A 72,089-nucleotide genomic window follows, 5' to 3' on the forward strand; every position below is an offset into this window, starting at 1 on the left:
GGTGGAGGAGAAAATGGGGGGAGGATCGGGATGGCTGCGATGATGGGAAGGAGATAAGGGAGATAGGGAAGTGGCGTGCACGGCAAGGGAGGGGAGGAAGAAGGAGAAGAGAGGACGGGGCGGTGGTAGGCGCTTGTGACGCACGCGTGCGTCATGGGATTTTTTTTTTTTTAAATTGGGGTGTTACACTTTGGGGCTTGCAATGGTGTGAGGAAGATGAAGATGAGATGCTAATAGGGCTCGGTGAGCTAAAGTGAGGAGAGAGTTTGGGGCTTGGGGGGGGGGGGGGGGGGGGGGAGATGAAGTTAGAGGGGAAAGGATGGGTTCAGCTGGTGGCCTTTGTTTGAGACTAGCAATGAAAGGAAATTTGGAAAAAGAGAGATAGAGGGGGGCGAATATTCTTTCATGCGGTACTCACCACACCTTATATAGTGGCTACCCATAATAAGTAACTTGCCCTCCAAGTAAAGCTGAAAATAGACTAGACTCAATTTAAATGTCTCATGACTCAACCCAACCAAGTGTAGAAAATAGCTATGTAGGAATTTCAAATTGGGGAGGAGCTGCCGATGAACCCAACCATAACCGAGCTGACCGTATCGGCTGCCCGGCGGCTCAATCCACCTTGCCTCGGCTGCCTGGCGGCTCAATCCACGAGGGCGCCGAAGGAAGCCACCGAGGGCATCCTCGCAAAAAGGGGAAGCTCACCGAACTAACGCGACAAGGCACGAAGCCGTCGATTGGCCGAATCATGGTGAAAGCGATAGGAGGAAACACTGGTAGAAAAAACTCAAATTAAATAACTAATTATAAATCAGACTTATCTGAAGAATGAGGGAGCTCCGATGCTTCGATCCATGGGATCAGTGATTTTGCGGCACTTCGGAGCGATGGGAAGAAGAAAGAAGGAACACCAACTACGGGTGAGGAGAAGGAAAAATACGAAGAAAAAAACGAAAAGGAAGGAGAGAGAAGAAGAAAGAGATGAGGGAAGAGAGAAAAGGGGCACACATGTGTGCCATTAAGCTTAGTGCAAGTGTCGGACATGTGTGCACTATTTTTTTTTTTTTTTTGGATGTTACAAATTTTGTGTTCTTGTAAGTATCAAATACTTGTTCAACATTAGTTTTCGTCATCACTAATCATTTATCTCATTTCTAATAAACCCTAAACATATATATATATTACCCTCAACAATCTTCTCCATTCATTTCATTATCAACATAAATTTTGATTTGTATTGTTCTTGTCTTCCGTAAGTTCTCTAGTTATAGTCGCATGATAAACTCTTTTTAAATTCACATAGGGTTGCAATTAAGTCAATCCTTAGGTTTTATATTAATATTTTGTATTTTTGTGCACCCACGTAATTTGTTGCGTAACTAGTTGGATATGAACGTAAATCAATCGCTAGCAACTTACGTAATTCCATGGATATATATCTAAATAATTCTATAGGTACCTATGTAATCACCTATGTAATTCGATATAGACTAGTGTAACCCGTTAACTGTCAACATAATTTGCTACGCCCCACACACGCATTCGAACGGCAGAAACAACATATGTGTATGTGCGAACTCCATACACACGCATTCGAACGGCTTGAACATGTTCTCTATATGTGTGAACGCCTGTATTCGCATTCGAACGACCTGAATGTATTCTCTCTATATATGTGAATTTCTGAGAGCGCGTTCGAATGCGGTGTGAATACGAAAACCCTTCTTCTTTGATCTTCCAATTTTTCAATCCAAATACTTTCTAGACTTATATAAATGCTCATTTACATGTATAAAAACACTTAGCATATTTTATATACAATTGCCAACACTAAAAACCTAACACTATAATCATGCGAATAGAAAGTGCCTGTAACACGCTCAAATCATGGTCAAAAATCTCATGTCTGTCTTTAATTTTTCCTGTTAAATGTTTGATTCAACGAGGAAAAAAGTTCTCTTTACCTTCGCCAAAAAGGACCAGGAAATTGACGTTCTAAGAAGCGTTACATCACACCGTTCATTTATTCGATCTAACGGTCGTGATCGGAGAACTCTACTTTGTGGTCCTCCAACAGATTACATAGCAGAAGGAATGACTTCATGCAGCCCAGGAATTTGACAATCCGAAGACAATTAGAAAAGCATGCGTGGGTCCAACCTTTGGAAGTCTTATTATTGGTGGAGCACTTGTTGGGTTTCATTGGAGACTTACTTCTAGATAGGATTCTCTTCAACAAAGGAAGAAGGAATTTGTCGCTTCCAGAGTTGATTAAGAATAGAAATATTATGTTTCACCTTTCACCCCCTATGTCTTTATGAATTTATGATTCACATCTTATCTTTTGCATTTACATCAGGATTTTTTTTCTTTTTTTATAAAATCTTTTCCTATATCTCTAAAGGGTAATTTAGAAAATCTAAATCGAATATTCTTTTTTCTGATATATAAAAAAAATATAAAGTCCAATAAGTCACAAAGTAACTGTAAATTTATGAAAATATAGGGAGTAAAATGAAAAACTTCTCCAGATAGCTATATATTATATTCCTGCATCCTGACAATTTAATATAGTGGCCATCTTCTTCCTTCTCTCCTCCCAGTTTGTTTCCCCGAAGATGGTAGCTTCAAGCAATCCATGGCTCACTTTCTTCTTCTTCTTCTCCATTCTTATTCTTCTCTTCCAACCTCCTCTCCTCCTTGCAAGTGACACCATCTCTTCCAAACAATCACTGTCCGGGACCCAGAAGCTCACCTCCCAAGGTGGTAAATTTGCTCTCAGCTTCTTCCAAATAGGTAACTCTTCCCAAAATTGGTACATAGGAATCTGGTATAATACTATCTCAGAGAAAACATCAGTTTGGGTTGCCAATCGAGAGAACCCAATTGCAGACCCTTCCTCCTCTGAGCTCAGGATCTCCGATGATGGCAACCTTGTCCTCCTCAGTCAGCCCGAGTCCATAATTTGGTCTACAAATGCATATATAACATCCAATTCCTCTGTTGCTGTGATCCTTGACAGTGGAAATCTTGTTTTGAGAGATGGGTCTAATAGTTCCAAGGTTTTCTGGCAAAGTATAGACTACCCAACAAACACGTGGCTCCCTGGAACCAAGCTTGGGCTCAACAAGGTGAGTGGAGTCGACCAGAGGCTTCGTTCTTGGAAGAATTCAGAAGACCCAGCTCCTGGGATCTTCTCGCTTGAGCTGGACCCAAATGGGACAAGCCAATACTTCATAGAATGGAACAAAACTAGGGTCTATTGGACTACTGGGATTTGGAATGGCCAAATCTTTAGCTCGGTCCCAGAGATGACAGCGCATTATAACTACGACTTCCAGTTTGTGAACAATTCAGAGGAGAGCTACTTCATGTTTTCCGCTAAGGATGACTCGATCACCTCCAGACTCATCATGGATATCTCTGGCCAAATCAAGTTTTTGACTTGGATTGAGACTTCAAAACAATGGACACTGTACTGGTCCGAACCAAAAGCTCAGTGTGAAGTTTATGCTCTATGTGGACCTTTTGGAAGCTGCAATGAGAATGCATTACCCTACTGCAACTGCTTCAAGGGATTCAGCGAAAGGGATGCAAGTGGTTGGGCTTTGAGTGATCATAGTGGGGGATGTGTAAGGAATTCTCCATTGCGATGCAACATTAAACATTCTGGGATGAAGACGGGGAAGGATAAGTTTTATACTATGGATAGTGTGAGATTGCCTGATAATTCTCAGAGTTCAGATGCTAGAACTGCTGAAGACTGTGAATTGGCTTGCCTAAGCAACTGCTCTTGTACTGCCTACTCCTATGCCAGTGGATGCTCTCTATGGTATGGTGACTTACTTAATTTACAAGACCAATATAATGGCACTGGGGGAGGAACTCTTAACCTTCGCCTCGCTGCTTCAGAGTTTCCTAGTTCCAAGAGCAACGGTGGACTTGTAATTGGTTCGGCTGTTGGTGGAACTGCAGCAATTCTTACTTGCCTCGCAGTTATTTTCCTCCTAGTTTGGCGACATCGGAGACAAAGGCTTCAAAGAATACCAAAGACAGCCGGAGGTGCTCTCGTGGCATTTCGATACAGCGATCTGCAGCTTGTGACAAAGAACTTTGCGGAGAAATTGGGGGGAGGTGGCTTTGGTTCTGTTTTCAAGGGATTATTACCTGATTCAACTGTAATAGCTGTGAAGAAGCTTGATGGCCATAATCAGGGAGAGAAGCAGTTCCGAGCCGAAGTGAGCACGATCGGAACAATTCAGCATCTTAACTTGGTTCGACTTCTTGGGTTTTGCTCTGGAGGAACAAGAAGGTTACTGGTGTATGAGTACATGCCAAATGGTTCACTCGACATGCAGCTGTTTCAGAACACACCGACGGTCTTGGACTGGAACACAAGGTACCAAATTGCTCTTGGAATCGCAAGAGGACTATTCTATCTGCATGAGAAGTGCAGGGACTGCATCATACACTGCGACATTAAGCCGGAGAACATTCTCTTGGATGCATCCTTTATTCCAAAAGTGGCTGATTTCGGATTGGCGAAGCTTGTAGGCCGAGATTTCAGCCGAGTTTTAACTACACTGCGAGGAACAATAGGCTATCTCGCGCCGGAGTGGATAACCGGTGTGGCTATCACTGCAAAAGCTGATGTTTATAGCTACGGCATGATGCTTTTTGAGATTATATCAGGCAGGAGAAACACAGAGCATGGGGAGGGAGGGAGAGCATCTTTCTTCCCTACACTTGCTGCAACCAAACTTATGGAAGGGAATCTGGAGAGCTTGTTAGATCCCAGGTTAGATGGTGGTGCCAACTTTGAAGAGCTTGAAAGAGCTTGTAAAGTGGCATGTTGGAGCATTCAAGATGATGAGAGTTCTAGGCCAACAATGGGTCAAATTGTCCAAATCCTAGAGGGATTTCTTGAAGTTAACACGCCACCGATTCCACGATCTCTGCAAGCTCTCGTCGAAAGTCCAGGTCACATAAATTTCTTTTCAGACATTTCATCGAATCAAAGTTCTCAGGTGCGGAGTACCACTTCCAATAGCTCCCAAGCTAAAAGCATGTAGGCAATCAGTTTTATGTACCCGAGGATGAGGCCCTATTACGTGTCTATATACTATCTAAGTGTACTCATGTAAACTTATATACTTCAAGCTGCTCATCATTTAAGCTTCTTGCATATATTTTAGATAGTAATCACCATAAGAATCATTTGCTCTCATATGTCAGTTGTCCAGTGTGGAGTAGTGTAGCACTTATTCTACTTTTTCTAATGCAATATGATGAAGATCCTCGTTCGTACTCATTTGTAAATAATGGTTGTATCATTTTGAGTACATTCACATGTATAGAATTATCTTGATCTCAATAGACGGTACTGTATTTCCTTATGCTTCATGATGTTTGTCATTTGTTAACTTCCCTTTGTAAAGGTGAAATAACAGCATTCCGTTTAGTAGTTAATTAAGTTGATTTCTGTTTTAAGTACCCGACGATGAGGCCCAGCTTGATGCCTATTGTCCAGCTTGATGCCTCTGCTTTTTTTCATTGTTATTATTGACAAATATAATATTAGCTTATATTCGTCTAACATTCTAATTGTTTCAGACTGACAGTGTTCCTATGTGTTTAAGCTACGAAAGTGAGCCCAATTTGAGTTCTAACATGTAGGTAAAAGAGTACTTAGTTGACGTGGTTATCATCGAAAATTATTAATGAAGCTATGTATCGCGAGCTTGCTAATGGAGGCATATTAAACCATTAGAGATATAGTAAACTGCATCATTATTTGCAACAATGATGAAAAATGAACTTTCAGTTAGGATCTTCAATTTGCTGTGTAACGAAGGGCAGACTTCAGTCCCTGAAGCTATCGTTTTCAAATTATTATTTTCTCTATCTTTCCTTGTTTGAAGTAAGAACATTATCGAAGTCCTTCAAGCCCTTAGCTACATGGTTGATTTCGTCTGTTGACCAAGAATCTAGTAGCTCTCGGCATATTTATTGAATTCTTACCTGGATAATCTGTTGGAAAGTGTTTTAAATTATAGACAGAGTAGTAGTGATACACTTAGTTAGAAACTTTTTTTATTGTATTAGGTATTTAATTTCATTAGACTAAAATTCATGTCGATCGCTTTCGAACGCAGGTGGGGTCACGTTCGAACGCCCTTGTGAATGCCTGTATCAGGTTCGTAAATACAGAGAACACATATTGTGCGTTCGAACGCGGTCAGGTGAGTTTGAACGTGGGTATTCGAACGTCTGTATCGCGTTCGCACATCCAGAGATGGGGCTTTTTTTTTAGTGCGTTCGAACGCGATCAGGCGCGTTCGAACGCGATCGACAGGAATCCTCTAGAATTAGGGTTTCATTTTGTTTTAGGACTTATTTGCTAGCCTCTATAAATATGTGGAAGGCAACCAACTTTATTATGCTATTGGATTCTTGATTTTTTGCCTCCTATTTTCTCTCTAGACTCCTCTTTCCACCCTTTTCACCATCTTTTCACATCTACCGGTGGCAAGGTTTCTCTTTGTTTATAATCTCCCTCGTCTGTCGAGTCACTACTCTTCTTTGGGAATCTTGACCACTTCATTCCCTTCGTCTACTTTCCTTAATCACTTCCACAATCCACACTCATCTCCATACCTATCCATAACCCTAACATCCACTCCATCTGTCACCACCACCATCACCCACGTTATTCCATGTTTTCGTCCTTGCTACAGTTCAAATCTGTAATGCTCCCACCCGGCACGGGCACGTCAAGCCCACGTGCCCACACGGCACGCGCGGCGCACGCAACAGGTTGGGTGGGGCCTGTCACGCACAGATACTCTCCTGTGCATATATAATCATGACATCATCAAATAACACCTGCTAACATATCCATGATCACATAATCCATCGCCAAATAAACCATACTATCAATCAAATAAATCTGTTAACATATAAATATCCAAGTCTATAATAATACATACTATACCACTACCTACTCTGTCAAAATCCACACAAGCCACAACAAACCATCAAGATATAACTAAAACAACTAATACAAGAGTACGCTATGATTCGACCTGTATTATACAAATCATCGTCTAATATAAAAGAGTATAAATATCAAATACTAGTACAACTCAATATCTATATAAACTATCATCTATGCCGTGTCGCATCTATAGCTTACCTCATCAGCACTCTAAAATATCTTTTTAAGATATCTCGATTCGCTATCACGTACCACATATTTGATGAGTTAGAAAAAAAATAAAGGAGTCATGAGCAAAAGATTCAGTGAATAGACCTTACCCCGAATTAGTGATCCCAAATCGAGAGTAAATCATGTACTGGATAATATGAATCAGAAAGAGCATTATGTCATGAATGATTATATGAATGTATCCTCAATAATACATAAATAAAAAGTAGATAACATGTCATACTGATAAAAGTATATAATCCTCGATAATGAATGAACAAATCTCCATGTCATATGATCATCATAACTCTCTATCAAATATGACATATGATGCATGCCGACCATGACCATGCTATGATATCAAATGCAACCATATATGATATATATTAACCACTCGATAATCAGGTAATCCGATGATAATAAAATCATATGCATTTCTCAACATCTCAATCATCAATGTCATTTCTATACGTCATCATCATATTAGACCACTGTGCACAGTCAACACCCAGTACTTGGTTTCAACATCATGCTCGAAGACTCAGAGCATACTCCGCCACCCGCAAGAGTATCTCAAGAGTATTACAAATGTTTTTTTCAAATTTTTGTTAAAAATAACAATTACTTGGTAGATAAGTACCATACAAAATTGATATCGACAGACAAGAGACACCCGATATTTGAGAAGAGCTTGTCGTAGTTTAGATATGTGTCTTAGTTAAGTGAATCTTTCGTAGCCTAAGAATAATGTAGACTAAAGCATAATGTTATGTGTAGTATTATATATTATGATATGCATAATATTTATCACATTCTTATTTTTTATGTTATGTTCTTACTATATTTTTGATGATATGCTACATGGATCATAAAATTATGTGTGCTTTAATAATGATGAATATGGCATGATGATTACGATAAGAACTTATGCATATGAGGTAGATGTTGTAGATCTAATGATACTCCATGCCGTAGAATTGCAGAGTACTACTAAGTTATGTGCTATTGATTTCGCTACATGCAATGATAAGAGAGATAGGAGATATCAGGATCGATATGGGCTACAACTGGAGTCTTTAGTTCGATAGCTACAAACAACTTAGTATATGTAGTGTCTCGGTGATGTATGAGCGATGTTATTGCTAGTTATTTATTATTGTTTATTGTTTGTATTTACTCTGTGTGATTTATAATATATAATGTGATTGCTCTATATGAGTTTATGATATGATGAATATTAATTAGTTATGCTCTCTATGAGCCTATAATATGACATGCAATTGCATAATATGATATGATAAGCCATTAATAGATGATAAATGAGATTGGCCTACTATTTATTTGGATTACATTTTGTTGTCATATTTTTCTTGAGCAAAACTTATACCATTACTACATTTTACATTACTCGTAGATTACGCTTGTTAAGCGTAGAGCTCATCACCTTTTAGGAAAATGTATTACACATCTAGAGGAGTCTACGAGTTTATTATGGAGTAGATGCTGCTATTATTAGTTATTTTTATTTATATTATTTATATTTATTAGTACTCATGGTGGGTTTGATACTTTTAATTTGTATGAACATGTAGTTCTAGAGACTTATTATAACCTGTATTTTATATTAAATTTTTTTTTCTTGTTGAGCTTATGAAAAATATTGACTAACAAATCACGTGAATATCACGTGGGTATTTAATATGTCGAATCAAAATTATTTAAATTAATTTTTGCTCCTATTTGTATGTTGACTCAACTTTATGGCACATTGAAAGTAATTTAATTAATTTTTGCTCCTATTTGTAGTTTACCTCAACTTTACGGCACATTGAAAGTAACTATTATACTACTATTCTAGATTACAAGTAAATACTAAAATTCTCTATTCTAGATTAGAGGTACAAATTTAATTGTTAGAATTACAGTAGCTACTTTAGATTTTTCCTTCATCTCATAGCAAGTTATTTTAAACATTATATATGATCTTTCCACCACCCATATATCTCCATCCACATATCTCGTGCTGCAAAGCAAAAAATGCTAGCTCAATTATTTTTTCTAATTTTTCCGTTCAATCTTTTTATATATATCTTGCCTCCTACCATCTCTCATTATATATTTATACTCCTACCACCTATTTTTCTCATTATATATTTATATAATAACACTGTAATTTAAATTTATAAATCAAGTCAATGTCATTTGAGTCAACTGCCATATGAGAGCAATTGAAGTCATGGTCAACTGCCATATGAGAGCAATTGAAGTCATGGTCAATAATCTCGATATACGTGACTTTCCATGCATTTTGGTCTTCATTTTTTTTTCCCAATCAAATGTTTGATTTAACGAGGGAAAGAAATATCTCGTTTACCTTTGATAGAACGGAACCAAGAAATTGACATCCTGCGCAGCGATTACATCACACCGTCGATTCATTCATTTCAACGGTGCTGATCGGAGACCCCTTCCCATCGAAGTCCCCAGTATACTTGAGAAAACGACCCAAGTAAATGACCCAAAGAAATGCAAGCAGGGTCCCGCATTTAGAAGTCTTGATATTGGAGCCCTTTCTCGGACCTAGCCGTTGGGTTTCATTGGAGACTTACTTCTGGATAGGGGTGACAATCGGGTCGAGTTAAGCGGATTCGGGTCGGGTCAACATTATCTTGACACGAACACGACCCGATTAATAAACGGGTTGCATTTAGTAACACGAACACGACCCGATTGATAAACGGGTAACACGACACGACCCGCCTAACCCGTTTAATAAACAGGTCAAGTTAATACGACATACTAACACGACCCGTCTAACCCGTTTAATACAAATCATATATAAAATTTAATATTTACTGATTTATTATATATAAATGGTGTATTACACAGATACAATCCTAATAATTCATACAATATTAAAATTAAACGGGTTAAACGGGTCACCCGACCCATCCGACCCGCCCGACCTGTTTACTTAAACGGATTAAACGGGTTAAGCGGGTCATTGACATAAACCCGAACACGACCCAATTAATAAGACCCAGCTCCCGGGATCTTCTCCCTTGAGCTGGACCCGAATGGGACTAGCCAATGCTTCATACGATGGAACAAAACTAGGGACTATTGGACTAGTGGGGCTTGGAATGGCCAAATCTTTAGCTCGGTCCCAGAGATGGCAGCGGGCTATAACTACGACTTCCAGTTTGTGAACAATTCAGAAGAGAGCTACTTCACATACTCTGTTAAAGATGACTCAATCACCTCCAGACTTATCATGGATACCTCTGGCCAAATCAAGCAGTTAACTTGGATTGAGACTTCACTGGAATGGACACTGTTCTGCTCACAGCCAAGAACTCAGTGTGAAGTTCATGCTCTATGTGGGCCTTTTGGAAGCTGTAGTGAGAATGCATTGCCCAATTGCAACTGCTTAAAGGGATTCAGCGAAAGGGATGCAAGTGGTTGGGCTTTGAGTGATCACAGTGGGGGATGTGTAAGGAATTCTCCATTGCGATGCAACATTAAACATTTTGGGATGAAGACGCGGAAGGATAAGTTTTATACTCTGGATAGTGTGAGATTGCCTGATAATTCTCAGAGTTCAGATGCTAGGACTGCTGAAGAATGTGAATTGGCTTGCCTAAGCAACTGCTCTTGTACTGCCTATTCCTATGCCAGTGGATGCTCTCTATGGTATGGTGACTTACTTAATTTACAAGACCAATATAATGGCACTGGGGGAGGAACTCTTAACCTTCGCCTCGCTGCTTCAGAGTTTTCTAGTTCCAAGAGCAACGGTGGACTTGTAATTGGTTCGGCTGTTGGTGGAACTGCAGCAATTCTTACTTGCGTCGCAGTTATTTTCATCCTAGTTTGGCGACATCGGAGACAAAGGCTTCAAAGAATACCAAAGACAGCCGGAGGTGCTCTCGTGGCATTTCGGTACAGCGATCTGCAGCTTGTGACAAAGAACTTTGCGGAGAAATTGGGGGGAGGTGGCTTTGGTTCTGTTTTCAAGGGATTATTACCTGATTCAACTGTGATAGCTGTGAAGAAGCTTGATGGCCTTAATCAGGGAGAGAAGCAGTTCCGAGCCGAAGTTAGCACGATTGGAATAATTCAGCATCTTAACTTGGTTCGACTTCTTGGTTTTTGCTCTGGAGGAACAAATAGGCTACTGGTGTATGAGTACATGCCAAATGGTTCACTAGACAAGCCGCTATTTCAGAACACTCCGACGGTCTTGGACTGGAACACAAGGTACCAAATTTCTCTTGGAATCGCAAGAGGACTAGTCTATCTGCATGAGAAGTGCAGGGACTGCATCATACACTGCGACATTAAGCCGGAGAACATTCTCTTGGATGCATCCTTTATTCCAAAAGTGGCGGATTTCGGATTGGCGAAGCTTGTAGGCCGAGATTTCAGCCGAGTTTTAACTACACTGCGAGGAACAATAGGCTATCTCGCGCCGGAGTGGATAACCGGTGTGGCTATCACTGCAAAAGCTGATGTTTATAGCTACGGCATGATGCTTTTCGAGATTATATCTGGCAGGAGAAACAGAGAGCAAGGGGAGGGAGGAAGAGCATCTTTCTTCCCTACACTTGCTGCAACCAAACTTATGGAAGGGAATCTGGAGGGCTTGTTAGATCCCAGGTTAGATGGTGGTGCCAACTTTGAAGAGCTTGAAAGAGCTTGTAAAGTAGCATGCTGGTGCATTCAAGACGATGAGTTTTCTAGGCCAACAATGGGTCAAATTGTCCAAATCCTAGAGGGATTTCTTGAAGTTAACACGCCACCGATTCCACGATCTCTTCGAGCTCTTGGAGAAAGTCCAGATTACATAAATTTCTTTTTAGACATGTCATCGAATCAAAGTTCTCAGGTGCGGAGTACCACTTCCAGCAGCCCTCAAGCTAAAAATGCCTGTAGAGCGTAGACAATCTGTTTGCATTATAAATACTTCCTATTTCACTATGTTTTTAATCAATTTGTTTTGCTTTACTTTTTAAAAGTTTCTCACAACTACACATGCGAAAGAATTGAATAATTATGTTATACTTATTTTCAAGGTGTTTTTCTCTAAACATTAAATAGAAAAGAAATCAAAGTTCTAAAAATACATGTTCTCTCAAGTCATACTCCCATTTTAATGCGACAACTTTAATGAGTGGATTATTTGAAGGCATACTTCATTTCAAAAGAGATACGCAAGAGATAACATTCATTGCTATTTTAAAGATATTCAACCAATCACATCGAGAAACACATGCATGATCCTAATATAATCTTTATTTCTCGCTAGTATTGCAATCGTTCATATCTTTCTCAATAGTATAGTTTAAGTGCACAAGGGCAAGACTACAAACCTGTAACACCCATTAAAAAAAAAAAAAAAAAAAATATTAAGCGCACGCGCCATGCGCGTGCACCCTAACCGCAGCTCGCAGTTAGTTGCGAGAGGTGGGAGAGAAGTGCGCCGGAGTGGAGTTAACTCCACTCCGTTGCCCTCTCCACCTCTTCTCTATTTAATCTCCACCCATTTCCCCCTCGAGTTCCTTCTTTTCGGAATCTTCCCTTCTTCGCTTTTCCCTACTCTCTTTTTTCTCCTGAGCCGCCGAAGTTTTCGTCACGGGCAGCGAGTCACCGGAGCGCCGGCAGCCAACCAAAACCTCTCACATCGATCGTCAGGTTAGCCTTCATCCCCTCTTTATTTCAATTTGAAAATAGCCTAGTTAAGCATGCGTAATTAGGATTTTATTTTCGTCTGCTTTCACCGGAGAAATACGCCGACCGGCTACCTCGGGTCAACCACCCACCGGTTCGAGAAGTTTCCCTGTTTTTCCCCCTTGCTGTAGGTACCCAAATTGGGTACCCACGGGGCGCGAGGGAGGCGATGCCATGTCGCCTCCCACCGCCGGGTTTTCTTTGGCACCAACGGCCACCAGCGGCGGTGGTGGCCTCACTCGTCAACCTCGGCCGACCCACCTCTTCACTTGAAAGAGGTGGGTACCCGAGAAGAGGGCTTCGAGCCCACCTAGCTCTGAGTTGAAAACTCCATGGCCGCCGGCCATGGAGTTCCTCAACTCTTACCCTCCGGCCGCACTAGCCGAAGGTTCTATCCACTCCTGCGCCCAAGTCGAACTAGTCAACTTGGGGAGAAGTTGCTGGAGCCGGGGGGGCTACCGGTGACGAGGATCACCGACAGCAACACCCCTCTCCTCTGTTTCTCCTTCTCTGTCAAGGAGACGAGGAGAGGGTGGAGGTTGGGCCCCCCACCGCTCTCTCTCTGTGGGCTGTGGCATGGGCTGCGTTGCAGCCCAAGTCCACAGTCCCCTTTTTTTTCTAAGGTCTTGGTGGTCCACCCCTTGATTTCTGGTGGGCTGCGGGAGACCTCGCAGCCCACCTCCTTATTTGTTGTCAGACTGGGCTCTGGAGCCCAGTCCACCATCTCACCCTGCTAGACTGGGCTCTTGAGCCCAGTCCATTACCTCTGGTCCAGTGGGCTGCAGGCGAGTAGAATTTTTATAATAGTCTTTAAAAATGCATGCTTATGTCATATCTTATCTGTGATAGTTAAATGTCGTTTTCTTATGAAACTTATATGACATCTCATATTTGCATTTAATTACATGTCAGTTCTTACTTGTATTATTTATCACTTAATGTACATGTATGATAGACTCTATGTTGTTTATAATATCTATTATTGTGATGATTATGTTAAATAAATAATAGAAGTCATGGCACCACGTGCACGTATCACTATTAGTCAAGTCCCAGTTAGGCAGTGCCCTTTTTACCTACTCAATCCGAGGTTAGTGGTAGAGTGTATATTATATAGTATCATATTAGCGGCCTACACCTGAGGTCGGTAGCAGGTGGAGCATTCAGGTGATTACACTGCCCTAGTTGGAGACTTGACTAGTATGGTATTAGAAAAGATGATTGAGAGGAAGGGATTGTAGTTTTAGCGGTACCCGAGGACGTAGGGTCAGGGCGTCTATTGAGCAGTGTGCTCTTACCAGCTGTATGTGATGATTTCGCTCTGTGCGATAATTACTAGAACGGTGTTGATGGGCCTACGACTGGGGTCCTTAGTCTGATGGCCACAGACAACCGGTCATATGCAGTGTCGTCAGGCATGTATGGGCGATAATACCACTAGTTGACTAGTCCCCCTCGATTTTTATGATGCTATGTGAGATATGTTATTGTGACTCGACTCCTGTGTGGATTTCTATGTAAAATAAGCTATAATGATGAAAGCTATTAAAAGTCATAATGTACATTTTTTCCTGACATGTTATGAGTTGCATTTTTACTTATCATGTAATATTCTTCGATTATTATTAGATTTTACTTGCTGGGCCCCGTGCTCACCGCCATTTTTGGTGGAAATATTTCAGAGATGATTATAGAGAATGCGGACATCGAGGAGTAGCAGATTCATTCCTTATTTTTAGCATTTGTTTATTCTATCATTTCAGTTGGACTTAGCCCCTGCGAGGGTATTTATGTTTTAGCAAATTTGTGATGGACTTGTATTCCTAGAGGCTTGTTGAGGCCTGTGATATTATAATTCAGGATTATTTGTTGGATTATTATGGTATTTCTTGACTTATTCAGATACTTGGTGAGATTATTTCACTGACCGATCACGTGGGAATCACGTGAACATGCTCCACGTGAAGAACACGTGAATTTTTGGAAGTGGGTGTTCCAACTTGGTATCAGAGCATAGGTTTACCATAATCTGGCAAGTTCTCTACGGTACAGTCCACATATTGATTTAGGGAGTTTAAAGACCATGATAGTTTGGACATAAGAATGTTAGAGACATGTAGGTGTAATTTTAAAAATTTTAAATAAATTATCTTGAACTTAATAGGAATGTCGCCTAAACGCACTAGATCGATCCGTGCGACTGTTTCTGAGGGAGCTTCTGCTCCAGTTGATGAGCCGACCGTTGATGCTTCAGCCAGCAGCGTAGAGGCCCTCGGGCGTTTGGTCAGACAGCAGGAGAGGTTCATTGAGGAACTAATTCGCGAACGCATGACGGCGGCCAGGACAAACCCGCTGAGTGGATTGTCTGAGCATCTCACTATAGCCGATCAAGCTGGAGGGGGGTCTTCGTGGCCACTAAACCGGTTTATGCAGCTAAATCCTTCGGTGTTTAGTGGCACGACTGATCCCATGGAGGCGAACTGGTGGCTTATGGACGTGAAGAAGATCCTGACTGCTTTCAGATGTCCAGAGGATCAGCAGGTGACCTTCGCTAGTTTTCTTCTTCATGGGGAAGCGGAAGAGTGGTGGAAGGCCACTGAGCGCTTGATGCCAGATCGGCCTATGGGAGAGTACATCACATGGAAGGCGTTCACTGATGCCTTCGACCAGAAATACTTTCTAGCATCCCTCCGAGTTGAGCTGACACGGGAGTTTACCTAGTTAAAATAGGGGAATATGACTGTAGCTCAGTACGAGGAAAGGTTTAATACCCTGTCCCGCTTTTGCCCTAGAGTTGTACTAGATGATGCTGCCAGAGCTGAGCAATTCAAGATGGGGCTACGGATTGAGGTCCGTAAACAGGTGAACATGGCAAGAAACCTGACTTATGCGGAGCTAGTGGAGAACGCAGGGATAGCCGAGAGAGATCTACTAGAGGAGTATTCTCAGCGGCAGGATCGAGTGGCCAGACGTCCAGGTCGCTTGGATGGGCATCCGCGAGGAGGTGGTTCGAGTTGGAGTGGACCCTCTGGATCTTATCGACCAAGGTTTCACCCCTATGCTGGTGGTGCCAATTCTGGTGCAGCTCCGAGCAGATCCAGCTCACAGAGTTCGGGCGGACCTAGTAAGGCATCACTTTCTATCAGCACCGGGAGGCCAGCAGCGGTTTCAGGCAGCACTAGTAGCGGAGGATCTACTCGACGGCCTACCTTGGAGGAAAGAACTTGCTATTCATGTGGTCGAAAAGGACATCTATCTCGGGATTGTCCTGGTACTCAGGAGGTGACCTATCATCATTATGGACAGGCTGGACATATTCGACCCCGTTGTCCTTTGTTAACTGGTGGGTCGGTCACTACCACTACGCCAGCTATTTCTGGAGCCTTAGGAGCTAGTACTGCTGTGAGTAGAGGACGTGGTGGGGCGCGATCCAGGACCTCTAACAGGGGTAGAGGCGGACGTACTGGACGAGTATTTGCTATGACGGAGCAGGATGCGGAGGCATCTAATGATGTGGCGACAAGTAACAATTAAAATATACTTCTTTTTTTTATTTTATTTTTAGAATTTAGAATTTCTGTTTAAATAGAAGTTCAATTGTTCCTTAATCCTTCTAATAATAGGAAATGATGTCATAATTATTACAAACTTAATAGAAGAAGTTTTGTTTATAACTATTTATACAATGACAAGCACTATGACATTATTTTCTCATACTGCTAAGATTTTATTCAATCCTGGGGCTACACATTCTTTCATTTCTACCTCATTTCTGAGATATGCTGATATGACCCTAGAGCCTCTTGATGAACCTCTATTCATAGCTACCCCGATGGGTGATTCTTTGGAAATTCGTCAAATTTATAGTTCTTGCATTTTGACTTTTGGCGAATGGGAATTTAGGGCAGACCTTTTAGCCCTTGAGATGCATGATTTTGACTTGATTTTGGGTATGGATTGGTTAGCCGCTTATCATGCCAGCATTAACTGCTACAGCAAGGAAGTTATTCTGCAGCTTAATGATGGCATGGAGTGTCGATTGTTTAAGAATCGACAGGTGGACCACCCGTAGTTAGTGGCGATCATGTCTGATGAGTCTAGTGGGGCTCAAGCCTTAACTAACTTACTGGTGGTTCGGGAGTTTCCGAATGTTTTTCCTGAGGACATTTGAGGGCTTCCACCAGACAGGGGAGTTGAGTTTACCATTGATCTGATTCCAGGAGCAGGACCAGTCTCAGTCTCCAAGGCTTCTTATCGTATGGCTCCAAAAGAAATGGAGGAGCTTAGAGGACAAATTGATGATTTGCTGGATCGGGGATTTATCAGGCCTAGTACATCACCTTGGGGAGCTCCAGTTCTCTTTGTTAAGAAGAAAGATGGCACTCTTCGTCTCTGCATTGATTATCGGCAACTGAACCAGCTGACTGTGAAGAACAAATATCCCCTACCTCGTATTGAGGACCTTTTTAATCAGTTGCGTGGAGCTCGGGTCTTTTCGAAGATTGATCTGAGGTCTAGATATCATCAGCTGAGGATTAGAGAAGCGGATGTCCCCAAAACCGCTTTTCGCACTCGCTATGGTTTGTATGAGTTCTTGGTTATGCCTTTTGGGCTAACTAATGCTCCAGCTGTCTTCATGGACCTAATGAACCGAGTCTTTCGTCCATTCTTTGATCGGTTTGTTGTGGTCTTCATTGATGATATTTTGATATATTCAGCCTCAGAGCAGGAGCATGAGGAGCATCTTTGGGTGGTACTAGAGACTTTGAGGAAAGAAAGATTGTTTGCCAAGTTTTCAAAATGTGAATTCTGGTTGAACGAGGTGGTGTTCCTAGGGCATGTTGTGTCAGGGGAAGGTATCCGAGTTGACCAATCCAAGATCACAGCGGTCTTGGGTTGGAAGCAGCCAAGCTCTGTGGCAGAGGTGCGCAGTTTTCTTGGGTTAGCTGGATATTATCGACGCTTTGTGGAGGGATTTTCAAAAATCTCGAGTCCTCTTACCAGGCTGACTCGGAAGGACCAGCGTTTTGTGTGGCCGGGTGATTGTGAAGAAAGCTTCCAGGAGCTAAAGAGGAGACTTACTTCTGCACCTATTCTCATAGTGCCTCGTAGTGGAGTAGGATATCAGGTCTACTATGATGCGTCGTCACACATGGGCCTGGGCTGTGTTTTGATGCAAGAAGGCAGAGTTGTCACTTATGCTTCACGGAAACTCAAGGATTATGAGCGTAATTATCCCACCCATGACCTAGAGCTGGCAGCAGTGGTCTTTGCATTGAAAATTTGGAGGCACTATCTTTATGGGGAGAAATGTGAGATTTTCACTGATCACAAAAGCTTGAAGTACCTTTTCACCCAAAAGGAGCTGAACTTGAGGCAGCGCAGATGGCTTGAATTGGTAAATGATTATGACTGCACTATTAGCTATCATCCAGGAAAGACAAATGTGGTAGCTGATGCCCTGAGCCGGAAGTCTACAGGCAACTTGGCTTATTTGATCACTCAGCAGGAGGGCATCTTAAAGGATCTACAGAGGATTGATATTCCTATTATTTCCAGCAGAGCGAGCTCAGGACTTTTTGCTCATTTGGTGGTGAGATCGACTCTAGCTGAGAGGATCCGAACTGCATAGGCGGAGGATCCTCACTTTCTGCAGATAATTCAACAAGTCCATGGGTCAGGCAAAGGAGGTTTTTGTATTGATGATACAGGAGCCTTGAGGTTTGGAGATAGATTTTGTGTGCCAGATGTGAGTGAACTTCGAAAGGAAATTTTGGAGGAAGCTCATCAGACTTCTTACAACGTCCACCCTGGGGAGACGAAGATGTATCATGATGTTCGCAGGTCTTTCTGGTGGCCAGGACTGAAGAGGAACATAGCGGAGTTTGTATCCCGATGCCTAACATGTTAGCAGGTAAAGATTGAGCACCAAAGACCTGCAGGGACTCTCAGACCTCTACCCATTCTTGAGTGGAAATGGGAGCATATTACTATGGATTTTGTGGTTGGACTGCCGGACTATAAAGAAGAAAGATTCCATATGGGTAATTATTGATCGGTTGACCAAGACTGCTCATTTTCTTCCAGTTAACACCACAGATTCCATGGAGCAGCAGGCTACCTTATTTCGAGATGAGATCTTTGCTCGCCACGGGGCTCCCATGTCCATCACCTCTAATCGGGACCCTAGATTTACATCTAGATTGTGGCAACAATTTGCTAAATCTCTGGGTACCAAATTGCAGTTCAGCACAGCTTATCATCCTCAGATCGACGGCCAGTTAGAGCGGACGATCCAGACATTGGAGGACATGTTACGTGCTTCAGTTGCTGATTTTGGACTTAGCTAGGATAGGCATCTTCCTTTGATTGAATTTGCCTATAATAATAGTTATCACTTTAGCATCGGGATGCCCCCTTGTGAGGCTTTATATGGTCGGAGATGCCGGACACCTATCAGTTGGGATGAAGTGGGGGAGCGGAAGATAGAGAGCTCAGAGTTGATCCAGGAAACCATTCTCAAAGTCCGAAAGGTACGTGAACACTTGCGGGCAACCCAGAGTCGACAAAAGAGCTATGCTGATCGTCGACGTCGAGATCTAGAATTTCAGGTTGGAGATAGAGTTTTCCTCAAAGTCTCACCTTGGAAAGGAGTTGTCTGATTTGGGAGGAAGGGCAAGTTGAGCCCTCAATACATTGGACCTTATGAGATACTGGGGCGGATAGGGTCAGTTGCATACCGTGTGGATCTGCCTTCAGAGTTGTCACAAATTCACAATGTTTTCCATGTGTCAGTATTAAGAAAATATTTACACGATCCCTCCCATGTGTTGAAAGAGGAACATATTCAGCTGAAGAAGGATCTGTCTTATAAGGAGCAACCCATTCGGATCGTTGATAGATGCGTGAAGGTGCTTCGGAGAAGGAACGTACCACTAGTCAAAGTTCTTTGGCGGAATCATGGAGTAGAGGAAGCTACTTGGGAGCTTGAGGAGGAGATCCAGTCCACTTATCCTCACTTACTAGATAACTCCGGTACGTAATTTCGAGGACGAAATTTTTATTTTTTTGGGAGTAGTTGTAACACCCGTTAAAAAAATAATAATAAATTTAAGCGCACGCGCCATGCGCGTGCACTCTAACCGCAGCGCACGCGCTTGGCGCGTGCGCTGACTCCTTCTTCCCTCTTCCCCACCTCTCGTAGTTAGTTGCGAGAGGTGGGAGAGAAGTGCACCGGAGTGGAGTTAACTCCACTCCGTTGCCCTCTCCACCTCTTCTCTATTTAATCTCCACCCATTTCCCCTCGAGTTCCTTCTTTTCGGAATCTTCCCTTCTTCGCTTTTCCCTACTCTCTTTTCTCTCCCAAGCAGCCGAAGTTTTCGTCACGGGCAGCGAGTCACCGGAGCGCCGGCAGCCAACCAAAACCCCTCACCTCGATCGTCAGGTTAGCTTTCATCCCCTCTTTATTTCAATTTGAAAATAGCCTAGTTAAGCATGCGTAATTAGGATTTTATTTTCGTCTGCTTTCACCGGAGAAATACGCCAACCGGCGACCTCGGGTCGACCACCCACTGGTTCGGGAAGTTTCCCTGTTTTTCCCCCTTGCTGTAGGTACCCAAATTGGGTACCCACGGGGCGCGAGGGAGGCGATGCCATGTCACCTCCCACCGCCGGGTTTTCTTTGGCATTAGCGGCCACCACCGACGGTGGTGGCCTCACTCGTCAACCTCGGCCGACCTACCTCTTCACTTGAAAGAGGTGGGTACCCGAGAAGAGGGCTTCGAGCCCACCTAGCTCTAAGTTGAAAACTCCATGGCCGCCGGCCATGGAGTTCCTCAACTCTTACCCTCCGGCCGCACTAGCCGGAGGTTCTATCCACTCCTACGCCCAAGTCGAACTAGTCAACTTGGGGAGAAGTTGCTGGAGCCGGGGGGGCTGCCGGTGACGAGGATCACCGGCAGCAACATCCCTCTCCTCTGTTTCTCCTTCTCTGTCAAGGAGACGAGGAGAGGGTGGAGGTTGGGCCCCCCACCGCTCTCTCTGTGTGGGCTGTGGCATGGGCTGCGTTGCAGCCTAAGTCCACAGTCCCCTTTTTTTTTCTAAGGTCTCGGTAGTCCACCCCTTGATTTCTGGTGGGCCGCAGCCCACCTCCTTATTTGTTGTCAGACTGGGCTCTGGAGCCCAGTCCACCATCTCACCCTGCTAGACTGGGCTCTTGAGCCCAATCCATTACCTCTAGTCCAGTGGGCTGCAGGTAGGTCTGCAGCCCACTCTCTCTCTCTCACTCTCACTTAATTTGCTGGGACTTGAACTCAGCCCAATCTTTAACATTTTTTTTTAACCCTAGCCTAATTAATTTTGAGTCTATTATTTTTCTTAAATTCTGTTAGCTACCTAAATTGTAATTATTATAATTTTCTCAACCATGTTATTAATAAAATTAGGGACTATACAAAATCAAAATAGTATTTGAATTTATTAATCTTCTCAATTATCTTCACATTTACAATGTGAACGGCTCTAATGACCATTATTATTTTAATTAGGACAAATAATATCTCGGACCTAGAGAATCAAACTTAAATATACACAACAAGATGGTTAGTTTATAAGTCCATTAATTTTATGTCTATTTTATTTATAAATTATTAGATTCAGCATTGTGCGGGAAGGATCTTGAAATTCAAGAAGAGCCGACTGATTAGGAGAGTAAGACGGATTCCAGAAATACCCCAGGCGAGTAGAATTTTTATAATAGTCTTTAAAAACGCATGCTTATGTCATATCTTACCTGTGATAGTTAAATGTCGTTTTCTTATGAAACTTATATGACATCTCATATTTGCATTTAATTACACGCTCCCCTCGATAAGTAGAAGCCAGCCAAGAGGAAGCCTAGCTGCCAGAGGTGGTCGGCAGCGAGAATCCACATTGCCTCGGCTGTCCGGCGGCTCAATCCACGAGGGTGCCGAAGGAAGCCACCAAGGGCATCCTCGCAAAAAAGGGAAGCTCACCGAACTAACACGACAAGGCACGAAGCCGCCGATTGGCCGAATCACAGCGAAAGCGATAGGAGGACACACTGGTGGAAAAAACTCAAATTAATTAACTAATTATAAATCAAACTTATCTGAAAAATGAGGGAGCTCTGATGCTTCGATCCACGGGGTCAGTGATTTTGCGACGCTCCGACGCGATGGGAAGAAGAAAGAGGGAACACCAACTATGGGTGAGGAGAAGGAAAAAAAAAAGAAAAAAACGAAAAGGAAGGAGAGAGAAGAAGAAAGAGATAAGGGAAGAGAGAAAAGGGGCACACATGTGTGCCATTAAGCTCAGCGCACATGTCGGACACGTGTGCACCATTTTTTATTTTTTTTGATGTTACAAATTTTGTGTTCTTGTAAGTATCAAATACTTGTTCAACATTTGTTTTCGTCATCACTAATCATTCATCTCATTTCTAATAAACCCTAAACATATATATATATATATATATATATATATATATATATATATATATATATATATATATATTACGCGCAACAATCTTCTTTGTTCATCTCATTTATAGTAAATCATTAACCTCTATTCCTAAAATTCTTAGCAATCTTCTTCATTCATTTCATTATCAACATAAATTTTGATTTGTCTTGTTCTTATGTTCCATACGTTCTCTAGTCGCATGATAAACCCTTTTTAAATTCACATAGGGTTGCAATTAAGTCAATCCTTAGGTTTTACGTTAATATTTTATATTTTTGTGCACCCACGTAATTTGTTGGGTAACTCGTTGGATACGAACGTAAATTGCTAGCAACTTACGTAATTCCATGGATATATATATCTAAATAATTCTATAGGTACCTATGTAATCACCTATGTAATTCCATATAGACTAGTGTAACCCGTTAACTGTCAACATAATCTGCTAGGCCCCCCCTTATTCGCTATTGACCAACGTAACCCATTTACGTTGGTGACATGTGTAAGACGCTTAGTACCAACGCAAGGTCTTCTAGATACCGGCGTAATAATACATGGGAACAAACGTAAGACCTCCAATATTCCTTGTTTTAATAGTTAATATATTTTTGTCGTGCAGATAATTGGATGAAGAGATGGATGCTTATGCTATTTCAAAAACTATATAATTCTTTATTTTAATCGTTATCTCGTGCCTTCGACGATGACATTTGTAATGAAGATAGAGAGATAAATGAAGACATTAAATTCTTTTCAAAGAACTCAAAAAACTTCTCACAACTCTACTCTCATGTAATCTCATATAATAAGGAATAGTTTTTCCTCTAAAATACTCTACATTTTGTGTATAAATGATAAACATGTCAAATTATTTCTCCATACTTTATTAAATGAAAAGTAGAATTGTCATAAACTTTTAAATAGTAAGACGAGAGCAAATTAAAAAATAATAAAATAGGAATAATTTGTAATGGAAATAAACATATCTTAAATTGCAAAACTCTCTTGAAATGTTGTTCAAATTATTTTACATATAAGACCAATTATAATTTTATTCTTAGTTTGACTAAAATTATTTTAAAATTTCTGTCACTCTCTCTCTCTCTCTCTCCACACACATATCTCATTCTACAAACTAAAAATTCTCCCTAACTCAAAATTTTCATTCAATACCATTTATTTCTTCTCTCCTATCATCTACCTACCTTATTATATATTTACAAATATGCATCACATTCTTACATATACACTTTATATATCAAATCAATATCATCTCAGTTAATTTTTTTTTTTTTTTACTTCTGACCATTCCTATATGAAAAACACATAAACACAAATATATATCTAAACCCTAGGCAATGATATCACTCCTTTACTTAAGTAAAAAGCGAAAGAAATATTAAAAAATAAAAACAAAGATGAATACCAAGATTTTAACGTTGAAAACCCCAAATGGGAAAAAACCATAGATTCAAACTCGGATCAAAACCAATCACTAAATAATGACAGTTATAAGACTGACTCACAAATTAACCCGTCGATCCCCACGACTTTATTCCACTCAGTCTTGTTTGCTAGAACCCATGATTCACCGCTTCTCGTGATTGATATCCAACTTAAATAGCCCTCAAAATTGATTTTTCGTTTAGATAGCATTTAAGACAAAAGTTTAATGGCTTATAGAAGAGTTGGACCTTGTTGGTTAAAAAAAACAATGTAGCCTCAAGAATTCTCCTTCAATTGCCTTCACCCAACCCCCCTAGAATTAGGGCATCATAATGCTTATATATGTAGCCAAGATAGAACCAAATCCAAGTCATATCCGTAATCACGAAAGTTCAAAATTTGCATATTACGCAGGTGCATTCGAATGCAACCCGAGTGCGTTCGAACGAGCCCAAGTGCGTTCGAACGTGGTGGCTTGAATTTTATAGGTTGCGTTTGAACGCGCAAAAACATTCCTCTATATGTGTGAACGTATGCAAGGTGAGTTCGGACGGCCCTTAACTACGTTCGAACGGCCCTTAACTGCGTTCGAACGACAGAAACAACATTCTCTGTATGTGCAAACTCCATACACGCGTTCGAACGGTCCGAACGCGTTCTCTGTATGTGTGAACGCTTGTGCTCGCATTTGAACGACCAGAACGCATTCTCTGTATGTGTGAACGCCTGTGTTCGCGTTCGAACGACCTGAATGCATTCTCTCTGTATATGTGAATTCCTAAGAGCACGTTCGAACGCGGTGTGAACACGAAAACCCTTCTCCTTTGATATTCCAAATTTTCAATCCAAATACTTTCTAGACTTATATAAATGCTCATTTATATGTATAAAAACACTTAGCATATGTTGTATACAATTGCCAACACTAAAAACCTAACACTATAATCATGCGAATAGAAAGTGCCTGTAACACGCTCAAATCATGGTCAAAAATCTCATGTCGTCTTTAATTTTTCCTGTTAAATGTTTGATTTAACGAGGAAAAAAGTTCTCTTTTCCTTCGCCAAAAAGGACCAGGAAATTGACGTTCTAAGAAGCGTTACATCACACCGTTCATTTATTCGATCTAACAGTCGTGATCGGAGAACTCTATTTTGTGGTCCTCCAACAGATTACACAGCAGAAGGAATGACTTCATGCAGCCCAGGAATTTGACAATCCGAAGACAATTAGAAAAGCATGCGTGGGTCCAACATTTGGAAGTCTTATTATTGGTGGAGCACTTGTTGGGTTTCATTGGAGACTTACTTCTAGATAGGATTCTCTTCAACAAAGGAAGAAGGAATTTGTCGCTTCCAGAGTTGATTAAGAATAGAAATATTATGTTTCACCTTTCACCCCCTATGTCTTTATGAATTTATGATTCACATCTTATCTTTTGCATTTACATCAGGATTTTTTTTCTTTTTTTATAAAATCTTTTCCTATATCTCTATAAGGGTACTTTAGAAAATCTAAATCGAATATTCTTTTTTCTGATATATAAAAAAAATATAAAGTCCAATAAGTCACAAAGTAACTGTAAATTTATGAAAATATAGGGAGTAAAATGAAAAACTTCTCCAGATAGCTATATATTATATTCCTGCATCCTGACAATTTAATATAGTGGCCATCTTCTTCCTTCTCTCCTCCCAGTTTGTTTCCCCGAAGATGGTAGCTTCAAGCAATCCATGGCTCACTTTCTTCTTCTTTTTCTCCATTCTTATTCTTCTCTTCCAACCTCCTCTCCTCCTTGCAAGTGACACCATCTCTTCCAAACAATCTCTGTCCGGGACCCAGAAGCTCACCTCCCGAGGTGGTAAATTTGCTCTCAGCTTCTTCCAAATAGGTAACTCTTCCCAAAATTGGTACATAGGAATCTGGTATAATACTATCTCAGAGAAAACATCAGTTTGGGTTGCCAATCGAGAGAACCCAATTGCAGACCCTTCCTCCTCTGAGCTCAGGATCTCCGATGATGGCAACCTTGTCCTCCTCAGTCAGCCCAAGTCCATAATTTGGTCTACAAATGCATATATAACATCCAATTCCTCTGTTGCTGTGATCCTTGACAGTGGAAATCTTGTTTTGAGAGATGGGTCTAATAGTTCTAAGGTTTTCTGGCAAAGTATAGACTACCCAACAAACACGTGGCTCCCTGGAACCAAGCTTGGGCTCAACAAGGTGAGTGGAGTCGACCAGAGGCTTCGTTCTTGGAAGAATTCAGAAGACCCAGCTCCTGGGATCTTCTCGCTTGAGCTGGACCCAAATGGGACAAGCCAATACTTCATAGAATGGAACAAAACTAGGGTCTATTGGACTACTGGGATTTGGAATGGCCAAATCTTTAGCTCGGTCCCAGAGATGACAGCGCATTATAACTACGACTTCCAGTTTGTGAACAATTCAGAGGAGAGCTACTTCATGTTTTCCGCTAAGGATGACTCGATCACCTCCAGACTCATCATGGATATCTCTGGCCAAATCAAGTTTTTGACTTGGATTGAGACTTCAAAACAATGGACACTGTACTGGTCCGAACCAAAAGCTCAGTGTGAAGTTTATGCTCTATGTGGGCCTTTTGGAAGCTGCAATGAGAATGCATTACCCTACTGCAACTGCTTCAAGGGATTCAGCGAAAGGGATGCAAGTGGTTGGGCTTTGAGTGATCATAGTGGGGGATGTGTAAGGAATTCTCCATTGCGATGCACCATTAAACATTCTGGGATGAAGACGGGGAAGGATAAGTTTTATACTATGGATAGTGTGAGATTGCCTGATAATTTTCAGAGTTCAGATGCTAGGACTGCTGAAGACTGTGAATTGGCTTGCCTAAGCAACTGCTCTTGTACTGCCTACTCCTATGCCAGTGGATGCTCTCTATGGTATGGTGACTTACTTAATTTACAAGACCAATATAATGGCACTGGGGGAGGAACTCTTAACCTTCGCCTCGCTGCTTCAGAGTTTCCTAGTTCCAAGAGCAACGGTGGACTTGTAATTGGTTCGGCTGTTGGTGGAACTACAGCAATTCTTACTTGCCTCGCAGTTATTTTCCTCCTAGTTTGGCGACATCGGAGACAAAGGCTTCAAAGAATACCAAAGACAGCCGGAGGTGCTCTCGTGGCATTTCGATACAGCGATCTGCAGCTTGTGACAAAGAACTTTGCGGAGAAATTGGGGGGAGGTGGCTTTGGTTCTGTTTTCAAGGGATTATTACCTGATTCCACTGTAATAGCTGTGAAGAAGCTTGATGGCCTTAATCAGGGAGAGAAGCAGTTCCGAGCCGAAGTGAGCACGATCGGAACAATTCAGCATCTTAACTTGGTTCGACTTCTTGGGTTTTGCTCTGGAGGAACAAGAAGGCTACTGGTGTATGAGTACATGCCAAATGGTTCACTCGACATGCAGCTGTTTCAGAACACACCGACGGTCTTGGACTGGAACACAAGGTACCAAATTGCTCTTGGAATCGCAAGAGGACTAGTCTATCTGCATGAGAAGTGCAGGGACTGCATCATACACTGCGACATTAAGCCGGAGAACATTCTCTTGGATGCATCCTTTATTCCAAAAGTGGCTGATTTCGGATTGGCGAAGCTTGTAGGCCGAGATTTCAGCCGAGTTTTAACTACACTGCGAGGAACAATAGGCTATCTCGCGCCGGAGTGGATAACCGGTGTGGCTATCACTGCAAAAGCTGATGTTTATAGCTACGGCATGATGCTTTTTGAGATTATATCAGGCAGGAGAAACACAGAGCATGGGGAGGGAGGGAGAGCATCTTTCTTCCCTACACTTGCTGCAACCAAACTTATGGAAGGGAATCTGGAGAGCTTGTTAGATCCCAGGTTAGATGGTGGTGCCAACTTTGAAGAGCTTGAAAGAGCTTGTAAAGTGGCATGTTGGAGCATTCAAGATGATGAGAGTTCTAGGCCAACAATGGGTCAAATTGTCCAAATCCTAGAGGGATTTCTTGAAGTTAACACGCCACCGATTCCACGATCTCTTCAAGCTCTCGTCGAAAGTCCAGATCACATAAATTTCTTTTCAGACATTTCATCGAATCAAAGTTCTCAGGTGCGGAGTACCACTTCCAATAGCTCTCAAGCTAAAAGCATGTAGGCAATCAGTTTTAAGTACCCGAGGATGAGGCCCTATTACGCGTCTATATACTATCTAAGTGTACTCATGTAAACTTATATACTTCAAGCTGCTCATCATTTAAGCTTCTTGCATATATTTTAGATAGTAATCACCATAAGAATCAATTGCTCTCATATGGCAGTTGTCCATTGCGGAGTAGTGTAGCACTTATTCTACTTTTTCTAATGCAATATGATGAAGATCCTCATTCGTACTCATTTGTAAATAATGGTTGTATCATTTTGAGTACATTCACATGTATAGAATTATCTTGATCTCAATAGATGGTAGTGTATTTCCTTATGCTGCATGATGTTTGTCATTTGTTAACTTCCCTTTGTAAAGGTGAAATAACAGCATTTTGTTTAGTAGTTAATTAAGTTGATTTCAGCTTCTTATAGTTTCATTTTATTGTCCAGCTTGATGCCTCTGCTTTTTTTCGTTGTTATTATTGACAAATATAATATTAGCTTATATTCGTCTAACATTCTAATTGTTTCAGACTGACAGTGTTCCTATGTGTTTAAGCTACGACAGTGAGCCCAATTTGAGTTCTAACATGTAGGTAAAAGAGTACTTAGTTGACGTGGTTATCATCGAAAATTATTAATGAAGCTATGTATCGCGAGCTTGCTAATGGAGGCATATCAAACCATTAGAGATATAATAAACTGCATCATTATTTGCAACAATGATGAAAAATGAACTTTCAGTTAGGATCTTCAATTTGCTGTGCAACGAAGGGCAGACTTTAGTCCCAGAAACTATCATTTTCAAATTATTATTTTCTCTATCTTTCCATGTTTGAAGTAAGAACATTATCGGAGTCCTTCAAGCCCTTAGCTACATGGTTGATTTAGTCTGTTGACCAAGAATCTAGTAGCTCTCGGTATATTTATTGAATTCTTAGCTGGATGATCTGTTGGAAAGTATTATGAATCATCAACAGAGTAGCCAATAAGTTTATTTTCGCTTCCAGTTGAGGTTGTACATAGATGATTCTTTTTCCTCAAGTGGCATGTATCTTCTTTGATTTGTATCGAATTCAATTGCCAGCTTGTTCTTTGATTTGTTCTCTTATTAGATGAACAGTATACTCTCAGCATTTGTATCTGCTATCTGATGTTTTATAGTACAGTTGAACCCAATATTTATAAAAGAATGGTAGATGGCAATGACTTGAAATGGGTAATTTCAGAACAACAGCAGACACCAAGCCTTCAGGAGTGGCTACACCATATAACCTCCTGCAGTTGAAGCCTCATGTTGCCGTCCTCAATTGCATCCTTCTACTCCAGCATATTTAATAGAAATCTCTCTTGGTTGGGTTCCTAGGCCAAATCCATCTCTGGTGTGATGGTTCACACCTCCCCACTGTCGATGAGGCCTCCGTCGACTTCCTCGACCTTCTCTTTCTTCCCTCGCTTACGATCCTTTGTATGATTTTTTCCAATCCTGCGGCAAGCATGCCACAGTTTGTGATTGACCGCCAACGACAGTGACCGCCGAGGTGGTTTTCCCTCAAAGGCCCAACCTGGTTGCGACCGTGTGGATTATGGAGCCTAACTCTATTTTTTTGGGCCATTGTAGGCCTAATTAATCACGTTTTATTTCTTTTTAGGGGGTGGGGGGAGGGAGAGAGGAGGCATTTTGGTAATTTTACTAAAATATATTATATTGCAACATATTTTATAATTTTTCAAGGAAATTGGCATTTCATTTTTTTATAAAGAAAGTCCTTAGATTGATTGATCGTATCATTCATTTCAACCCACCGTTCCAACTTAATACATGAGAAGATAGAGGGAATAGGGCAAGAGCCCTAAGTACAAGTCCATATTTGGCTATATTATAGACCGAACAATAGTAAAAGCAAGTATCAAACTAAGTACTCAAGCACAATAATACGAGAGGAGATAAAGCAGACAATTTAGAAGCAAGCTTCTTGTTTGGTTAACCGATAACACTACAGATAGAATAGCACGAGCTTTGAAAGACTAGGCACTCAACCAAAGAGCAAGCTCAAATAGAAATATAGTTCGATGATATGCCTACATCCACTGGCGGTGCAAAATTTGAATACACTAGTAGAGATACAAAATACAAGTATTTTTAAGTCCCGAATCTCCTCCTAACATAATAGAGGTGTGCTCTTTCAAAGCCCTCACCTTTTGCTACAAAATCCACTATTTAATGCCCTAAAAACTATCATAATGGTATTTATAAGTATAACTTATGAATATGAAATACAAATCTTCTTGGCTTGAGCATTTGAAAACCCTGGAGTTCATTCAAATGCTTGCGGGGAGCAAGCAACTTCAACTATTCTTAGGCTCAATCTCAAGCTCATTCAAATGGCTTTTTCAAATTTGAGCCAAAAACAATAATTACTTGGTAGATACGGTACCATACAAAAAGAATATCGAGGCACAAGAGGCACCGGATATGTGAGTAGTATGATATATTATGATATGCATAATATTTATTACATTCTTATTCTTAATGTTATGTGCTTACTATATTATTGATGATATGATCTATGTATCATAAATCATGTGTGCTTTAATAATGATGAATATGGAATGACAATTATGATAAGAATTTATGCATTGGAGGTAGAGGTCATAGATCTAATGATACCCAATGAGTAGAATAAGGGTGTACTTTTGAGTTACGTGATTTTGATTTTGTTGCAAGTAATGATAATAGAGATATAAGATATCGAGGTGGATATGGGTTATGACTAGAGTCCTTAGTTCGATGACTACGAACAATCAGTTATATGGAGTGTCTCAGTCATGTACAAGCAATATTATTGTTAGTTATCTATTATTTCTTACAATTTGTATTTACCCTATATGATTTATAACATGTAATGTAATCGCTCTATGTGAACTTATGGTATAATGGGTGTTAATTAGTTATGCTCTCTATGAGCCTATAATATGATATATAATTGCATAATATGATATGATAAGTCATTAATTAATGATAAATGAGATTTGCCTACTAATTATTTGGATTTTATCTTGCAATTACTACATTTTACATTATATTTTTAGACTATTCTTGATTACACTTATTAAGTGTTACGGTCATCACTTTTTAGTGAAATGTGTCATTGATCTAGAGGAGTTTACTACTATTTAATAATTAGTTATTCTATATTAGAGAATACTATTCTAAATTAGAATCAAATTATCTTTACTTTAGATTTAAAATACTATCCAAATTATTCTACACATACACAAAATCATAATTTTACTTTCAATTCGATTAAAGTTATTTTAAAAAAAATTATGTATGATCTCTCCGCCACCCATATATCTCCATCCACATATCTCGATCTACAAATCAAAAGTTTTAGCACAATTATTTTTCCTAAATTTTTTGTTATAATTTTTTACATATCTCGTCTCTCCTACCACTCACCTATATATGTTTATAAATATGCATTGCATAATTATAAGAGAGCACTTTAATCTAAATTTATAGATCAAATCAATGTCATTTGAGTAAAATTTTCTTTTTCACTTCTTGACTATTTTATGTTCACCGGGAAAGAAAGTCATCATCCGCGTCCATAACACGGTCAAATTATAATCAATAATCTCGAAACGTATGACTTTCTATGCATGTTGGAATTTATTTTTTTCTTCAGCCAAATGTTTGATTTAACTAGGGAAAAAAAATATCGCTTTACCGTTACTAGAACGAACCAAGAAATTGACATCCTCCGAAGCATTATATCACACCATTGATTCATTCGATCCAACGGTCCTGATCGGAGACCCGGCTATCTATAGGGGAGACCGTCCCTCGTCCGTCCTATCCAAGTCCCCCATGTAGATGAGAATTTCCGACTCTTCTTTGTGGCCATCAACGCATTCCACAGTCCGCAATAGGCGGAGGAAGACTTCATGCAAGAAAATAACTACATTTAAATGACCCAAAGCAATGCAAGCGCGGGTCCTGCATGTAGAAAAGTATTGTTATTGGAGCCCTTCATAGGAGCTGCCTTCTTTCTCTCGTCCCATTTTGTTTCCCAAAGATGGTAGCTTCAAGCAATCCGTGGCGTACTTTATTATTCTTCTTCTCCGTTCTTATTCTTCTCTTCCAGCCTCCTCTCCTCCTTGCAACAGACACCATCTCTGCCAATCAATCTCTCTCGGGGACGACCCAGAAGCTCATCTCCCAAGGTGGCAAATTTGCTCTCGGCTTCTTCCAAATAGGCAACTCTTCCCAAAACTGGTACATAGGAATATGGTACAATACTATCTCACAGAAAACATCAGTTTGGATTGCCAATCGAGAGAAGCCAATCGCAGACCCTTCCTCCTCTGAGCTCAGAATCTCCGACGATGGCAATCTTGTCCTCTTCAACCAGTCCAAGTCCATAATTTGGTCTACAAAAGCAAATATAACATCCAATTCCTCTGTTGCTGTGATCCTTGACAGTGGAAATCTTGTTTTGAGAGATGGGTCTAACAGTTCTAAGGTTTTCTGGCAAAGTATAGACCACCAAACAAACACTTGGCTCCCTGAATCCAAGCTTGGGCTCAACAAGGTGAGTGGAGTTGATCAGAGGCTTATTTCTTGGAAGAATTCAGAAGACCCAGCTCCCGGGATATTCTCCCTTGAGCTGGACCCAAATGGGACTAGCCAATACTTCACACAATGGAACAAAACTAGGGACTATTGGACTAGTGGGGCTTGGAATGGCCAAATCTTTAGCTCGGTCCCAGAGATGATAGCGGGGGCTTGGAATGGGCAAGTCTCTAACTCGGTCCAACAGATGACGGGGTATTATAACTACGACTTCCAATTTGTGAACAATTCAGAAGAGAGCTACTTCACGTACTCTGTTAAAGATGACTCAATGACCACCCGATTAATTATGGATATCTCTGGCCAAATCAAGTTTTTGACTTGGATTGAGACTTCACAGGAATGGATACTGTTCTGGTCCCAGCCAAAAGCTCAGTGTGATGTTTATGCTCTATGTGGGCCTTTTGGAAGCTGTAATGAGAATGCATTGCCCAACTGCAACTGCTTAAAGGGATTCAGCGAAAGGGATGCAAGTGGTTGGGCTTTGAGTGATCACAGTGGGGGATGTGTAAGGAATTCTCCATTGCGATGCACCATTAAACATTCTGGGATGAAGACGGGCAAGGATAAGTTTTATACTATGGATAGTGTGAGATTGCCTGATAATTCTCAGAGTTCAGATGCCAGGACTGCTGAAGACTGTGAATTGGCTTGCCTAAGCAACTGCTCTTGTACTGCCTACTCCTATGCCAGTGGATGCTCTCTATGGTATGGTGACTTACTTAATTTACAAGACCAATATAATGGCACTGGGGGAGGAACTCTTAACCTTCGCCTCGCTGCTTCAGAGTTTCCTACTTCCAAGAGCAACGGTGGACTTGTAATTGGTTCGGCTGTTGGTGGAACTACAGCAATTCTTACTTGCCTCGCAGTTATTTTCCTCCTAGTTTGGCGACATCGGAGACAAAGGCTTCAAAGAATACCAAAGACAGCCGGAGGTGCTCTCGTGGCATTTCGATACAGCGATCTGCAGCTTGTGACAAAGAACTTTGCGGAGAAATTGGGGGGAGGTGGCTTCGGTTCTGTTTTCAAGGGATTATTACCTGATTCAACTGTAATAGCTGTGAAGAAGCTTGATGGGCTTCATCAGGGAGAGAAGCAGTTCCGAGCTGAAGTGAGCACGATCGGAACAATTCAGCATCTTAACTTGGTTCGACTTCTTGGGTTTTGCTCTGGAGGAACAAGAAGGCTACTGGTGTATGAGTGCATGCCAAATGGTTCACTCGACATGCAGCTGTTTCAGAACACACCGACGGTCTTGGACTGGAACACAAGGTACCAAATTGCTCTTGGAATCGCAAGAGGACTAGTCTATCTGCATGAGAAGTGCAGGGACTGCATCATACACTGCGACATTAAGCCGGAGAACATTCTCTTGGATGCATCCTTTGTTCCGAAAGTGGCGGATTTCGGATTAGCGAAGCTTGTAGGCCGAGATTTCAGCCGAGTTTTAACTACACTGAGAGGAACAAGAGGTTATCTCGCACCGGAGTGGATAACCGGAGTGGCTATCACTGCAAAAGCTGATGTTTATAGTTACGGCATGATGCTTTTCGAGATTATATCTGGCAGGAGAAACAGAGAGCAAGGGGAGGGAGGAAGAGCATCTTTCTTCCCTACGCTTGCTGCAACCAAACTTATGGAAGGGAATCTGGAGGGCTTGTTAGATCCCAGGTTAGATGGTGGTGCCAACTTTGAAGAGCTTGAAAGAGCTTGTAAAGTAGCATGCTGGTGCATTCAAGACGATGAGTTTTCTAGGCCAACAATGGGTCAAATTGTCCAAATCCTAGAGGGATTTCTTGAAGTTAACACGCCACCGATTCCACGATCTCTTCGAGCCCTTGGAGAAAGTCCAAATTATATAAATTTCTTTTTAGACATGTCATCGAATCAAAGTTCTCAGGTGCGGAATACCACTTCCAGTAGCCCTCAAGCTAAAAGCATGTAGGCAATCAGTTTTCGTATTCGAGGATGAGGTCCAAGATATATCTTATATACTATCTGAATAAGTGTATTGATATAAAATTATAAACTTCAAGCTGCCCATCATGTAAGCTTCTTCCATATATTTTAGATAGTAATCACCTTAAGAATCATATGCTCTCTCATATGGCAGTTGAAGAGTAGTGTAACACTTATTGTACTTTTTCTAATGCAGAAATACTCATTTGCAAATAATGGTTGTATGTATCTTTTCCTTATGCTGCATGATGTTTGTCATCTGTTAACTTCTCTTTTCTCTTTGTAAAAGAGTAATAACAGCATTTTGTTTAGTAGTTAAGTTGGCTTCAGTTTCTTATAGTTTCATTTAATTGTCCTACTTGAATCTTGATAGAGGTGAATACCTCTGATCTTTTTTCATCGTTACTATTGACAAATATAATACTTGCTTATATTAGTTGACATTTTAATTGTTTCAGAATGATAGTGTTGTTATATGTTAAGCTATAAAAATGATCCCAATCTGAGTTCTAACCTGTAAGTAAAAGAGTACTTAGTAGACCGGGTTATCACCGAAAATTATATCGTGAGCTTGATAATGGATGCATATAAACTATGAGATATATATATAGTAAACAGCATGATTATTTGCAACAATGGAGAAAAAGAACTTTCAAATTAAAAAACAATCATCAAATAATTTGAAATACTATTCAAATTATCCTACATTTGTGTGTAATTATAATTTTACTTTCAATTTGACTAAAATTATTTTGAAAATCCTCTCAAATCTCTCCCTTGTAGGGGTGTAAACGAGCCGATTGATCGAGCGTGGCTCTAATCAAGCTTGGATTGAAATTAATTTCGAGCCTATCTTTGTAATCAAACTTGAATTGAAATAATTTCAATCCGAGCCAATTTGGAACTCAAGCCAATTTCGAGCTTAAATAAGCTGCTTAATTATCAATTTCAAGCCTTATCAATTTCAAACCATTTTCGAGCATAAGCAAGCTTGAATTAATTTAGGCCTAATTTAACTATAAAGATAGAAATATTACTAAAATATAAATTATAAGCAATAAAGATAAATATGTTAGAAAACTACAAGCAACCATATAAATTATAAGTAACAAAAATGATTGTGTCAAAAACCTACAAGCAACTAAAATATAAATTACAAACAATAAAGATAATTGTGTCAGAAAATAATGGTTAAAATTCTAAATTGGTGAAAGGGTTTTTGATTTGATGATTCATATTAGTTTGATATTACTCATATATATATATATATATATATATATATATATATATATATATATATATATATATATTCAAGCTTTATCGAGCTGACTTGATCGAGCCAGCTTGGGATAAAACTTGGCTCGAATTTAATTTCGAGCCTAGCCTTAATGATCAAGCTCGGCTCAGCCTATTTTCGAGCCGAGCTTGATCGAGCATTATTGAACTGAGCTCAAGCCGAGCTCGAGCCGGCTCGATTATTTTGACAGCCCTACTCCCATCACCTATATATGTCTATCCACATGACTCATTCTACGAATTAAAAATCATAGCTCAGTCGGTTTTCCTAATTTCTTTTTCAACTATTCCATATATTTTCTTTCCTACCATCCACTTAACTTATTATATATTTACAAGCATAAGCATGGGTTATATACTATCAACCAAATAATAAATTTCTATAAAAAATAAGAGTATTTTAATTTAAATTTATATATCAAACCAATATCGTTTGCGTCAGTAACACGCTCAAATCCTGGTCAATAATCTTGATATGTATGACTTTCCATGCATGTTGGTCTTCATTTTTTTTCCAGTCAAATGTTTAATTTAGAGAGGTGGCTTTACCGTTGCTAGAACGAACCAAGAAATTGACATCCTACGAAGCATTATATCACACCATTGATTCATTCGATCCAACCGTCCTGATCGGAGACCCGGCTATCTATAGGGGGTCGTCACTCGTCCCTCCTATCCAAGTCCCCCATGTAGATGAGAATTTCCCACTCTTCTTTGTGGCCATCAACGCATTCCACAGTCTGCACTAGACGGAGGAAGACTTCATGCAATAAAATAACCACATTTAAATGACTCAAAGCAACGCAAGCGCGGGTCCAAAGCAATGCATGTAGAAAAGTATTGTTATTGGAGCCCTTCATAGGAGCTGCCTTCTTCTTTCTCTCGTCCTATTTTGTTTCCCAAAGATGGTAGCTTCAAGCAATCCGTGGCGTACTTTATTATTCTTCTTCTCCGTTCTTATTCTTCTCTTCCGGCCTCCTCTCCTCATTGCAACAGACACCATCTCTGCCAATCAATCTCTCTCGGGGACGACCCAGAAGCTCATCTCCCAAGGTGGCAAATTTGCTCTCGGCTTCTTCCAAATAGGTAACTCTTCCCAAAATTGGTACATAGGAATATGGTACAATATTATCTCACAGAAAACATCAGTTTGGATTGCCAATCGAGAGAAGCCAATCGCAGACCCTTCCTCCTCTGAGCTCAGAATCTCCAATGATGGCAATCTTGTCCTCTTCAACCAGTCCAAATCCATAGTTTGGTCTACAAATGCAAATATAACATCCAATTCCTCTGTTGCTGTGATCCTTGACAGTGGAACTCTTGTCTTGAGAGATGGGTCTAACAGTTCTAAGGTTTACTGGCAAAGTATAGACCACCCAACAAACACTTGGCTCCCTGGATCCAAGCTTGGGCTCAACAAGGGGAGTGGAATTGACCAGAGGCTTATTTCATGGAAGAATTCAGAAGACCCAGCTCCCGGGATCTTCTCCCTTAAGCTGGACCCAAATGGGACTAGCCAATACTTCATACAATGGAACAAAACTAGGGACTATTGGACTAGTGGGGCTTGGACTCGGCAAGTCTCTGACTCGGTCCAACAGATGACGGGGGATTATAACTACGACTTCCAATTTGTGAACAATTCAGAAGAGAGCTACTTCACGTACTCTGTTGAAGATGACTCAATCACCACCCGATTTATTATGGATATCTCTGGCCAAATCAAGTTTTTGACTTGGATTGAGACTTCACAGGAATGGATACAGTACTGGTCCCAGCCAAACTCTCAGTGTGATGTTTATGCTCTATGTGGGCCTTTTGGAAGCTGTAATGAGAATGCATTGCCCAACTGCAACTGCTTAAAGGGATTCAGCGAAATGGATGCAAGTGGTTGGGCTTTGAGTGATCACAGTGGGGGATGTGTAAGGAATTCTCCATTGCGATGCAGCATTAAACATTCTGGGATGAAGACGGGCAAGGATAAGTTTTATACTATGGATGGTCTGAGATTGCCTGATAATTCTCAGAGTTCAGATGCCAGGACTGCTGAAGACTGTGAATTGGCTTGCCCAAGCAACTGCTCTTGTACTGCCTACTCCTATGCCTTTGGATGCTCTCTATGGTATGGTGACATACTTAATTTACAAGACCAATATAATGGCACTGGGGGAGGAACTCTTAACCTTCGCCTCGCTGCTTCAGAGTTTCCTACTTCCAAGAGCAACGGTGGACTTGTAATTGGTTCGGCTGTTGGTGGAACTGCAGCAATTCTTACTTGCCTCGCAGTTATTTTCATCCTAGTTTGGCGACATCGGAGACAAAGGCTTCAAAGAATAACAAAGACAGCCGGAGGTGCTCTCGTGGCATTTCGGTACAGCGATCTGCAGCTTGTGACAAAGAACTTTGCGGAGAAATTGGGGGGAGGTGGCTTTGGTTCTGTTTTCAAGGGATTATTACCTGATTCAACTGTAATAGCTGTGAAGAAGCTTGATGGGCTTCATCAGGGAGAGAAGCAGTTCCGAGCCGAAGTGAGCACGATTGGAATAATTCAGCATCTTAACTTGGTTCGACTTCTTGGTTTTTGCTCTGGAGGAACAAGAAGGCTACTGGTGTATGAGTACATGCCAAATGGTTCACTAGACAAGCTGCTATTTCAGAACACTCCGACGGTCTTGGACTGGAACACAAGGTACCAAATTTCTCTTGGAATCGCAAGAGGACTAGTCTATCTGCATGAGAAGTGCAGTGACTGCATCATACACTGCGACATTAAGCCGGAGAACATTCTCTTGGATGCATCCTTTATTCCAAAAGTGGCTGATTTCGGATTGGCGAAGCTTGTAGGCCGAGATTTCAGCCGAGTTTTAACTACACTGAGAGGAACAATAGGCTATCTCGCGCCGGAGTGGATAACTGGTGTGGCTATCACTGCGAAAGCTGATGTTTATAGCTATGGCATGATGCTTTTCGAGATTATATCAGGCAGGAGAAACACAGAGCAAGGGGAGGGAGAGAGAGCATCTTTCTTTCCTACACTTGCTGCAACCAAACTTATGGAAGGGAATCTAGAGGGCTTGTTAGATCCCAGGTTAGATGGTGATGCCAACTTTGAAGAACTTGAAAGATCTCGTAAAGTGGCATGTTGGAGCATTCAAGATGATGAGAGTTCTAGGCCAACAATGGGTCAGATTGTCCAAATCCTAGAGGGATTTCTTGAAGTTAACACCACCGATTCCACGATCTCTTCGAGCTCTTGGAGAAAGTCCAGATTACATAAATTTCTTTTCAGATATGTCATCGAATCAAAGTTCTCCTATGCGGAGCGACGCTTCCACTAGCTCTCAAGCTAAAAGCATGTAGAGCGTAGACAATCTGTTTGCATTGTAAATACTTCCTATTTCACTATGTTTTTAATCAATTTGTTTTAAAAGTTTCTCACAACTACACATGCGAAAGAATTGAATAATTATGTCATACCTATTTTCAAGGTGTTTTTATCTAAACATTACATAGAAAAGAAACCGAAGTTCTAAAAATACATGTTCTCTCAGTGTCATACTCCCGTTTTAATGCGACAACTTTAATTAGTGGATTATTTGAAGGCATACTTCATTTCAAAAGAGATACGCAAGAGATAACATTCATTGCTATTTTGAAGATATTCAACCAATCACATTGAGAAACACATGCATCATGATTGTAATATAATCTTTATTCCTTGCTAGTATTGCAATCGTTCATATCTTTCTCAATAGTATAGTTTAAGTGCACAAGGGCAAGACTAGAAACCCTAGTTGCTGTTGTCTTCCCTTCCCATTGAGCGCTAATTTTTATCCTTAATTTTCCTTCATAAATTTTGTATGACCCGCACCAAACATGTGCCCCTCACATGGGTAGAACTCACGTGATTATTATATGACCTACTGGTCAATGTTTCAACACAATATATAAGAGAAAAACCCCACATTTTCATAAATACTACAGACAGAAGAAGCCCAAAACACCAAGGCCATAACAAGCCCAAAATACATATCCATAAAAATATAAATCAATGCCCATATAGGAGCTATAAACTATTTAGCTTAATTTACATGAATAGAATAAGATAAGAAATAGAAGATTAATCACTAGTCTTCGCTAGATCCTCCACGGCCTCGTGGTTATCTACTAATTTGAAAATAATTTCACCAAATGATGGTAAGCATAAAGCTCAGCAAGTATCCACTGCTATAGTTTAAAAGTAGTGCAATGAATAATACAACAATAAATAAATATAATATGCGCATCATGATCAAATCAAAGCACAACTATCCCCTACTCAATATGCTCATCTAAAGTGCACATGTATTAGCAATCGATATCCTACCATACATCAATTCAAACTATCAAGTTCTTAAACTCGAGCTCACACCGAGCTTCACCTATAGACCACGTCAACACTATATCACATGATATGCATCATTTTAGGCTATTAAGTCTGTAACATAAGCTCATGTAAAGCTATGCCCGTAGGCCACATCAATACTCGCACCCGACAACGCACATATTCCTAAGGGAAGGTAGATCCTGGCGATAGAATCGTCAGCCTATCATTCGACGAACAATATGACCAATTGTTCACCACCACAGACTAAGAACCCTAGTCATATGCTTATCACATAGGTCAGTATTACAGATCGATACTACCATCCAAGCCTTTAGCTCCACATCATCGTACCATTGTGTAAAAATTATGAGTCGTCACTCATAGACGCCCTCACCATACGTCATCGGATATCGCTAGGTCTACATCATTCTACCTTTCTCTCTATATTAAGTATCCTAAAGGGTGTGGCTCTCGTCGATCGATAGTAAATCATCCATCGGCCAGCGAAACGGTTGCTTGATTATTTGTGATCAACAGATTAAGACCTCAGGCGTGGGCCCAAATATATATAAGTATAATAATATCCTCTGCCCCTAACCTTGGCTGGAGAGGTGTCGAGTTTGTCGAGATGCAGCAGCAACTCTCTTTATGGTCGTGCACGAGTGAAAGTAACGTGATATTATATAACACAACAAGCATAATGAACACATATCATTATCATTTAATACGGTGCTAATGCACATGATCATGCCCAATAAATATGCGTAGAAATCATGACACGTAAAATCTTACTGAACAGCAAAATAAGATTAGCATGCACTATGTGCAACAATAGTAGTAAGAAAAACGTATACATATGATGATGTGAATGTGATGATATCATAATGTAAGTTATTTCATTTTCTACACTACTCCTAGATTATAAAAGTTTTACTTGCTTGAAATGCTTTTCTGATACTTGTCACTACGTCACATGATCATTCTCATAGAGTACGAAGTCCGACTCAATAAGGAAAGTAATAAAAAAGCATAAGTGATTAATTAAATAACTCTACTAACCTTCTTTATAGGCTTAGGTAGGTCAATCTATGGATTCTTATATTTATTAATTGGGTTGAGCTAGCCTAGTCGTACCAAGGCTTGATACGTTATAAAAAGTAATTAAAATAATTTACTTTGAACTAACATTCCACTAATTATTATTGATTTAAAGTACATAGGCAACATTTAATTATTTTGCTTCGTTAAATAAGACAACCTACTTAATACAATGTCCCTACAGTAATCTGTATTAATTCTCCAACACAACTTTTTATGTTATGTGCTTACTATATTTTTGATGATATGATCCATGTATCATAAAATTATGTGTGCTAAAATAATTATGAATATGGCATGATGATTATGATAAGAACTTATGCATATGAGGTAGATGTTATAGATTTAATGATACTCCATGACGTAGAATTGCAATGTACTACTGAGTAATGTGCTATTGATTTCGCTACATGCGATGATAAGAGAGATAGGAGATATCGGGATCAATATGGGTTACGATTGAAGTCTTTAGTTTGATAGCTACAAACAACTTAGCATATGCAGTGTCTCGGTGATGTATGAGCGATGTTATCGCTAGTTATCTATTATTGTTTATTTGTTTGTATTTACTCTCTGTGATTTATAACATATAATGTGATTGTTCTATATGAGTTTATGATATGATGAATGTTAATTAGTCATGCTCTCTATGAGCCTATAATATGACATGTAATTGCATAATATGATATGATAAGCCATTAATAAATGATAAATGAGATAGGCCTACTATTTATTTGGATTACATCTAGTTGTCATATTTTTCTTGAGCATAACTTGTACCATTACTACATTTTACATTACTCATAGATTACACTTGTTAAGCGAAAAGCTCATCACCTTTCATGGGAATGTATTACACATCTAGAGGAGTTCTACTAGTTTATTATGGAGTAGATGCTGCTATTTATTTATTAGTTATTTTTATTTATATTATTTATATTATTTATATTTATTGGTACTCACGGTCGGATTGATACTTTTGATTTGTATAAACATATAGTTCTGAAGACTTATTATGGCCTGTATTTTATATTAAACTTTTTTCTTGTTGAGCTTATGAAAGATATTGACTAACAAATCACTTGACATGAGTATTTAATATGTCGAATCAAAGTAGTTTAATTAATTTTTGCTCCTATTTGTATTTTACCTCAACTTTATGACATATTGAAAGTAACTATTATACTACTATTCTGGATTATAAATAAATACTAAAATACCTCTATTCTAGATTAGAGGTACAAATTTAATTGTTAGAATTATAGTAGCTACTCTAGATTTTTCCTTAATCTCGTAGCATGTTATTTTAAACATTATATATGATCTTTCAACCACCCATATATCTCCCTTCAATCTTTTTATATATATCTTGCCTCCTACCATCTATCTGTCTCATTATATATTTATACTCCTATCACCTATTTTTCTCATTATATATTTATATAATAACGCTGTAATTTAAATTTATAAATCAAGTCAATGTCATTTGAGTTAATTTTTTTTTAACTTGTTTACTGTTCCTGTAGTCATGGGGATTGAAGTGATGGTCAATAATCTCGATATGCGTGACTTTCCATGCATTTTGGTCTTCATTTTCTGTTTTTACCAATCATATGTTTGATTTAACGAGGGAAAGAAATATCTCTTTTACCTTTGATAGAACGGAACCAAGAAATTGACATCCTGCGCAGCGGTTACATCACACCGTCGATTCATTCGTTTCAACGGTCCTGATCGGAGACCCCGTCCCATCTAAGTCCCCAGTATACTTGAGAATTTCCGAGTCTTCTTTTGTGGTCATCCGTCGACACATTCCACACCAGACGGAGGAAGACTTCATGCAAGAAAACGACCCAAGTCAATGACCCAAAGAAATGCAAGCGTGGGTCCCGCATTTAGCAGTCTTGTTATTGGAGCCCTTCCTCGAACCTAGCCATTGGGTTTCATTGGAGACTTACTTCTGGGTAGGATTTCTCTGCGACCAGTTTAATATATAGTAGCTACCTTCTTCTTTCTCTCGCCCCATTTTGTTTCCCCAAAGATGGCAGCTTCAAGCAATCCATGGCGTACTTTATTATTCTACTTCTCCGTTCTTATTCTTCTCTTCCAACCTGCTCTCCTCCAAGAAACTGACACCATCTCTTCCAACCAATCTCTCTCCGGGACCCAGGAGCTCATCTCCCAAGGTTACCAATTTACTCTCGGCTTCTTCCAAACAGACAACTCTTCCCAAAATTGGTACATGGGAATCTGGTATAGAACTGTCTCACAGATAACATCAGTTTGGATTGCCAATCGAGAGAACCCAATTGCAGACCCTTCCTTTTCTGAGCTCAGAATCTCCGACGATGGCAACCTTGTCCTCCTCGACCAGTCCAAGTCCGTAGTTTGGTCTACAAATGCAAATATAACATCCAATTCCTCTGTTGCTGTGATCCTTGACAGTGGAAATCTTGTTTTGAGAGATGGCTATGACAGTTCTAAGGTTTTCTGGCAAAGTATAAACCACCCAACAAATACTTGGCTCCCTGGAGCCAAGCTTGGGTTCAACAAGATGAGCGGAGTTGATCAGAGGCTTAGTTCTTGGAAGAATTTAGAAGACCCAGCTCCTGGGATCTTCTCTCTTGAGCTGGACCCAAATTGGACTAGCCAATACGTCATACAATGGAACAAAACACGGGACTATTGGACTAGTGGGGCTTGGAATGGGAAAATCTTTGGCTTGGTCCCAGAGATGATAGCGGGGGCTTGGAATGGGCAAGTCTCTAACTCGGTCCAACAGATGACGGGGGCTTATAACTACGACTTCCAATTTGTGAACAATTCAGAAGAGAGCTACTTCACGTACTCTGTTAAAGATGACTCAATCACCTCCAGACTTATCATGGATATCTCTGGCCAAATCAAGCAGTTAACTTGGACTGAGGCGTCACAGGAATGGATACAGTTCTGGTCCCAGCCAAAAGCTCAGTGTGATGTTTATGCTCTATGTGGGCCTTTTGGAAGCTGTAATGAGAATGCATTGCCCAACTGCAACTGCTTAAAGGGATTCAGCGAAAGGGATGCAAGTGGTTGGGCTTTGAGTGATCATAGTGGGGGATGTGTAAGGAATTCTCCATTGCGATGCAACATTAAACATTCTGGGATGAAGACGGGGAAGGATAAGTTTTATACTATGGATAGTGTGAGATTGCCTGATAATTCTCAGAGTTCAGATGCTAGGACTGCTGAAGACTGTGAATTGGCTTGCCTAAGCAACTGCTCTTGTACTGCCTACTCCTATGCCAGTGGATGCTCTCTATGGTATGGTGACTTACTTAATTTACAAGACCGATATAATGGCACTGGGGGAGGAACTCTTAACCTTCGCCTCGCTGCTTCAGAGTTTCCTAGTTCCAAAAGCAACAGTGGACTTGTAATTGGTTCGGCTGTTGGTGGAACTGCAGCAATTCTTACTTGCCTCGCAGTTATTTTCATCCTAGTTTGGCGACATCGGAGACAAAGGCTTCAAAGAATACCAAAGACAGCCGGAGGTGCTCTCGTGGCATTTCGATACAGCGATCTGCAGCTTGTGACAAAGAACTTTGCGGAGAAATTGGGGGGAGGTGGCTTTGGTTCTGTTTTCAAGGGATTATTACCTGATTCAACTGTAATAGCTGTGAAGAAGCTTGATGGCCTTAATCAGGGAGAGAAGCAGTTCCGAGCCGAAGTGAGCACGATTGGAATAATTCAGCATCTTAACTTGGTTCGACTTCTTGGTTTTTGCTCTGGAGGAACAAATAGGCTACTGGTGTATGAGTACATGCCAAATGGTTCACTAGACAAGCAGCTATTTCAGAACACTCCGACGGTCTTGGACTGGAACACAAGGTACCAAATTGCTCTTGGAATCGCAAGAGGACTAGTCTATCTGCATGAGAAGTGCAGGGACTGCATCATACACTGCGACATTAAGCCGGAGAACATTCTCTTAGATGCATCCTTTATTCCAAAAGTGGCTGATTTCGGATTGGCGAAGCTTGTAGGCCGAGATTTCAGCCGAGTTTTAACTACACTGAGAGGAACAATAGGCTATCTCGCGCCGGAGTGGATAACCGGTGTGGCTATCACTGCGAAAGCTGATGTTTATAGCTATGGCATGATGCTTTTCGAGATTATATCAGGCAGGAGAAACACAGAGCAAGGGGAGGGAGGGAGAGCATCTTTCTTTCCTACACTTGCTGCAACCAAACTTATGGAAGGGAATCTAGAGGGCTTGTTAGATCCCAGGTTAGATGGTGATGCCAACTTTGAAGAACTTGAAAGATCTTGTAAAGTGGCATGTTGGAGCATTCAAGATGATGAGAGTTCTAGCCCAACAATGGGTCAGATTGTCCAAATCCTAGAGGGATTTCTTGAAGTTAACACACCACCGATTCCACGATCTCTTCGAGCTCTTGGAGAAAGTCCAGATTACATAAATTTCTTTTCAGATATGTCATCGAATCAAAGTTCTCCTTTGCGGAGCGACGCTTCCACTAGCTCTCAAGCTAAAAGCCTGTAGAGCGTAGACAATCTGTTTGCATTGTAAATACTTCCTATTTCACTATGTTTTTAATCAATTTGTTTTGCTTTACTTTTTAAAAGTTTCTCGCAACTATACATGCGAAAGAATTGAATAATTATGTTATACCTATTTTCAAGGTGTTTTTCTCTCTAAACATTACATAGAAAAGAAATCAAAGTACTAAAAATACATGTTCTCTCGGTGTCATACTCTCGTTTTAATGCGACAACTTTAATGAGTGGATTATTTGAAGGCATACTTCATTTCAAAAGAGATACGCAACAGATAACATTCATTGCTATTTTAAAGATACTCAACCAATCAAATCGAGAAACGCATGCATCATGATCCTAATATAATCTTTATTCCTCGCTAGTATTGCAATCGTTCATATCTTTCTCAATAGTATAGTTTAAGTGCAGAAGGGCAAGACTAGAAACCCTAGTTGCTGCTGTCTTCCCTTCCCATTGAGCGCTAATTTTTATCCTTAATTTTTCTTCATAAATTTTGTATGACCCGCACCAAATATGTGCCCCTCACATGGGTAGAACTCACGTGATTATTACATGACCTACTGATCAATGTTTCGACACAATATATAAGAGAAAAACCCCACATTTCTATAAATACTACAGACAGAAGAAACCCGAAACACCAAGGTCATAACAAGCCCAAAATACATATCCATAAAAATATAAATCAATGCCCATATAGGAGCTATAATCTATTTAGCTTAATTTACATGAATAGAATAAGATAAGAAATAGAAGATTAATTACTAGTCTTCGCTAGATCCTCCACGGCCTCGTGGTTATCTACTAATTTGAAAATAATTTCACCAAATGATGATAAGCATAAAGCTCAGCAAGTATCCACTGCTATAGTTTAAAAATAGTGTAATAAATAATACAACAATAAATAAATATAATATGCGCATCATGATCAAATCAATGCATAACTATCCCCTACTCAACATGCTCATCTAAAGTGCACATGTATTAGCAATCGATATCCTACCATACATTAATTCGGACTATCAAGTTCTTAAACTCGAGCTCACACCAAGCTTCACCTATAGACCACGTCAACACTATACCACATGATATGCATCATCTTAGGCTATTAAGTCTGTAACATAAGCTCATGTAAAGCTATGTGCGTAGGCCAGATCAATACTCGCACCCGACAACGCACATATTCCTAAGGGAAGGTAGACCCTAGTGATAGAATCGCCAGCCCATCACTCGATGAACAACATGACCAATTGTTCACCACCACAAACTAAGAACCCAAGTCATATGCTTATCACATAGGTCAGTATTACAAATCGATACTACCATCCAAGCCTTTGTCTCCACATCATCGTACCACCATGTAAAAATTATGAGTCGTCACTTATAGATGCCCTCACCATACGTCATCGGGTATCGCTAGGTCTACATCATTCTGCCTTTCTCTCTATATTAAGTATCCTAAAGGGTGTGGCTCTCGTCGATTGATAGTAAATCATCCATCGGCCAGCGAAACGGTTGCTTGATTATTTGTGATCAACAGATTAAGACCTCAGGCGTGGGCCCAAATATATATAAGTATAATAATATCCCCTGCCCCTAACCTTGGCTGGGGAGGTGTCGAGTTTGTCGAGATGCAGCATCAACTCTCTTTATGGTCGTGCACGAGTGAAAGTAACGTGATATTATATAACACAACAAGCATAATGAACACATATCATTATCATTTAATACGGTGCTAATGCACATGATCATGCCCAATAAATATGCGTAGAAATCATGATACGCAAAATCTTACTGAACAGCAAAATAAGATTAGCATGCACTACGTGCAACAATAATAGGAAGAAAAACGTATACACATGATGATGTGAATGTGATGATATCATAACATAAGTTATTTCATTTTCTACACTACTCCTAGATTATAAAAGTTTTACTTGCTTGAAATGCTTTTCTGATACTAACTGCCACTATGTCACATGATCATTCTCATAGAGTATGAAGTCCGACTCAATAAGGAAAGTAATAAAAAAGCATAAGTGATTAATTAAATAGCTCTACTAACCTTCTTTATAGGCTTAGGTAGGTCAATCTACGGATTCTTATATTTATTAATTGAGTTGAGCTAGCATAGTCGTACCAAAGCCTGACACGTTATAAAAAATAATTAAAATAATTTACCTTGAACTAACATTCCACTAATTATTATTGATTTAAAGTAAATCACATAGGCAACATTTAATTATTTTGCTTCGTTAAATAAGACAACCTACTTAATACAATGTCCCTACAGTAATCTGTATTAATTCTTCAACACAAGCAATTAATACAAATACACCTAGATCTTTTAACCAAAATGTAATCGACCATGCTAAATCCCAATTATGAGAATTAACACAAGCAATTAATACAAATACACCTAGATCTTTTAACCAAAATGTAATCGACCATGCTAAATCCCAATTATGAGTTACTTGTGATGGCACTCTTAGGCCATAGTTTGATTTATTACAACTAATTTACAATAATGATATGACTAGCAAGCGACCCTCTAAAATAATTAAATATATTTATGTTGACATAGATAATTAAACAAAGGATTTGAAAATAGATTAAAATCAATTGATCTATTTAGGTTAGCCCAAAGCTCAAAGAAATGGGCTGGGTGCAACCAACCCAAAAACCACCCACTAAGTTTTGGACCCGAAGCCCAAATTATCTAATAAAGCCACTTGGGCCAGGCAACACCCACAAACTTGGGCTAGGCTATCTGCAGCCCAACGACACCACAAGATGCTTTATGAAACACTCAAACCTCCAAATACACGTGTAAACCGCGTGGGTAATTCTCCCCACGCGGTGCATCACATGACTTGTTAGTACAAGGATTTCACAAGACATACAATAGCACAATTTCACCATAATTAAACTCAACCATAAGAGTCCGGATACAAGTTCCACAGGCCACAATAAGCCTTCTAAATATACATCCAAAATATAATGCTAAAGTCCAAAATACATCATCAATCATAACGCCCTCGTAGGGGCTTAATACAACTAAAAGACATACTGAAAAAGAAAGGCAACTACTCCTCGCTACTCGCACCTACGTCTCCTAGCTCTAAAATAATGCCATCAAGAGGTGGTGAGCTTACAGCCCAGTGGGTAGGATTCATACCATCTAAAATAATGACATCGCATGTGTATATACATTGTATGCCTATATTTGCTAGCAATAACAATATACTTGTTGAGATGGCTTAACATGAGTTACTACATCAATACAATTGATAAAGATTATCAGTCACTATCTTGGAACATGCTAGTTCCTAACGTATCAAGATAAGTCCACACAGATATAAATCTTGATACAATCTCTTATCCATACACATATCAATCATAGTGTTTACATGTTATGTATAGCAATAAAATAGCAGTTTAGTCATCTTATGCCTACCAAAGCATTAATCATACTTATCATCGCTCACCAAGCTATTCACCACACAGGGTAAATACTCTTAAGAAACAATCATCCATCACATAATCATCCATCATCTCATACATCGAAGGGGGATATATACACATCTAGCGGTGATGCCACCTGCATGTGTATGGCGACACTATATGTGACCGGTTGTCTGTGGCCATCAGACTAAGGACCCCGGTCGTAAGCCTATATCTCACACTCTCTAAATCATCACCGCCCTCAGCGGGAGAATTAGGAGCTCTCGGCTCATCAACAGATGCCCTAACCCTATGTCGTCGGGTACCGCTAGAGTTATATCCCCGCCTCACAATCATGTTCTTCTATCATCATAATCTAGTCCTGATTATGTAGTATAACTACCTGAATGCCACATAGGCTCCCGACCTCAGGTGTAGGCCGCTAACAGTATAGTCATATAAAATACACTCTACCCTTAACCCTGAGCTGAGTGAGTAAGGGTACTACTACCTAGTCAGAACCCGACTACTAATGATAGGTGGAAGTGGTGCAGTGTCTATGAGTGTATAAAGCATGTCATAGTCATCATGATCGTTACATTCTATATTCACAACAGATATATATATGCAAAGGTATATCATATAGGATACCTGTAGAGCATCATCACATGCTTATGCTATATTAACAACCTCATAATATCATGATAAGCAAATTATCAATAATTGCATATGTAAAGACATAACATGGTATATTAAATGTATGTATTAATATCGACACTTCCTATAGTGTCATGACAGGTATAATGACTACAACTATATTATTCTAGATTTGTATTACTCTATTTGCCTAGAGGGTCTCCATAGTATGCTAAATCTCGTCAGCTAGCCGGCTCCTCCGGAATCACAAAATCCTTTTCACGCAGCGTCAATCCTATTAATTCACGCATGTAACGCCATACATAAGATTAGCAAACTAATAGAATTAATTATCTTATTAGAGGATTTATGTTTAGGCATATATATGAGTCGGGGGTCTCCAAAGGTGAATCCCATGTTATCCTAAAATTCACATGATAATAAATTGTCATTACGGGGGTTAGGCTAATTAATTCGGGTGGAAATAGTTAAACAGGGTTATAGGGTCCAATTGGCCCCAATTGGGCTAGTCTCAAACCTAACCCAATAGGCAAGAAGGCCTTGGTGGGTTGGGGACCTAACCACAGCCCACCAAGGTTGGATTAGTGGGCTGCAGTCTGCAGCCCACCCGAGTCCAATTCGATGGGTTGCGACCTGCAGCCCACCCGAGCCTAAGTTGGTGGGCTGCGGCCTACAGCCCACAAACACCTATCTCCCCCTATCTCCTTCGAAGGAGAGAGACAGAGGGGACGAGACGCAAAGGCTCGATGCTGCCGGTGGCCCACGCCGCCGGCAACTCGCCCTCAAATTGGCGGCTCGCGACCTACGCCGAGGAAGGAAGGGAAGGAAACTATGGAGAGGAAAAAAGGAGGGCGTGGCTTGGCTCGACGGGCGTTACCCTGCCACGGAGGAGCCACCGCCCGTCCTCCCCGCCTACGGGAGAGCGAGAGAAGCTCGCCCTGTGGCTGGGGTGGTCGACGGGGCAGCGAGGCAAGCTCCATGGCCGGCGGCCATGGAGGTCCCCTCCTCCCAACCCAAGGGCCCGAAGCCCTTCCAGAGAGCCCTTTCCCGGAGCTCTCGGACCGACGGCCGGACGTGGGGTCGACGGCCGCCGAGGATGATGGCGAGATGGAGGGAACTAACTATTGAATTTAATGGGGTTGAGGCTTACCGCGATCCACGCGCTCGGCTTCGTCAGTTCTGGAGCTCCGTCGGCTCCGGCGTCGGCAACCCACAAGAGAGGGAGAGAGGTAATGAGGTGGAGGAGAAAATGGGAGGAGGATTGGGATGGCTGCGATGATGGGAAGGAGATAAGGGAGATGGGGAAGGTGGCGTGCACGGCAAGGGAGGGGAGGAAGAAGGAGAAGAGAGGACGGGGGGGTGGTAGGCGCTTGTGACGCACACGCTCAGCGCGTGCGTCATGGGATTTTTTTTTTAAATTGGGGTGTTACACTTTGGGGCTTGCAATGGTGTGAGGAAGTTGCAGATGAGATGCTAATAGGGCTCGGTGAGCTAAAGTGAGGAGAGAGTTTGGGGCTTGGGGGGGGGGGGGGCGGGGGAGATGAAGTTAGAGGGGAAAGGATGGGTTCAGCTGGTGGCCTTTCTTTGAGACCAGCTATGAAAGGAAATTTGGAAAAAGAGAGATAGAGGGGGGCAAATATTCTTTCATGCCTTTACTTGGGTACTCACCACACCTTATATAGTGGCTACCCATAATAAGTAACTTGCTCTCCAAGTAAAGCTGAAAATAGACTAGACTTAATTTAAATGTCTCATGACTCAACCCAACCAAGTGTAGAAAATAGCTATGTAGGAATTTCAAATGGGGGAAGAGTTGCCGATGAACCCAACCATAACCTAGCTGACCGTATCGACACGCTCCCCTCGACAAGTAGAAGCCAGCCGAGAGGAAGCCTAGCTGCCAGAGGTGGTCGGCAGCGAGAATCCACCTTGCCTCGGCTGCCCGGCGGCTCAATCCACGAGGGCCCTGAAGGAAGCCACCGAGGGCATCCTCGCAAAAAGGGGAAGCTCACTGAACTAACGCGACAAGGCACGAAGCCGCCGATTGGCTGAATCACGGTGAAAGCGATAGGAGGAAACACTAGTGGAAAAAACTCAAATTAATTAACTAATTATAAATCAGACTTATCTGAAGAATGAGGGAGCTCCGATGCTTCGATCCATGGGGTCAGTGATTTTGCGGCACTCCGGCGCGATGGGAAGAAGGAAAAATAAGAAGAAAAAAACGAAAAGGAAGGAGAGAGAAGAAGTGCACCATTTTTTTTTTTTTTTGATGTTACAAATTTTGTGTTATTGTAAGTATCAAATACTTGTTCAACATTATTTTTCGTCATCACTAATCATTCATCTCATTTCTAATAAACCCTATATATATATATATATATATATATATATATATATATATATATATATATATATATATATATATATATATATATATATATATATATATATATTACCCTCAACAATCTTCTTCGTTCATTTCATTATCAACATAAATTTTGATTTGTATTGTTCTTGTCTTCCGTACGTTCTCTAGTTATAGTGGCATGATAAACTCTTTTTAAATTCACATAGGGTTGCAATTAAGTCAATCCTTAGGTTTTACATTAATATTTTGTATTTTTATGCACCCACGTAATTTGTTGCGTAACTCGTTGGATACGAACGTAAATCAATCGCTAGCAACTTACGTAATTCCATGGATAAATTTGACTACTACCAATACCAAACAAAAAGAATCTTCAAATTTTATATATATATATATCTAAATAATTCTATAGGTACCTATGTAATCACCTATGTAATTCCATATAGACTAGTGTAACCCGTTAACTGTCAACATAATCTGCTAGGCCCCCCCCTTATTCGCTATTGACCAACGTAACCCATTTACGTTGGTGACATGTGTAAGACGCTTAGTACCAACGCAAGGTCTTCTAGATACCCGCGTAATAATACATGGGAACAAACGTAAGACCTCCAATATTCCTTGTTTTAATAGTTAATATATTTTTGTCGTGCAGATAATTGGATGAAGAGATGGATGCTTATGCTATTTCAAAAACTATATAATTCTTTATTTTAATCGTTATCTCGTGCCTTCGACGATGACATTTGTAATGAAGATAGAGAGATAAATGAAGACATTAAATTCTTTTCAAAGAACTCAAAAAACTTCTCACAACTCTACTCTCATGTAATCTCATATAATAAGGAATAGTTTTTCCTCTAAAATACTCTACATTTTGTGTATAAATGATAAACATGTCAAATTATTTCTCCATACTTTATTAAATGAAAAGTAGAATTGTCATAAACTTTTAAATAGTAAGACGAGAGCAAATTAAAAAATAATAAAATAGGAATAATTTGTAATGGAAATAAACATATCTTAAATTGCAAAACTCTCTTGAAATGTTGTTCAAATTATTTTACATATAATACCAATTATAATTTTATTCTTAGTTTGACTAAAATTATTTTAAAATTTCTGTCACTCTGTCTCTCTCTCTCTCTCTCTCCACACACATATCTCATTCTACAAACTAAAAATTCTCCCTAACTCAAAATTTTCATTCAATACCATTTATTTCTTCTCTCCTATCATCTACCTACCTTATTATATATTTACAAATATGCATCACATTCTTACATATACACTTTATATATCAAATCAATATCATCTCAGTTAATTTTTTTTTTTTTTTACTTCTAACCATTCCTATATGAAAAACACATAAACACAAATATATATCTAAACCCTAGGCAATGATATCACTCCTTTACTTAAGTAAAAAGCGAAAGAAATATTAAAAAATAAAAACAAAGATGAATACCAAGATTTTAACGTTGAAAACCCCAAATGGGAAAAAACCACAGATTCAAACTCGGATCAAAACCAATCACTAAATAATGACAGTTATAAGACTGACTCACAAATTAACCCGTCGATCCCCACGACTTTATTCCACTCAGTCTTGTTTGCTAGAACCCACGATTCACCGCTTCTCGTGATTGATATCCAACTTAAATAGCCCTCAAGATTGATTTTTCGTTTAGATAGCATTTAAGACAAAAGTTTAATGGCTTATAGAAGAGTTGGACCTTGTTGGTTAAAAAAAACAATGTAGCCTCAAGAATTCTCCTTCAATTGCTTTCACCCAACCCCCCTAGAATTAGGGCATCATAATGCTTATATATGTAGCCAAGATAGAACCAAATCCAAGTCATATCCGTAATCACGAAAGTTCAAAATTTGCATATTACGCAGGTGCATTCGAATGCAACTCGAGTGCGTTCGAACGAGCCCAAGTGCGTTCGAACGTGGTGGCTTGAATTTTATAGGTTGCGTTTGAACGCGCAAAAACATTCCTCTGTATGTGTGAACGTATGCAAGGTGAGTTCGGACGGCCCTTAACTACGTTCGAACGGCCCTTAACTGCGTTCGAACGACAGAAACAACATTCTCTGTATGTGCAAACTCCATACACGCGTTCGAATGGTCCGAACGCGTTCTCTGTATGTGTGAACGCTTGTGCTCGCATTTGAACGACCAGAACGCATTCTCTGTATGTGTGAACGCCTGTGTTCGCATTCGAACGACCTGAATGCATTCTCTCTGTATATGTGAATTCCTGAGAGCACGTTCGAACGCGGTGTGAACATGAAAACCCTTCTCCTTTGATATTCCAAATTTTCAATCCAAATACTTTCTAGACTTATATAAATGCTCATTTATATGTATAAAAACACTTAGCATATGTTGTATACAATTGCCAACACTAAAAACCTAACACTATAATCATGCGAATAGAAAGTGCCTGTAACACGCTCAAATCATGGTCCAAAATCTCATGTCGTCTTTAATTTTTCCTGTTAAATGTTTGATTTAACGAGGAAAAAAGTTCTCTTTTCCTTCGCCAAAAAGGACCAGGAAATTGACGTTCTAAGAAGCGTTACATCACACCGTTCATTTATTCGATCTAACAGTCGTGATCGGAGAACTCTATTTTGTGGTCCTCCAACAGATTACACAGCAGAAGGAATGACTTCATGCAGCCCAGGAATTTGACAATCCGAAGACAATTAGAAAAGCATGCGTGGGTCCAACATTTGGAAGTCTTATTATTGGTGGAGCACTTGTTGGGTTTCATTGGAGACTTACTTCTAGATAGGATTCTCTTCAACAAAGGAAGAAGGAATTTGTCGCTTCCAGAGTTGATTAAGAATAGAAATATTATGTTTCACCTTTCACCCCCTATGTCTTTATGAATTTATGATTCACATCTTATCTTTTGCATTTACATCAGGATTTTTTTTCTTTTTTTATAAAATCTTTTCCTATATCTCTAAAGGGTACTTTAGAAAATCTAAATCGAATATTCTTTTTTCTGATATATAAAAAAAATATAAAGTCCAATAAGTCACAAAGTAACTGTAAATTTATGAAAATATAGGGAGTAAAATGAAAAACTTCTCCAGATAGCTATATATTATATTCCTGCATCCTGACAATTTAATATAGTGGCCATCTTCTTCCTTCTCTCCTCCCAGTTTGTTTCCCCGAAGATGGTAGCTTCAAGCAATCCATGGCTCACTTTCTTCTTCTTTTTCTCCATTCTTATTCTTCTCTTCCAACCTCCTCTCCTCCTTGCAAGTGACACCATCTCTTCCAAACAATCTCTGTCCGGGACCCAGAAGCTCACCTCCCGAGGTGGTAAATTTGCTCTCAGCTTCTTCCAAATAGGTAACTCTTCCCAAAATTGGTACATAGGAATCTGGTATAATACTATCTCAGAGAAAACATCAGTTTGGGTTGCCAATCGAGAGAACCCAATTGCAGACCCTTCCTCCTCTGAGCTCAGGATCTCCGATGATGGCAACCTTGTCCTCCTCAGTCAGCCCAAGTCCATAATTTGGTCTACAAATAAATATATAACATCCAATTCCTCTGTTGCTGTGATCCTTGACAGTGGAAATCTTGTTTTGAGAGATGGGTCTAATAGTTCTAAGGTTTTCTGGCAAAGTATAGACTACCCAACAAACACGTCGCTCCCTGGAACCAAGCTTGGGCTCAACAAGGTGAGTGGAGTCGACCAGAGGCTTCGTTCTTGGAAGAATTCAGAAGACCCAGCTCCTGGGATCTTCTCGCTTGAGCTGGACCCAAATGGGACAAGCCAATACTTCATAGAATGGAACAAAACTAGGGTCTATTGGACTACTGGGATTTGGAATGGCCAAATCTTTAGCTCGGTCCCAGAGATGACAGCGCATTATAACTACGACTTCCAGTTTGTGAACAATTCAGAGGAGAGCTACTTCATGTTTTCCGCTAAGGATGACTCGATCACCTCCAGACTCATCATGGATATCTCTGGCCAAATCAAGTTTTTGACTTGGATTGAGACTTCAAAACAATGGACACTGTACTGGTCCGAACCAAAAGCTCAGTGTGAAGTTTATGCTCTATGTGGGCCTTTTGGAAGCTGCAATGAGAATGCATTACCCTACTGCAACTGCTTCAAGGGATTCAGCGAAAGGGATGCAAGTGGTTGGGCTTTGAGTGATCATAGTGGGGGATGTGTAAGGAATTCTCCATTGCGATGCACCATTAAACATTCTGGGATGAAGACGGGGAAGGATAAGTTTTATACTATGGATAGTGTGAGATTGCCTGATAATTCTCAGAGTTCAGATGCTAGGACTGCTGAAGACTGTGAATTGGCTTGCCTAAGCAACTGCTCTTGTACTGCCTACTCCTATGCCAGTGGATGCTCTCTATGGTATGGTGACTTACTTAATTTACAAGACCAATATAATGGCACTGGGGGAGGAACTCTTAACCTTCGCCTCGCTGCTTCAGAGTTTCCTAGTTCCAAGAGCAACGGTGGACTTGTAATTGGTTCGGCTGTTGGTGGAACTACAGCAATTCTTACTTGCCTCGCAGTTATTTTCCTCCTAGTTTGGCGACATCGGAGACAAAGGCTTCAAAGAATACCAAAGACAGCCGGAGGTGCTCTCGTGGCATTTCGATACAGCGATCTGCAGCTTGTGACAAAGAACTTTGCGGAGAAATTGGGGGGAGGTGGCTTTGGTTCTGTTTTCAAGGGATTATTACCTGATTCCACTGTAATAGCTGTGAAGAAGCTTGATGGCCTTAATCAGGGAGAGAAGCAGTTCCGAGCCGAAGTGAGCACGATCGGAACAATTCAGCATCTTAACTTGGTTCGACTTCTTGGGTTTTGCTCTGGAGGAACAAGAAGGCTACTGGTGTATGAGTACATGCCAAATGGTTCACTCGACATGCAGCTGTTTCAGAACACACCGACGGTCTTGGACTGGAACACAAGGTACCAAATTGCTCTTGGAATCGCAAGAGGACTAGTCTATCTGCATGAGAAGTGCAGGGACTGCATCATACACTGCGACATTAAGCCGGAGAACATTCTCTTGGATGCATCCTTTATTCCAAAAGTGGCTGATTTCGGATTGGCGAAGCTTGTAGGCCGAGATTTCAGCCGAGTTTTAACTACACTGCGAGGAACAATAGGCTATCTCGCACCGGAGTGGATAACCGGTGTGGCTATCACTGCAAAAGCTGATGTTTATAGCTACGGCATGATGCTTTTTGAGATTATATCAGGCAGGAGAAACACAGAGCATGGGGAGGGAGGGAGAGCATCTTTCTTCCCTACACTTGCTGCAACCAAACTTATGGAAGGGAATCTGGAGAGCTTGTTAGATCCCAGGTTAGATGGTGGTGCCAACTTTGAAGAGCTTGAAAGAGCTTGTAAAGTGGCATGTTGGAGCATTCAAGATGATGAGAGTTCTAGGCCAACAATGGGTCAAATTGTCCAAATCCTAGAGGGATTTCTTGAAGTTAACACGCCACCGATTCCACGATCTCTTCAAGCTCTCGTCGAAAGTCCAGATCACATAAATTTCTTTTCAGACATTTCATCGAATCAAAGTTCTCAGGTGCGGAGTACCACTTCCAATAGCTCTCAAGCTAAAAGCATGTAGGCAATCAGTTTTAAGTACCCGAGGATGAGGCCCTATTACGTGTCTATATACTATCTAAGTGTACTCATGTAAACTTATATACTTCAAACTGCTCATCATTTAAGCTTCTTGCATATATTTTAGATAGTAATCACCATAAGAATCAATTGCTCTCATATGGCAGTTGTCCAGTGCGGAGTAGTGTAGCACTTATTCTACTTTTTCTAATGCAATATGATGAAGATCCTCATTCGTACTCATTTGTAAATAATGGTTGTATCATTTTGAGTACATTCACATGTATAGAATTATCTTGATCTCAATAGATGGTACTGTATTTCCTTATGCTGCATGATGTTTGTCATTTGTTAACTTCCCTTTGTAAAGGTGAAATAACAGCATTTTGTTTAGTAGTTAATTAAGTTGATTTCAGCTTCTTATAGTTTCATTTTATTGTCCAGCTTGATGCCTCTGCTTTTTTTCGTTGTTATTATTGACAAATATAATATTAGCTTATATTCGCCTAACATTCTAATTGTTTCAGACTGACAGTGTTCCTATGTGTTTAAGCTACGACAGTGAGCCCAATTTGAGTTCTAACATGTAGGTAAAAGAGTACTTAGTTGACGTGGTTATCATCGAAAATTATTAATGAAGCTATGTATCGCGAGCTTGCTAATGGAGGCATATCAAACCATTAGAGATATAGTAAACTGCATCATTATTTGCAACAATGATGAAAAATGAACTTTCAGTTAGGATCTTCAATTTGCTGTGCAACGAAGGGAAGACTTTAGTCCCAGAAACTATCATTTTCAAATTATTATTTTCTCTATCTTTCCATGTTTGAAGTAAGAACATTATCGGAGTCCTTCAAGCCCTTAGCTACATGGTTGATTTAGTCTGTTGACCAAGAATCTAGTAGCTCTCGGTATATTTATTGAATTCTTAGCTGGATGATCTGTTAGAAAGTATTATGAATCATCAACAGAGTAGCCAATAAGTTTATTTTCGCTTCCAGTTGAGGTTGTACATAGATGATTCTTTTTCCTCAAGTGGCATGTATCTTCTTTGATTTGTATCGAATTCAATTGCCAGCTTGTTCTTTGATTTGTTCTCTTATTAGATGAACAGTATACTCTCAGCATTTGTATATGCTATCTGATGTTTTATAGTACAGTTGAACCCAATATTTATAAAAGAATGGTAGATGGCAATGACTTGAAATGGGTAATTTCAGAACAACAGCAGCCACCAAGCCTTCAGGAGTGGCTACACCATATAACCTCCTGCAGTTGAAGCCTCATGTTGCCGTCCTCAATTGCATCCTTCTACTCCAGCATATTTAATAGAAATCTCTCTTGGTTGGGTTCCTAGGCCAAATCCATCTCTGGTGTGATGGTTCACACCTCCCCACTGTCGATGAGGCCTCCGTCGACTTCCTCGACCTTCTCTTTCTTCCCTCGCTTACGATCCTTTGTATGATTTTTTCCAATCCTGCGGCAAGCATGCCACAGTTTGTGATTGACCGCCAACGACAATGACCGCCGAGGTGGTTTTCCCTCAAAGGCCCAACCTGGTTGCGACCGTGTGGATTATGGAGCCTAACTCTATTTTTTTGGGCCATTGTAGGCCTAATTAATCACGTTTTATTTCTTTTTAGGGGGTGGGGGGAGGGAGAGAGGAGGCATTTTGGTAATTTTACTAAAATATATTATATTGCAGCATATTTTATAATTTTTCAAGGAAATTGGCATTTCATTTTTTTATAAAGAAAGTCCTTAGATTGATTGATCGTATCATTCATTTCAACCCACCGTTCCAACTTAATACATGAGAAGATAGAGGGAATAGGGCAAGAGCCCTAAGTACAAGTCCATATTTGGCTATATTATAGACCGAACAATAGTAAAAGCAAGTATCAAACTAAGTACTCAAGCACAATAATACGAGAGGAGATAAAGCAGACAATTTAGAAGCAAGCTTCTTGCTTGGTTAACCGATAACATTACAGATAGAATAGCACGAGCTTTGAAAGACTAGGCACTCAACCAAAGAGCAAGCTCAAATAGAAATATAGTTCGATGATATGCCTACATCCACTGGCGGTGCAAAATTTTAATACACTAGTAGAGATACAAAATACAAGTATTTTTAAGTCCCGAATCTCCTCCTAACATAATAGAGGTGTGCTCTTTCAAAGCCCTCACCTTTTGCTACAAAATCCACTATTTAATGCCCTAAAAACTATCATAATGGTATTTATAAGTATGACTTATGAATATGAAATACAAATCTTCTTGGCTTGAGCATTTGAAAACCCTGGAGTTCATTCAAATGCCTGCGGTGAGCAAGCAACTTCAACTATTCTTAGGCTCAATCTCAAGCTCATTCAAATGGCTTTTTCAAATTTGAGCCAAAAACAATAATTACTTGATAGATACGGTACCATACAAAAAGAATATCGAGGCACAAGAGGCACCGGATATGTGAGTAGTATGATATATTATGATATGCATAATATTTATTACATTCTTATTCTTAATGTTATGTGCTTACTATATTATTGATGATATGATCTATGTATCATAAATCATGTGTGCTTTAATAATGATGAATATGGAATGACAATTATGATAAGAATTTATGCATCGGAGGTAGAGGTCATAGATCTAATGATACCCAATGAGTAGAATAAGGGTATACTTTTGAGTTACGTGATTTTGATTTTGTTGCAAGTAATGATAATAGAGATATAAGATATCGAGGTGGATATGGGTTATGACTAGAGTCCTTAGTTCGATGACTACGAACAATCAGTTATATGCAGTGTCTCAGTCATGTACAAGCAATATTATTGTTAGTTATCTATTATTTCTTACAATTTGTATTTACCCTATATGATTTATAATATGTAATGTAATCGCTCTATGTGAACTTATGGTATAATGGGTGTTAATTAGTTATGCTCTCTATGAGCCTATAATATGATATATAATTGCATAATATGATATGATAAGTCATTAATTAATGATAAATGAGATTTGCCTACTAATTATTTGGATTTTATCTTGCAATTACTACATTTTACATTATATTTTTAGACTATTCTTGATTACACTTATTAAGTGTTACGGTCATCACTTTTTAGTGAAATGTGTCATTGATCTAGAGGAGTTTGCTACTATTTAATAATTAGTTATTCTATATTAGAGAATACTATTCTAAATTAGAATCAAATTATCTTTACTTTAGATTTAAAATACTATCCAAATTATTCTACACATACACAAAATCATAATTTTACTTTCAATACGATTAAAGTTATTTTAAAAAAAATTATGTATGATCTCTCCGCCACCCATATATCTCTATCCACATATCTCGATCTACAAATCAAAAGTTTTAGCACAATTATTTTTCCTAAATTTTTTGTTATAATTTTTTACATATCTCGTCTCTCCTACCACTCACCTATATATGTTTATAAATATGTATTGCATAATTATAAGAGAGCACTTTAATCTAAATTTATAGATCAAATCAATGTCATTTGAGTAAAATTTTCTTTTTCACTTCTTGACTATTTTATGTTCACCGGGAAAGAAAGTCATCATCCGCGTCCATAACACGGTCAAATTATAATCAATAATCTCGAAACGTATGACTTTCTATGCATGTTGGAATTTATTTTTTTCTTCAGCCAAATGTTTGATTTAACTAGGGAAAAAAAATATCGCTTTACCGTTACTAGAACGAACCAAGAAATTGACATCCTCCGAAGCATTATATCACACCATTGATTCATTCGATCCAACGGTCCTGATCGGAGACCCGGCTATCTATAGGGGAGACCGTCCCTCGTCCGTCCTATCCAAGTCCCCCATGTAGATGAGAATTTCCGACTCTTCTTTGTGGCCATCAACGCATTCCACAGTCCGCAATAGGCGGAGGAAGACTTCATGCAAGAAAATAACTACATTTAAATGACCCAAAGCAATGCAAGCGCGGGTCCTGCATGTAGAAAAGTATTGTTATTGGAGCCCTTCATAGGAGCTGCCTTCTTTCTCTCGTCCCATTTTGTTTCCCAAAGATGGTAGCTTCAAGCAATCCGTGGCGTACTTTATTATTCTTCTTCTCCGTTCTTATTCTTCTCTTCCAGCCTCCTCTCCTCCTTGCAACAGACACCATCTCTGCCAATCAATCTCTCTCGGGGACGACCCAGAAGCTCATCTCCCAAGGTGGCAAATTTGCTCTCGGCTTCTTCCAAATAGGCAACTCTTCCCAAAACTGGTACATAGGAATATGGTACAATACTATCTCACAGAAAACATCAGTTTGGATTGCCAATCGAGAGAAGCCAATCGCAGACCCTTCCTCCTCTGAGCTCAGAATCTCCGACGATGGCAATCTTGTCCTCTTCAACCAGTCCAAGTCCATAATTTGGTCTACAAAAGCAAATATAACATCCAATTCCTCTGTTGCTGTGATCCTTGACAGTGGAAATCTTGTTTTGAGAGATGGGTCTAACAGTTCTAAGGTTTTCTGGCAAAGTATAGACCACCAAACAAACACTTGGCTCCCTGAATCCAAGCTTGGGCTCAACAAGGTGAGTGGAGTTGATCAGAGGCTTATTTCTTGGAAGAATTCAGAAGACCCAGCTCCCGGGATATTCTCCCTTGAGCTGGACCCAAATGGGACTAGCCAATACTTCACACAATGGAACAAAACTAGGGACTATTGGACTAGTGGGGCTTGGAATGGCCAAATCTTTAGCTCGGTCCCAGAGATGATAGCGGAGGCTTGGAATGGGCAAGTCTCTAACTCGGTCCAACAGATGACGGGGTATTATAACTACGACTTCCAATTTGTGAACAATTCAGAAGAGAGCTACTTCACGTACTCTGTTAAAGATGACTCAATGACCACCCGATTAATTATGGATATCTCTGGCCAAATCAAGTTTTTGACTTGGATTGAGACTTCACAGGAATGGATACTGTTCTGGTCCCAGCCAAAAACTCAGTGTGATGTTTATGCTCTATGTGGACCTTTTGGAAGCTGTAATGAGAATGCATTGCCCAACTGCAACTGCTTAAAGGGATTCAGCGAAAGGGATGCAAGTGGTTGGGCTTTGAGTGATCACAGTGGGGGATGTGTAAGGAATTCTCCATTGCGATGCATCATTAAACATTCTGGGATGAAGACGGGGAAGGATAAGTTTTATACTATGGATAGTGTGAGATTGCCCGATAATTCTCAGAGTTCAGATGCAAGGACTGCTGTAGACTGTGAATTGGCTTGCCTAAGCAACTGCTCTTGTACTGCCTACTCCTATGCCAGTGGATGCTCTCTATGGTATGGTGACTTACTTAATTTACGAGACCACTATAATGGCACTGGGGGAGGAACTCTTAACCTTCGCCTGGCTGCTTCAGAGTTTCCTAGTTCCAAGAGCAACGGTGCACTTGTAATTGGTTCGGCTGTTGGTGGAACTGCAGGAATTCTTACTTGCCTCGCAGTTATTTTCCTCCTAGTTTGGCGACATCGGAGACAAAGGCTTCAAAGAATAACAAAGACAGCCGGAGGTGCTCTGGTGGCATTTCGGTACAGCGATCTGCAGCTTGTGACAAAGAACTTTGCGGAGAAATTGGGGGGAGGTGGCTTTGGTTCTGTTTTCAAGGGATTATTACCTGATTCAACTGTAATAGCTGTGAAGAAGCTTGATGGCCTTCATCAGGGAGAGAAGCAGTTCCGAGCCGAAGTGAGCACGATCGGAATAATTCAGCATCTTAACTTGGTTCGACTTCTTGGTTTTTGCCCTGGAGGAACAAATAGGCTACTGGTGTATGAGTACATGCCAAATGGTTCACTAGACAAGCAGCTATTTCAGAACACTCCGACGGTCTTGGACTGGAACACAAGGTACCAAATTGCTCTTGGAATCGCAAGAGGACTAGTCTATCTGCATGAGAAGTGCAGGGACTGCATCATACTCTGCGACATTAAGCCGGAGAACATTCTCTTAGATGCATCCTTTATTCCAAAAGTGGCTGATTTCGGATTGGCGAAGCTTGTAGGCCGAGATTTCAGCCGAGTTTTAACTACACTGAGAGGAACAATAGGCTATCTCGCGCCGGAGTGGATAACCGGTGTGGCTATCACTGCGAAAGCTGATGTTTATAGCTATGGCATGATGCTTTTCGAGATTATATCAGGCAGGAGAAACACAGAGCAAGGGGAGGGAGGGAGAGCATCTTTCTTTCCTACACTTGCTGCAACCAAACTTATTGAAGGGAATCTAGAGGGCTTGCTAGATCCCAGGTTAGATGGTGATGCCAACTTTGAAGAGCTTGAAAGAGCTTGTAAAGTGGCATTTTGGAGCATTCAAGATGATGAGAGTTCTAGGCCAACAATGGGTCAAATTGTCCAAATCCTAGAGGGATTTCTTGAAGTTAACACGCCACCGATTCCACGATCTCTTCGAGCTCTTGGAGAGAGTCCAGATTACATAAATTTCTTTTCAGATATGTCATCGAATCAAAGTTCTCCTATGCGGAGCGACGCTTCCACTGGCTCTCAAGCTAAAAGCCTGTAGAGCGTAGTGTAACACTTGTTGTACTTTCTCTAATGCAATATGATGAAGATCCTCATCAGTACTAATTTGCAAACAATGGTTGTATCATTTTGAGTACATTCACATGTGTAGAATTATCTTGATCTCAGTAGTCCGTGCTGTATTTCCTTATGCTGCATGATGTTTGTCATCTGTTAACTTCTCTTTGTAAAACAGTAATAACAGCATTTGTTTAGTTGTTAAGTTGACTTTAGTTTCTTATACTTTCATTTAATTGCCCTGCTTGATACTGGTGAATACCTCTGATTTTTTTTCATCGTTCATATTGACAAATATAATATACTAGATTATATTCGTCGCCATTTTAATTGTTTATTTTATAACTTGTGCTGAATATTATCAGTTATAGATATTATAACTTGTTTATATTATTGGAAATTATAACTTATGCTAGTTTATAGATTAGATAAGGGATGTAATGGTAACATATTCTTGTCTCTTCTTTTCTTTCCTTGAACTAAATAGAGTATATTTATATTTCTCTTCTCTTCTATTAGTTACATCCAAACGAAATGAAATAGAGTTATTTCCCGTCTTTTCTCGTTCACTTCATTTCTCTCATATTCTCTCCAAATAGGGTGTTAATAAGAAAGCAAAAGGAGCCCAAGTACGTAGTTCATGCTTATTTAAGATTATCTTTTTCTCTATTCTAGATTAGAAAACACTATTCTAAATTAAAAAATAGTCATCAAATTATTCCTGTTTTAGATTTGAAATATGAGAGTTGTTTTAAAAACAGGAGATATATTTGATCGTTGCACTGTTTCCCCATTTTATGTTTGCATTATAAATACTTCCTATTTCACTATTTTTTTTAATCAATTTGTTTTGCTTTACTTTTTAAAAGTTTCTCACACCTTCACATGCACAAGAATTGAATAATTATGTTATACCTATTTTCAAGGTGTTTTTCTCTAAACATTACATAGAAAAGAAACCGACGTTTTAAAAATACATGTTCTCTCAGTGTCATACTCCCGTTTTAATGCGACAACTTTAATGAGTGGATTATTTGAAGGCATACTTCATTTCAAACGAGATACGTAAGAGATAACATTCATTGCTATTTTAAAGATACTCAACCAATCACATTGAGAAACGCATGCATCATGATCCTAATATAATATGTATTCCTCGCTAGTATTGCAATCGTCCATATCTTACTCAATAGTATAGTTTAAGTGCACAAGGGCAAGACTAGAAACCCTAGTTGCTGTTGTCTTCCCTTCCCATTGAGCGCTAATCTTTATCCTTAATTTTACTTCATAAATTTTGTAAGACCTACACCAAACACATGTCCCTCACAAGGGTAGAACTCACGTGATTATTATATGACTTTGGTCAATATTTCAACACAATATATAAGAGAAAAACCTCACATTTCCATAAATACTACAGACAGAAGAAGCCCATAACACCAAGGCCATAACAAGCCCAAAATACATATCCATAAAAATATAAATCAATGCTCATGTAGGAGCTACAAACTATTTAGCTTAATTTACATGAATAGAATAAGATAAGAAATAGAAGATTAAACACTAGTCTTCACTAGATCCTCCACGGGCTCGTGGTTATCTACTAATTTGAAAATAATTTCAGCAAACGATGGTAAGCATAAAGCTCAACAAGTATCCACTGCTATAGTTTAAAAGTAGTGCAATGAATGATGCAACAAAAAGTAAATATAATATGCACATCATGATCAAATCAATGAATTACTATCCCCTACTCAACATGCTCATTTAAAGTCAACATGTATTAGCAATCGATATCCTACCATACATCAATTTGAACTATTAAGTCTTTAAACTCGAGCTCTCATCGAGCTTCACCTATAGACCACGTCAACACTATACCACATGATATGCATCATCTTAGGCTACTAAGTTTGTAACATAAGCTCATGTAAAGCTATGCCCGTAAGCCACATCAATACTCGCACCTGACAATACACATATTCCTAAGGAAAGGTAGACCCTAGAGATAGAATCACCAGCCCATCACTCGACGAACAACATGACCAATTGTCCACCACCACAAGCTAAAAACCCAAGTCATATGCTTATCACATAGGTCAGTATTACAGATCGATACTACTATCCGAGCCCTTGGCTCCACATCATTGCACCACTGTGTGAAAATTATGAGTCGTCACTCAAAGACGCCCTCACCATACGTTATCGGGTATCGCTAAGTCTACATCATTCTACCATTCTCTCTATCTTAACTACCCTAAAGGGTGTGGCTCTCCTCGATCGATAGTACATCGTTTATCGACTAGTAAAATAGTTGCTTGATTATTTATGATCAACAGACTAAGACCTCACGTGTGGGCCCAAATATATATAAGTATAATAATATCCCTCGCCCCTAACTCTGGCTGGAGAGGTGTCAGGTTTGTCGAGACGTAGCAGTCACTTTCTTTATGGCTGTGCACGAATGCAAGTAATATGATATTATATAACACAACAATCATAATGGAACACACATCATTATCATTTATTACGGTGCTAACGCACATGATCATGCCTAATAAATATGCGTAGAAATTATGACACGCGAAATCTTACCAAACAGTAAAATAAGATTTGCATGCACTACGTGTAATAATAACAGTAAGAAAAACATATACACATGCATAATGTGAATGTGATGATATCATAACGTAAGTTATTTTATTCTCTACACTACTCCTAGATTATAAAAGTTTTACTTGCTTGAACCGCTTTCCTGATACTAGCTGCCACTACGTCACATGATCATCCCCATAAGGTACGAAGTCTACCTCAATAAGGAAAGTAATAAAAAAAGCATAAGCACTAATACCTCCCACTAATTAATTAAATTACTCTACTAACGTTCACTATAATCTTACGTAGGTCCATCTACAAATTCTTATATTTATTAATTGGGTTGAGCTAGCATAGTCGTACCAAGGCCTGACACATTATAAAAAGTAATTAAAATAATTTACCTTGAATTAATATTTCACTAATTATTATTGATTTAAAGTAAATCACATAGGCAACATTTAATTATTTTGCTCCGTTAAATAAGACAACCTACTTAATACAATGTCCTTACAGTAATCTGTATTAATTCTCTAACACAAGCAATTAATACAAATACACCTAGATCTTTTAACTAAAATATAATCGACCACGTTAAATCTCTATTATGAGTTACTTGTAATGGCACTCTTAGGCCATAGTTTGATTTATTAAAACTGATTTACAATAATGCTATGACTAGCAAGCGATCGTCTAAGATAATTAATATATTTATGTTGATATAGATAATTAAATAAAGGATTTGAAAATATATTAAAATCAATTGATCTATTTAGGTCAGCCCAAAGCTTAAAGAAATGGGCTGGGCTACAACCAACCCAAAAACCACCCACTAAGTTTTGGACCCGAAGCCCAAATTATCTAATAAAGCCACTTGGACCAGGCAACACCTTGGTGGCCGGGGGGGGGGGGGAGCATATATATTTCACGCCTTTATTTGGGTACTCACTACACCTTATATAATGGCTACCCATAATAAGTAACTTACCCTCCAAGTAAAGCTGAAAATATACTAAACCCAACATAAACGTCTCATGACTCAACCCAACCAAGTGTAGAAAATAGCTATGTAGAAATTCAAATAGAGGAGGAGCTGCCGATGACCAACCACAACCTAGCTGACTGCATCGACACGCTCCCCTCAACAAGCAGAAGCTAGCCGAGGGGAAGCCTAGCTGCCAGAGGTGGTAAGCAGCGAGAATCTACCTTGCTTTAGTCGCCCGGCGGCTCTATCCACGAGGGCACCAAAGGAAGCCACCGAGGGCATCCTCGCGAAGAGGGGAAGCTCACTGAACTGATACGGCAAGGCACGAAGCCGCCGGTTGGCCGAATCACAGCGAGAGCGAGAGGAGGAAACACTAGTAGAAAAAACTCAAATTAATTAACTAATTGTAAATCAGACTTATTTGGAGAATGAGGGAGCTCTGATGCTTCGATCCACGGGGTCAGCAATTCTGCAACGCTCCGACGCGATGGGAAGAAGAAAGAGCGAACACTAGCTACGGGCGAGGAGAAGGAAAGAAAAAGAAAAAGAAAAAAAATAAAAAGGAAGAAGAGAGATAAAAAGAAAGAGATAGGGGAAGAGAGGAAAGGGGCGCATATTAGTGCCTTTAAGCTCAGTGCACATGTCGAGCACGTGTGCACCATTTTTTTTTTTATGTTAAAAATTTTGTGTTCTTGTAAGTATCAAATACTTGTTCAACATTAGTTTTTGTCATCACTAATCATTCATCTCATTTCTAATAAACCCAAAACACATAAACACACACACACAGATATATATATATTACCCTCAACAATTTTCTTTGTTCAACTCATTTATAGTAAATCATTAACCTTTATTCCTAAAATTCTTAGAAATCTTCTTCATTCATTTCATTATCAACATAAATTTTGATTTGTTTTGTTCTTGTCTTCTGTACGTTCTCTAGTTATAGTCGCATGATAAATCCTTTTTAAATTCGCAGAGGGTTGCAATTAAGTCAATCCTTAGGTTTTATGTTAATATTTTATATTTTTATGCACCCACGTAATTTGTTGCGTAACTCTCGTTGGATACGAACGTAAATCGCTAGCAACTTACGTAATTCCATGGATATATATATATATATATATATATATATCTAAATAATTCTATAGGTACCTATGTAATTATCTATATAATTCTATATAGACTAGTGTAACCTGTTAACTGTCAACATAATTTGCTAGGCCCCACCTTATTCGCTATTGACCAACGTAACCCATTTACATTGGTGACATGTGTCAGATGCTTAGTACCAACGCAAGGTCTTCTAGATACCCGCATAATAATACATGGACAAACGTAAGACCTCGAATATTCATTGTGCAGATAATTCAAAGAAGAGATGGATGCTTATGCTATTTAAAAAAGTAGATAATTCTTTATTTTAATCGTTATCTCGTGCCTTTGAGTATGACATTTGTAACGAAGATAGAGAGATAAAAGAAGACTTTAAATTTTTTTTAAAATGATAGGAGAAGGATGTAGACAAGGACGAAGAACTCAAAAAAAATTCTCACAGCTCTACTCTCATATCTAGTCTCAGATTACAAGGAAGAGTTTTTTTTTTCTAGAATACTCTACTTTTTATGTATAAATGATAAACATGTCAAATTAAAAAATAATAAAATTGGAAAAATTTGTAATGGAAATAAACATATCTTAAATTGCAAAACAATTTTTTCATTTAATACTATTTATCTCTTCTCTCCTGTCTGTCTACCTATTTTATTATATATTTATAAATATGCATGTTTATATATCAAATCAATGTCATTTGATTTAATTTTTTTTTTTTTTTTTTTTTGACTTCTGACCGTTCCTGTAATCATGGGAATAAAAAGTGCCTGTAACACGCTCAAATCATGGAAAAAAATCTCATGTTGGTCTTTAATTTTTCCTGTCAAATGTTTGATTTAATGAGGAAAAAAGTTCTCTTTACCTTCGCCAAAAAGGACCAGGAAATTGACGTTCTAAGAAGCGTTACATCACACCGTTCATTTATTCGATCTAACAGTCGGGATCGGAGAATTCTATTTTGTGGTCCTCCAACAGATTACACAGCAGAAGGAATGACTTCATGCAACCCAGGAATTTGACAATCCGAAGAAGATCAAAAAGGAATGCGTGGGTCCAGCATTTGGAAGTCTTATTATTGGTGGAGCACTTGTTGGGTTTCATTGGAGATAGGATTCTCTTCAACAAAGGAAGAAGGAATTTGTCGCTTCCAGAGTTGATTAAGAATAGAAATATTATATTTCACCTTTCACCCCCTATGTCTTTATGAATTTATGATTCACATCTTATCTTTTGCATTTACATTAGGAAACTCAGGTTTTGAATATCGTTTCGGATTTTTTTTTTTGAAAATATCTTTTCCTATATCTCTTAAGGGTACTTTAGAAAATCTAAATAGAATATTCTTTTTTCTGATATATAAAAAAAAATATAGTCCAATAAATCACAGAGTAACTGGAAATTCATGAAAATATAGGGAGTAAAATGAAAAACTTCTCCAGATAGCTATATATTATATTCCTGCATCCTGACAATTTATTCCTTCTCTCCTCCCAGTTTGTTTCCCCGAAGATGGTAGCTTCAAGCAATCCATGGCTCACTTTCTTCTTCTTCTTCTCCATTCTAATTCTTCTCTTCCAACCTCCTCTCCTCCTTGCAAGTGACACCATCTCTTCCAAACAATCTCTGTCCGGGACCCAGAAGCTCACCTCCCGAGGTGGTAAATTTGCTCTCAGCTTCTTCCAAATAGGTAACTCTTCCCAAAATTGGTACATAGGAATCTGGTATAATACTATCTCAGAGAAAACATCAGTTTGGGTTGCCAATCGAGAGAACCCAATTGCAGACCCTTCCTCCTCTGAGCTCAGGATCTCCGATGATGGCAACCTTGTCCTCCTCAGTCAGCCCAAGTCCATAATTTGGTCTACAAATGCATATATAACATCCAATTCCTCTGTTGCTGTGATCCTTGACAGTGGAAATCTTGTTTTGAGAGATGGGTCTAATAGTTCTAAGGTTTTCTGGCAAAGTATAGACTACCCAACAAACACGTGGCTCCCTGGAACCAAGCTTGGGCTCAACAAGGTGAGTGGAGTCGACCAGAGGCTTCGTTCTTGGAAGAATTCAGAAGACCCAGCTCCTGGGATCTTCTCGCTTGAGCTGGACCCAAATGGGACAAGCCAATACTTCATAGAATGGAACAAAACTAGGGTCTATTGGACTACTGGGATTTGGAATGGCCAAATCTTTAGCTCGGTCCCAGAGATGACAGCGCATTATAACTACGACTTCCAGTTTGTGAACAATTCAGAGGAGAGCTACTTCATGTTTTCCGCTAAGGATGACTCGATCACCTCCAGACTCATCATGGATATCTCTGGCCAAATCAAGTTTTTGACTTGGATTGAGACTTCAAAACAATGGACACTGTACTGGTCCGAACCAAAAGCTCAGTGTGAAGTTTATGCTCTATGTGGGCCTTTTGGAAGCTGCAATGAGAATGCATTACCCTACTGCAACTGCTTCAAGGGATTCAGCGAAAGGGATGCAAGTGGTTGGGCTTTGAGTGATCATAGTGGGGGATGTGTAAGGAATTCTCCATTGCGATGCACCATTAAACATTCTGGGATGAAGACGGGGAAGGATAAGTTTTATACTATGGATAGTGTGAGATTGCCTGATAATTCTCAGAGTTCAGATGCTAGGACTGCTGAAGACTGTGAATTGGCTTGCCTAAGCAACTGCTCTTGTACTGCCTACTCCTATGCCAGTGGATGCTCTCTATG

The 72,089-nt window shown here is 39.8% G+C and overlaps 8 protein-coding genes and 1 pseudogene across 8 annotated transcripts in view; all 9 read left to right on the forward strand.

Moving 5' to 3' along the window:
* Window positions 1-2,621: 2,621 nt before the first annotated feature.
* On the forward strand, window positions 2,622-5,163 carry LOC140758667 (G-type lectin S-receptor-like serine/threonine-protein kinase At2g19130). Its single transcript, XM_073094910.1, has one exon. It carries the CDS (start codon window positions 2,622-2,624, stop codon window positions 5,073-5,075), a length of 2,454 nt encoding a protein of 817 aa, XP_072951011.1. The 3' UTR covers window positions 5,076-5,163.
* Window positions 5,164-10,197: 5,034 nt separating this feature from the next.
* LOC140758668 (G-type lectin S-receptor-like serine/threonine-protein kinase At2g19130) lies at window positions 10,198-12,152 on the forward strand. The gene has a single exon (XM_073094911.1). It carries the CDS (start codon window positions 10,383-10,385, stop codon window positions 12,150-12,152), a length of 1,770 nt encoding a protein of 589 aa, XP_072951012.1. The 5' UTR covers window positions 10,198-10,382.
* Window positions 12,153-25,582: 13,430 nt separating this feature from the next.
* Window positions 25,583-28,166, forward strand: LOC140758669 (G-type lectin S-receptor-like serine/threonine-protein kinase At2g19130). Its single transcript, XM_073094912.1, has one exon. The coding sequence runs from the start codon at window positions 25,583-25,585 to the stop codon at window positions 28,034-28,036; it is 2,454 nt and encodes an 817-aa protein (XP_072951013.1). The 3' UTR covers window positions 28,037-28,166.
* Window positions 28,167-32,108: 3,942 nt separating this feature from the next.
* On the forward strand, window positions 32,109-34,613 carry LOC140758670 (G-type lectin S-receptor-like serine/threonine-protein kinase At2g19130). The gene has a single exon (XM_073094914.1). The coding sequence runs from the start codon at window positions 32,109-32,111 to the stop codon at window positions 34,611-34,613; it is 2,505 nt and encodes an 834-aa protein (XP_072951015.1).
* Window positions 34,614-36,828: 2,215 nt separating this feature from the next.
* On the forward strand, window positions 36,829-39,283 carry LOC140758671 (G-type lectin S-receptor-like serine/threonine-protein kinase At2g19130; annotated as a pseudogene).
* Window positions 39,284-43,428: 4,145 nt separating this feature from the next.
* LOC140758672 (G-type lectin S-receptor-like serine/threonine-protein kinase At2g19130) lies at window positions 43,429-45,930 on the forward strand. Its single transcript, XM_073094915.1, has one exon. The coding sequence runs from the start codon at window positions 43,429-43,431 to the stop codon at window positions 45,928-45,930; it is 2,502 nt and encodes an 833-aa protein (XP_072951016.1).
* A 9,689-nt stretch (window positions 45,931-55,619) lies between these two features.
* LOC140758673 (G-type lectin S-receptor-like serine/threonine-protein kinase At2g19130) lies at window positions 55,620-58,309 on the forward strand. Its single transcript, XM_073094916.1, has one exon. The coding sequence runs from the start codon at window positions 55,620-55,622 to the stop codon at window positions 58,071-58,073; it is 2,454 nt and encodes an 817-aa protein (XP_072951017.1). The 3' UTR covers window positions 58,074-58,309.
* A 3,836-nt stretch (window positions 58,310-62,145) lies between these two features.
* LOC140759532 (G-type lectin S-receptor-like serine/threonine-protein kinase At2g19130) lies at window positions 62,146-64,675 on the forward strand. The gene has a single exon (XM_073096116.1). It carries the CDS (start codon window positions 62,146-62,148, stop codon window positions 64,648-64,650), a length of 2,505 nt encoding a protein of 834 aa, XP_072952217.1. The 3' UTR covers window positions 64,651-64,675.
* Window positions 64,676-70,875: 6,200 nt separating this feature from the next.
* Window positions 70,876-72,089, forward strand: part of LOC140758674 (G-type lectin S-receptor-like serine/threonine-protein kinase At2g19130) — a 2,778-nt gene continuing 1,564 nt past the window's right edge. Inside the window, exon 1 of the mRNA XM_073094917.1 lies at window positions 70,876-72,089. This exon is cut by the window's right edge and continues 1,564 nt beyond it. Within this exon, the coding sequence (XP_072951018.1) occupies window positions 70,876-72,089 (1,214 nt within the window).

This window comes from Typha angustifolia, chromosome 4 (genome assembly GCF_048772165.1).
Source record: "Typha angustifolia cultivar Huaian chromosome 4, ASM4877216v1, whole genome shotgun sequence".
NCBI lineage: Eukaryota > Viridiplantae > Streptophyta > Magnoliopsida > Poales > Typhaceae > Typha > Typha angustifolia.

What these genes read in the sequence shown, in the direction of transcription:
- LOC140758667 (XM_073094910.1), top strand. Translation starts at nt 2,622, where the DNA reads ATGGTAGCTTCAAGCAATCCATGGCTCACTTTCTTCTTCTTCTTCTCC.
- LOC140759532 (XM_073096116.1), top strand. Translation starts at nt 62,146, where the DNA reads ATGGTAGCTTCAAGCAATCCGTGGCGTACTTTATTATTCTTCTTCTCC.
- LOC140758673 (XM_073094916.1), top strand. Translation starts at nt 55,620, where the DNA reads ATGGTAGCTTCAAGCAATCCATGGCTCACTTTCTTCTTCTTTTTCTCC.
- LOC140758669 (XM_073094912.1), top strand. Translation starts at nt 25,583, where the DNA reads ATGGTAGCTTCAAGCAATCCATGGCTCACTTTCTTCTTCTTTTTCTCC.
- LOC140758670 (XM_073094914.1), top strand. Translation starts at nt 32,109, where the DNA reads ATGGTAGCTTCAAGCAATCCGTGGCGTACTTTATTATTCTTCTTCTCC.
- LOC140758672 (XM_073094915.1), top strand. Translation starts at nt 43,429, where the DNA reads ATGGCAGCTTCAAGCAATCCATGGCGTACTTTATTATTCTACTTCTCC.
- LOC140758668 (XM_073094911.1), top strand. Translation starts at nt 10,383, where the DNA reads ATGGCAGCGGGCTATAACTACGACTTCCAGTTTGTGAACAATTCAGAA.